Source organism: Ursus arctos, unplaced genomic scaffold, assembly GCF_023065955.2.
Source record: "Ursus arctos isolate Adak ecotype North America unplaced genomic scaffold, UrsArc2.0 scaffold_15, whole genome shotgun sequence".
NCBI lineage: Eukaryota > Metazoa > Chordata > Mammalia > Carnivora > Ursidae > Ursus > Ursus arctos.
This window is the reverse complement of record NW_026622819.1, coordinates 5070922-5142145: the sequence shown is the minus strand read 5'-3', so window position 1 is coordinate 5142145 and position 71224 is coordinate 5070922. Positions and strand designations below refer to the sequence as shown.

General features: G+C 52.4%; 1 protein-coding gene across 2 annotated transcripts; it reads right to left on the bottom strand.

Moving 5' to 3' along the window:
• Positions 1-24990: 24990 nt before the first annotated feature.
• Positions 24991-70680, bottom strand: TENT4A (terminal nucleotidyltransferase 4A). Of its 2 annotated transcripts, none has more exons than XM_048224361.2 (13): positions 69926-70680; positions 43687-43810; positions 42460-42506; positions 41199-41319; positions 38915-39022; positions 37651-37779; positions 35498-35711; positions 33396-33522; positions 32303-32403; positions 31511-31683; positions 30953-31111; positions 28699-28863; positions 24991-27280 (listed from the first exon to the last, which is right to left on the bottom strand). In XM_048224361.2, the coding sequence occupies exons 1-13, from the start codon at positions 70636-70638 to the stop codon at positions 27086-27088; spliced, it is 2376 nt and encodes a 791-aa protein (XP_048080318.1). In that variant the 5' UTR covers positions 70639-70680; the 3' UTR covers positions 24991-27085. The 2 variants fall into 2 exon arrangements, with proteins under 2 accessions (XP_048080318.1, XP_048080319.1); XM_048224362.2 differs by having other exon boundaries at positions 24991-27277.
• Positions 70681-71224: the final 544 nt, after the last annotated feature.

The following is a 71224-nucleotide window of genomic DNA, read 5'->3' as shown; positions in this document are numbered from 1 at the left end:
CATTTATAGGGCTCCATCCTTATAACCTAATCGCCTCCCAAAGGCCCCCTGATACCATCACATTGGGGATTTATGCTTAAACATATGAACTGGGATGGGGGGACACGTTCAGTCCACAGCACCCAGGAACGAACAAGAACTACTGAGCCACAACAGTGTGGCTGAGGTTCAAAGACACGATGAAATGAAAGATATCAAATAGAAAAGATACGGTGTGATGCCACCGATCCCAAGTCCAGGACCAGGCAAAGCCAGTCTGTGGTGATGGAGGTCAAGCTAGACATTCCTCCTGGGGGACAGAGGGTAGTGACTGAAGAGGAGTACGAGGAGGAATTCCAGGGGGCTGGCCAACTCCCTGACTTGTCCTGGCTGGTGCTTAGTTACGTGGATGCTCGGCATGTGAAAATTCATGGCTCTGCACACTCAGTGCCAGGGAAATAGACAAAGAATAAATGAGCTCACCAGGAATTTTGAAACTCCACACAGGCAACCCCCTGGATGCAGGTGTAATGCAGCCAAAATTACAATGCCATTTGGGGGAAGTTTTGTGGCCTCGAGCACCGTTAGGGATCCTGCAGGATCATAAAACACTGGGACCCGCAGATCTAAGAGATGATGAAGTCAAAGCCCTCCGTGTACGGCTTCGGAATCCAAGGCTCTGAAGCTTCCGTGAGTCGACACCTGTTTTCCGGGAAAGCGACACCTTCAGTCAGTGGAGCCCGACCCCAGCTACACACCAAGAATGCTGAGAACTTTAAACCGCGGAGATCCAGGTTCGACCCCCACCCAATTAAAGCCTGATCTCTGGGAACGAGGCCCCCGCCGTAATAGCTTTACAAGCTCCCAGGCGAGCGTGAGGAGCAGCGAGGGCTGGCGAAGGACCACGTCGCATTCTCACAGTGCCCGCACCTTCCGTTCATTTGGGGTCAATCCGCCAGCCCCCTTGCAGAGTCCAGAAGCAGCGAGTCCTGGGGACCGGTGAGTTCTGTTGGGCTTGCAGGAGATGAGGAAGAGGAGGAGCCCAATGTGTGGGGCCCGGCACAAAGAGAGGCTCCAGAGGGAAGGCACCCCCACGCCGCACCTGGCCTGCACCCCACCAGCACCAGCTGCCCGGGAGCAGGAGCAGCGCTCTTCCATGCTGGGTGTGAGCTTTCCCGTCACTTCCTTCCGACTCACATCAGTGTGGTGCCAGTTACATAACCCGAGGAGCTGCTTTCTTAAAGTTCAAAGTCTAAATGGATCTGGCACAGCAGGAAATTCAGTTTAAATATAGTGAAGATCTGCATCTCTCTCGGCAGAGGCACGGCTCCAACTCAGCTGTGCTCTGCAAATACACACACAACTCCCGAGCGGAGGTTCACACCCAAGTATACGACTTCAGCCCGACACAAGCGAGGCCCTGTCTGGGCCCTCCCCCCTCTCCCCAACCCCCCCCACACCCCCCCCCCCCCAAGGGAAGGGCTGGCGCTGTCCTCAGACACATCTCGAGCTTTCTCTACCTGTGAAGAGATGCCGCCAACAAATGCATTTGTGCTCTCATGGGGTGCGGTCCCCCCCCACCCCCACAAGCACGTTCTCAGGCACAATCAGGGAGACAGCTGTCAGGTTTGTAGCTGAGACTCTCGCAAGCCTTTTGCTAATACTTGACCAAAGTCTCGACCCCACTAAGAAATTACCCAGAGATTAGCGGCAGTGTCTGGGTTTGGATTCAGATCTTTTGGGTTACAGAGACTGTGTGTTTTCTTGAATGTTCCACTGCTTTCTGCATAGTCTTTCATTAGAACTTTAAGAGATATAAGAGTAATTAAATATTATTTTATTTAACCCCTTCCTTCCTTTCTTCCTTCTTCACCCGGCTTCCAATGAGCACCCGTCACGTATGAATACTAAGGTGTTGGGGTCATTGGACGTAATAACACCTGCTTTTACCCCCTCCGTTTGGAAAGAGACTGCTCTACTGGGAAAGAGGTCCAGGGGTCAGACTGATGACGACACAAACATGAACGACAGTGCTGGGAAAGCTGGAGGAAGCAGGTGTCTCAGGAGAGGACCCAAGGAGCTAGCTGAGCCTCTCCCAGAAGGAACTTGGCCCAGACTCCGCTAGCCTGCCCTGCCGAGATGCAGCCACCCTTACCCACTGAGGAGCGGAGAAGGAGCGAGGAGTGAGCGGGGAAGCGCACACCTTCTCTGCAGAATCCAAGGAGAGAGAAGCCAAGGCCGGAGAGGCGTGCATGCCCAGGGCCTGCCAAATCCCCCCTCTTCCCTGGGGAGCAGTCAGAGCAAGGATGGAGCAGAGACAGCAGGGGTGCTCGCTAATGGAACTTCCTCGGGAGAGACAGAAGGGGGACTGGGCACTCCCAGCAGGCACGGTATGGTCAGGGCCCAGGGGAGGAGGGGAGGCTTTGTCCCCAGCCCCACCACAGCCCCCCCCAGCCAGGGCCTTGCCTGAGAATGACCACATCCTCCTGGTCTCGTTTGCAGGCATCGGTCTCTCTGGGGGCCACCTCTTACGGTCAGCCCACTTCCCTATTTCTGTCTCCAGCGATGCTTCTACACTCCGACCCTCACACCTGGGTCCTCACTTCTTCCTTGTCCAGCGTCAACACCGGGGCCCAGTATTTCCACCCCACGGAGGCTTCCTTACCCTATCAAAGTCACAAAACCACAAGCAGGGTCCAATACGCCAGAGTGTGCTCCGTGCCTCCGTGCACAATGCTGAATGTGGCCCTGGGTCGGGCAGCCCTGCCATCCCGCCTGCCTCTCCAGCCTGCACCGCAGACGGGCAGCTCGCCCCCTGGCCGGCCCTCTGCTCCTGACACTTTATCCAAAGCTCTCCCTTGCTTGTGTATTCCGGTTGTTTGTTTCCCTCGCTAGAGGACTGGGGTCACTCCTTCCAAAGTGAGGTTTGAAGCGTGCCCTGAATGAGGACGACCCCTCAGGTCAGTTGTGTGATAAGGCGGGGAATCTGTTCCGTGGACACAGTTAGTGAAGACGAGGCCCATGCATCACACATGGGCCGGGGTTTCCTGTCTGAGCCACACACCGTTCCTCGCTGGCCCCAAACGATTCGTATCTCCCTCCTCAGCCACTGAGCCCTAGTTTGGTCTAGCTGTCAGGCAGAGTCCCCTTAATGGCAGAGAAGGTGGGATTGTCCCTGACAGGCTGGAAGCAGGTGACTAGAGCTGGCCAAGGAGATGCGAGAGATGTCTACTGGGGGAAAAGTCTCTGAAATATCTTTTCCTCCCCAATTAAAGAGCCTGCCCGGAGAAACCCTTCCCAGTCCAGCCGAGAGTCCTTGGCTCCTGTTTCTGTGGGCTGATTTCAGGGGGTCATGGACTGGACTGTCAGGTGGCCTTCAGGACGGCCATCACCCTGAAACCAAAGAGTATAAGAAGCCCAGTTTATCCACGAGCCAAGGACAGAAGAGAGACGGGGGGGGGGGGGGGGGGGGCGGGGCCGAACTCGACCACAGCAGGGAATCAGGAGGGGTGAGGTCGGGATTCTGGGCCATCTCAGACCCCCCAGCTTCTGCCTGCACCACCTCGTCCAAGTGCCTCACTCACCCATGCAGCCTGAGCTCACCATCCCGGGTCCCCACTCAGCCTCCTCCTTCCGTCACCGCCCCTCCCTCCGGGAACACGCCCGAAGATGCCCCTGACACTGGATGCCCATAGAACCAGCACAGCCCTCATCAGTGTCCCGGGTCTCTATCCCAGCCTCTGTCCTAAGGCTGCTGCCTCGTCCATGTTGGGCTCCTGGGATGACAATTGTCATGATACCACCTCGGTCCAGAGGATCAGAATCCGTTCACCCATCCACTCACCCTCTCCCCCCCCTCCCACCCCGTCCCCCACTCCTCCCTCTCCCATCCTCCGCCATTTCCCCACTCTCACCCCACCACTTCCCTCAACCCTCTCCAGTTAAAAACCACACAACTACCTGATTAAATGACCCTAAATTATAAGACAGTCAAAATATTGGCATTCAGTTCCGGCTTATTGAAAATGGAGGGTAATTTTTCATTAAATTTTAAACTATTTCCTAAGCATTCTTGAAAGTAAGCTTTTACTATCAAAACTTGAAGATGTTTAATATATCTTTAAGCCAAAGATGGAGATTCACATTCAAAGATGCAGATTCACCCAAAATTGGGTTGCAGTTACTGACTTCGTAAAATGATTCATACTATGATTTCTCTCCCTAGGGTTTGCGATTCCTTATGGCTATAAAGTATATAGATTAAATTTATATACACAGTGAGGCAGCATAAGCTATACATAAATTGATGAATAATGCCGTATTAAAGTTTCTTACATATATGAAGCAGCATCTTTATTCAAAAACATCTATAAATCACTGATAAGATTATTCTCCAATCTATATTAAAATAATGGAAAAAAAGAACTTTCCAGTAACTAGTGTCACCAACTCGGGGTCTTATAGAATTTTTAGCACCATGGAAGAAATCTTTTCAGGTGGATTGTTATATTTCTGTGCACAAAATTGTTAGGGCACATTTTTATTTCATGAAACACCTATCTGCCAGAACACTCGGCACCTCCCTCCCATTTCCCCATCCAGGCACCCCTCTCCCCCACCCGTTTCTGTGCAGCATGTGTGAGCACACGTCTCACTAACCACCTGCCCAGTTTCCAGTCTGATGGGTCCTGCACACTCAGCTTAGTCACCGTGTCGGTAGCAATTGTCCCTGCTGGGGACAGGGTCCTCCCCAGGCATCGGGCTCCTGTTTTCTTCCTTTCTAAGCCCCCCACCCCCACAAGGACTACTCACCACAGCATTCCCTCCTCCCTCCCCCGGCCCAGCCCATCACTGGTCATTCCCTTCACTCTGGACATTTGTCCTCATTTGTACCCATGGCACTCCCATCCCAGTCGACTCTCCTCACCTCCCCTGAGAACATTCCTCGGCCCTCCCTGCTGTCCACCTCACACTCAGCATGGCCAAACTAAGCTCATGATGTGCTCAGAAACCTGGAAACAAGTTCTTCTGAGACCCCCTCACTGAGACCCACCGAGCGTCCCTCTAACGGCTCTGTCACATGGGCACCCAACACGCAGGATAGAGACCTGCAAACTTTTTTCAATAAAGGGCCAGATAGAAAACATTGCAGGCTTTGCAGGCCACACAGTATCTGTCACAACTGCTGGACTCCACCATTGTGCGGTGCCAACAGCTCCAGACCCTGTGTCAACAATACGGCTGCATTCCAAGAAGACCGGATTATAAGAGCAGGCAGCCGCCTGGATGCAGCTGATGGGCCGTAGTTCCCTGAGCCGCGCCCACAAATGCACCAGTGGTTGGCGCGGTCTTCTACGGATGCTGGAATTCTAGATGGTTTTGACACTCTTTGCATTGTTCTGTATTTTTCAAGGATGTTATTATGAGCACGCACGGCATATTTATAATCAGAACAATGAAGTTACCGTCACGAATGGGTAGCTGACGCCTTGATCAGCTCTGTTGACGGAGCCTCACTCCCCGGTGCAGAGACCGTTTTTGTAGAAACCAAACACTGTTGACAAGCAGCCTGGAATTTATTGATTAATACTTGGCTCCTTTGATTCTTACTTATTTCACTTCTTGTCCTCAATCTGTGCAGGCATGTCTATGTGTGTGGGCACACACACACGCGTACACACACACACACACGCACACACACAAACACACAGTGATTTTCTCAGGGAAGTGGATGGAATTCTCTTTTTCAGTACATTTTCCTCAGATGACTTCCTTGTCTTATTGGCAGTGTAAGTAAAAAAAAAAAAAAACCCAACTATTTTTATTTCTTACACCACAAACTCAGGAACAGAAAAATGAGACAAACCGAAATGTTCTTCCTCCTTTCCACAGATACCCTGCCTCACACGGCCCTGAGGTGAGTCCCTCCGATGGGGCTCGGGGGTCACAACGCCCCCGATGACATACGAGGCTGGAGAGAATCCAATCCCGTCCTCCGATGTTCTGCGGACACATGGAAAACGCAATTTGTATTCATTTTATTGTTTGCTGCTTTTACTTTCAAACAACTGGATCCTGCAAGGTAATCGCTTTCACGTATAAAGTTTAAGCAAATCCTTTAAAATAATGGACTTTCTCTGCAGAGGAGTAAAATGCCAGTGTGGCTCAGAGGCCGGTTGGCCCAGGGCCATCATTTGGCGTCAGGAGCTGCCAGCTCCCCCAACCTTCCTGACGGGTGGACACTGTTCCTCGCAGGAGGTTACGAAGCCCTGAAACACGACCTAGAGCTCCCACCATGCTCAAACTCGTTGTGCTTTCCAAACTGAAAGCTAACGGCTGTGTCACTTTGGGCACTTGGCTGTGTACCGAGGGGGCGTCTAGGTCATTGCTCGGGTTCAGGGCTTCTCAAGCAGGGCACCGCAGGTGTTCTGGGGCCAGATCATTCTTTGGGGTGGAGGTCTGTCCCATGCCTTTTAGGCTCCACCCACGAGATGCCACTAGCAGCCCCCAGTTGTAATAATCAAAAGTATCTCCAGACATTGCAAATGTCCCCAGGGAGGGCATGGGAGGGGAGGGCATCCCATTGACAACGACTGATACGTGTTGCTCAAACCCACTCTGGAGGCATGAAGGCTCTTGTATTTGGTGAGGCCGTCTTGTATTCGAGCCATCACCTGTCTTCATAACGTGCCACTGAGCTGTGTGCACGGCTCCTCTGGAAGAGGCCAGGGCGTCTGACCTGGGAGAGGCCTGGGGAGATCTCCCAACGGGAAATGCCTGCGTGCCACATCGTGATGCTGGATAACCACCCACCTGTGGAGACGATGCCCAGACCCGCCATCGGTCCATCACAGACTGAACTCACTTTGCCGAGGGTGGGGATAGGTGGTCTTAACCATCCCATTCTCTTGCCCTCAACCGTTGGTCGAGTCTGATGCCTCAAATGGCTAAGATTTCTCATGACAGCCCAGAACAAACAACAGGAAATTATAAACCCAAGGCTGACTCTGGGCTGCTATTCTGTTTTGTTTGGCTTGACAAAGGTCTACAAGTTTTTAAATAAGTTGTTACCATGTAAAAATTAGGAAATGTCACAGCTTTCTTGCTATTCTTAAAAACTGGAAAGTCTGGTCACTCTTGCCTTGCATTCAATGGTGAAGTGGAGGTGATTGGTTGCTGCCCTTTGCCCTGAGCACGCTCTCTCCCTCCACTTTGCCGCAGTCCCCACTCTGCCCTGCAGTGGCCCCAGCAAGGCACCTGGCCTGCTTCACGTACTTATATCCAACAGCCTGAAGGCACTGAGCTTGCAGCTCAGGGGGATACGCTCACTGCATTGGTTTTTTTTGTTTTTGTTTTTGTTTTTTAGATTATTTATTTATTTATTTGACAGAGAGAGAGAGAGACAGCCAGTGAAAGGGGGAACACAAGCAGGGGGAGTGGGAGAGGAAGAAGCAGGCTCCCAGCAGAGCAGGGAACCTGATGCGGGGCTCGATCCCAGGACTGTGGGATCACGCCCTGAGCCAAAGGCAGACGCTTAATGACTGAGCCACCCAGGCGCCCCCAACGCATCGTTCTTAATGCTGCAACACATAGTTTCTTTTACTAAATAAGGAAGTAAGCAAACACGAATTATCCAATGCAGTCCAAGCAGCAGAAGAAATGTAGGAGAGGAACTTGGGCTAAGGGTATAAAACTACTCGCAAATGTGCTCAAAAAGTAAAATCCAGGGGCGCCTGGGTGGCACAGCGGTTAAGCGTCTGCCTTCGGCTCAGGGCGTGATCCCAGCGTTCTGGGATCGAGCCCCACATCAGGCTCCTCTGCTAGGAGGAGTAAAATCCAGGCCTCAGTCCGGGCCGGTTGAGTGGGCTGCTGAAGACAGGAAGGTAGGAAGGCCGGAGGTGAGCCTGGGTTTGGGTCTCACCCTCCGTTTCCTCCCTTACAAAAAGCAAGGGCTGCGCCAGAGGAGCTCCGAGTTTGTTTCCAGGTAAAAAAAAAAAAAAAAAAAAAAAAATCCAATGATTCTCTAAATCAGGATCAGCAAATCCTTCTACAGCAAATCTTCTCTACAAAGGGCCCGAGAATAAATATCAGAGGCTTTGCAAGCCGTACAGCCTCTGTCACAAGTACTCAATTCAGCCATCAGAGCAAGAAACAGCCGCGGACAATACGCCAGTGAGCGAGCCTGGCTGTGTTCAAGGAAGACTGTTTACAAAACCGGGAGACCATCTGGGTTTGGCCCTGGGCCATCCTTTGTGGAGCCCTGCTCTGAATTAAACTGTATGCAAACCTACATCTCACAGAGTAACACAAAGCTGTATACACACATCGTACCAATGTCAGTGTCCTGGGTTTGATACTGACTCTGGTTACGTAAAGTGTAACCGCGGGGAACTCTGAGTTTAAGGTACAGGGGGCTTTTCTGTATTATTGCTGCAAGTCGCCGTCAGTGTTTAATTATTTCAAAATTATGAGGTTTTTAAAAAGTGGACTAGACTGGGAAGCTCAGTTAACCATATTTTAAATTTTAGCTTTTGAGAACCTAGTTTAGCAGGACGCACTGTTCTATTCAGCCAACAGTAGTTACTTAGAATTACCTTATTCATACGGAGCCTAAGCCCAAAGCTCTGAGAAAATAGACTGTGAAGAATCACAGCAGAGGCCCTGGGTGGCTCGTTTGAAGTGTCAGAAGCGTCTGTCTTGGGCTCAGGTCATGATCTCGGGGTCCTGGAATCAAGCCCCACCTTGGGCTCCCTGCTAAGTGGGGAGTCTGCTTCTCCCTCTCCCTCTGCTCCTCCCCCCTGCGTGTGCTCTCTCTCTCTCTCAAATAAATAAAAAATAAATAAAATCTTTAAAAGAGTCACACAGGAGACCCCTCCTTCCCAAGACTTCCCTGAGTGGGTTCTCCTTCGTGATGATGCTCCAGGGACCTGGGGCTGGGGCTGGGGCTGGGGTGGGGGAGGTGGGGGCAGGGAGACCATGAAAGCAGGGGAGTGTGGCCTATGCCTCTGAGCAGATGTGTCCCCCTGTATCCAGGTGTTCTGCTTCCTGTCACCTCGAGGCCACCAACACACCCCCTCAACAGCAGGCTTTTTGAAAACTAAGCCCCGTGCTCTGGTTAAGTGAGTGCGGGCCTGCGGAAGGGCACTTGGTCAGAAGGAGGAGAGAGATTCAGGGCCCAAGCGGGCAGATGACCGCAGCCTGCAGGATGCAGGGGGAGGGAGCGGAGGGGGCAGAGCTAGGGCACCTGTAAGGGCAGGTTTGACCCTGCCTCTTCTTCATCTGGTGCCTACAGACCACATTACAACCAGCTCCTGCTTGTTTTCTGGATTGTTCGTCTCCCTAATCAACCTCTTCTTTGCAGTATTTTATCTGTGCTGCTTTCCATCCAGAAGCAGAAAGTTGAATAATCGTGCCTAATTTATGCTGCATGTGGATATGCCTTTTAACTCTCTTTGATTTTTCTAAGACCAGAAGCAACTGGCTTGTAGCCAAGGTGACAACAGCCACTGAGTGTCTCTAGACAGGACAGAGTGGCATTTGTTGGCACAATCTGCAGGCCGTTGTCTACCTTGGACACACACACACACACACACACACACACACACACACACACACACAGGTTTCTCAGCCAAGGCACCCCTGCCACTTGGGGCTGGAAGATTCTTCGTCGCGGGACTGCCCTGTGCATTGCAGGATGTTAGCTCTGTCCCTGGCCTCTGCCTTCCAGACCGCAGTACCAAACCCTCCCGTCCGTGACAACAGAATGTCTCCGGCCATCGCCAAATGGCCCCTGTGGGGGGAAATTGCCCGGACTGAGAGAGAGCCCTCGGTCTGGGGTGGCATCTGCTGCTCCGGAGCCCTTAGAATTCCCTTCGTCCCTTTTCGTAGCGGATCCCTCCCCGCTGGCCAGGGATTCTTCCTATTCGAGTGTCCCTGTTCCAGTAAGCACGGTGGGTCTTGGCTCCCGACGAGACCCCCACTGAGACTAACGTTTAGGCCAAGCCCTATCGCAGCTGGTTGTTGACCAACACAAATAAAATCTGTAACTAAATCTTTGAAGTTTGGCTATAAACCTGATGTGAAATTTCAGTAAGATCACTTCCGAGAGACACTTTTGAGTTGAAGGTTAAATGAAACTTTGTATTTTAAAAACGCCTTCCAAGAACATTGCACCAATCCACACCGTAACGGGTACGAGGCTTGCGGCTCCGTCTGGGGAAGCCTGTGTGGAAATCCTGGGCGTGACTTATCTTTGCCATATTGATGGTGAAAATGTGGTCTCAGGATAGGAGTAATTTTCATTGGCTTTCTAGAGGTTTTTCAAGTCTCATATGTTGACTGGCCTGTTACAAACCTGTTGTCGTTTCTTTGTCCTGTCGCCTTCCTGTTGTAGCTCTTTCTCTCCTACTTAAAGTGTTTCTCCTTGAATTCTTTGATCATTATGTTGCCACTTCCCTAGAAAATATTTAATATTAATCATTTTATTTAATATCTGTTTTTCATGAATAAAATAAAATTCTTTAATATCTCTTGTAAAACTCTATCCTAATCTTTCTTAACACGGAGAGCTCATTAATTCACATTTACTGTTACAACTGATGGTCTCCTATTTCCTTTTATGCTTTCTGGGATTGTCTCTGTGCTTTTATCTTTTTTTTTTTTTTGCTTTGCTAGTGTGGTGTAATATTTATCACAAGCTATCTGAAAGTATGTACATCTTACCTTTATTCTAAAAATAACTATCTTTACATTTTAAAAGGCAGATATTATCAGGTGGGTATTATGCTGCCAATATCACCAATGAAACTGTCCTGTGAGATGAGGAGTGGAGCTGCAGCACCCCCACCCCCGGCTTCCCATGATGCCTGCATATTGTCACCTGCTGGGCACATGGGTGATGCTCTGGTCCAGGCTGGCAACGAGGGATTTAGTTTAAGGCACTAGGTCACCTTCAGAATTCCCGGGAGGGCCAGAGAGCCCAGCTCGCATGTTACATTCCAAGAACAGAGAGTCAGGAGTAACACTCCGCCACGAGAAGGACTTCTGCAAGACAATCCCCAGCACCCATGAGGGGGGACTGGACTCTGGAATGTGCCCCACGCTGCCCACGGGAGCCAACATCACCGCCGCACACGCCCCAGGCAGCAGCCACCCTGCGTCCCTTCCTCCACCTCATCGCCTGGCAAGACCGAGGTCCCCAGCATCACGGAAACATGGAAGGGGTTGGCCATGGCACTTTGTCTGCAAGTGCAGTGACAGGGACATGTCACAGTCAACTCTTCCATCAGAGAAGAGAGAGATTCCGGGCTTGTCCCCCGCTCTCTCTCTGCTGTGTTCCTGGGCTCGTCCTGTGAGCCAGGAAGCATCTGAGAGCTTTGCACAGACGGACTCAAGCTCCTCACACAAATCCACAGAAGAAGTTGCTGCGCTCATCTTACTGACAAGGAGTGGACGTGCACAGAGTGGTTTAGTAACTTGGCTGACGTCACACAGGATACAAAGCAGGGCAGTGTCATCTGCGGCCTGTGTTCTTTTCCACTAGCATTCCCCAAATGTTATTGACAGTGACTTAACATTTGACAGGACTTTGGTTTTGCTCGGCCGTTAGGCACAATCACAAACATTTCATGCTGCATTGTTACATGCTCACCAAAGGCTCGAAAAGCCTCGTCAAGAGCACCTCGGTGTGCTCCCTCCCTATTACAGGATTGGGCTCCTGTTACAGGTGCGCGCCCCCACCCCACCTCACCCCAACCCTGCTTGGGTTTCCCCCCAGCCCACCCCCTTCCGGGCTCAGGTGCACAAGCAGGAAATGTGTTCACTCCCAGCTGTGGGGCCGCAGGTACCAGTCTGAGATGCGGTCCTAACTCACTGGAAACCGGGTCCCCAGGGCCCACCAGCTCATCGCCCCACCCGGGGCTGCTCCTGGCCCGCTGGACCTCGGCCGGGGGCACACACTGGACCCCCGTAAGTGAGAGCAGCATTGCTGGGGCTGCCACTCCATCCACCCTCGTGGTCTTCTCGTGCCTGGCCACCCCGCTCCTGCCCGGGGGCTGGCAGGGCTGGTGTGAAAACTCCCGAAGGGGCAGAGGGAGGGCACCCACCAGTCCAGCAGCGGGGGGCAGTTCTCCCATGCAGGAAGACTCCTGATGACAGTGTGGGGCTGCCTGCCCACCTAGGTCCCCTTCCTCCAGCCCTCTCCCTCCCCTGCTGTGTGTTCTGGGGGAAGGCAGAGACCTCTCTGGGCTGTCAACCCCACCCTGAGCTTAGGAATAGAAGGGAAGAAGGTGGCTCGGTGACTGTCTGTGAGGGGAAAGGAGGGTGGGGCTGCTCACTTTTCATACATAGACGTAAAGCTGGTAGCCAGATACAGTGAAACCTTTCTTGGGGGGAAAAAAAGCACCTAATCCATAGTTGTCCTTAACTCTAGTTTTACTACAGAAATAATACAAGAATATATTCACATTATTTAAAGAGTAAAGCATCGCCCATGCCCACTCCATGTTCCAATGGGTCGTTTTATGGTTTTTTTTGAACAATAAACAGGTCCTGGGTATTTTTCCTTGTCCCTAAGGGCCCCGAAGTATTCCCGGGGTTGGGGGTGCCTCAGCTTCTTTCACCACCACCCCCTGGAGGTGCCTCTAGGTTGTTCTCAAGGTTTTCCTATTTTAAACGCAGAAATATCTGGCCCTGGAATGCCCCGGCCACTGGGGGCGCCCTTTTTCCCATGCCTCAGGAGGGGCAAGTCCTCAGCCAGCCAGAGGGGCCTCTGTCCCCACCCTCCTTTCCAGGCCCCTCCAGGGCCTCCCGAGCACCGCCAGCCTGGTGGGAGCTCATGCAGAGAAAGACCTGCCATCTCCCCAAAGTCAGGCCAGTTCAACACTGCAGCCCAGCCCCCAGCCCCCATAGCTTCCCGCAGGCGTTCGCTCCAGCTTTCTCCTGGATCCCACTCCATCCAGTTGGTATTTCCTGTTCATACGCTCCACTCAACATTTGCCGACATGTTCGTTTGTGAGAAGATTTGCCTCTCAAGTGAATAAACAAAGGGGCGCTTCTGGAAGGGCTTGGCAAGTCATGCTGCATTTGCAGATGCTGTGCAGGGGACCCAAGCACCCCGAGATTGAAGCCGCTTGTCGATTTGACGTGTCAGCCTCATTTTTCCAGAAGTTCTCTTTTTGGGCCGACAACCATCGCCCTCTTATGTGGCATCCGACGTGGTCGCGAGTGGCTGGTTTCTGTCAGCAACTCTTTCTCACCAGAAACCCAACTGCCATTACTTCTAGGCGCTCGATCCCTCTGTGGGGGGTTGCGGCAAGGACGAGGACCCAAATCCGTGGGCACCCTGATCTTGGACTTCCAGAACTGTGAGAAATACGTGTCTGCCACGGAAGCCACCCAGCCCATGGCATCTGTTACAGGGGCCAAGCTGACTGGGACTGGGAAAGTGAGCAGGGGGTTGGGGTACAGGGTTGAACAGTGTCCTCCAAAAATTCATGTCCAGGAACCTCAGACTAGCTCAAGGATTGGAAACAGGGTCTTTGTAGATGTAATTAGGTAAATGAAAATGAGGTCCTACTGGGTTACGGTGGGCCCTAACCCAACACCGGTGTCCTGATGAAGGGAGGGAAACTGGGCCACAGACACAGAGGGAAGGCGGCCACAGGGAGATAAAGGTGGGGTTACAGGGAGGGGCCCACAGGGCAAGGACTGCCAGGGACCGCCGGGCCACCATGACGGCTGGAGAGACAAGGAAGGACACGCCCCAGAAAGAGCACAGCCTGGCCTTTGGATTTCTGGCCTCCAGAAGTGTGGGGGGAAAGGTGGTGTCGGCCCTCCCAGTCTGTGACGCTCTGTCGGGGAGCCTGAGGGTTAGCCTCCCGTGGGTGACTATGCAGGACAGCCGTACACGCCTGGCCCTCTCACTCCCTGGGTCCTCCGCGTGGATGGAGCACCCGCCCGGGCCCACAGCAGCCTCCCCCGCCCTGTCCCCCAGTCCCGTGCCTGTGCTGTGCTAAGGGAACAGAAAAGGCAAGCCACGAGGCCTCAGGGGCAGAGGCGGAACGCAGGCCTGGAGCCGCTGAGCTGGAACCCCCGCCCTGCTCCCTGCAGCTGGGGGTCTCAGGGACCAGGGGGGTCGTGCCCAGCTCCCACCTCCTCCCCCCGACAAACTGCTGGTCCGAGTGGTGCCTTCTCCTGGCATTGCGGTGGGCATTTATACACGTCAACAGGAGCCTGGCGCCCAGACGGCTGGGGTGCTCTCTGTGGGGCACGGGGCAGGGCTGTGCCTCTGGCCCAACAGCCTCTTCTCAGAGGCCTGAGACCCCACCTGTGGACCATCTGCTTTCAGCCGCCGAGGTGCACGTCCTTCCAAGCGGGGCCTGCGGGATCTCCTTCAATCGATACCGGTCAGGAGCCCTAATTTCTTCATTTATGTCAAGGAGGGAAAGGTTAAGTCAGGATGAAAAGGTTAAGCTGGAAAGATTAAAACCATTCCTGTCATTTTCTAGGTCAGATGGGTTCCACGCGGTCCCTTGTCAGAAATTAAACTGAAGTTGTTTCAGGGAGAAAATGTAATTATAAGAAGGTAGAATCACTAGGGCCCATCGCAAGCCACTGGGTGACTATTTGACAGGCTCCCCACGGAGTTTAACCGTGTATTTTCCTGCCACACACATGCACACCCGTATCGGTGTGCACACACACGCACGTGCACACCGCTGAGCAACGACGCCCATTCCATTCAATTCCATCATTCGAGCCCTTCCCAGACTCCGTCACTGCTGCAAGATGCTGTCCCAGGCAGGGGGGAACAAGCGTGTGTTTCTTTTAAGAGTCATCGATCCTGCCTTCGAGCGTGAGGCTGGGAGCAGGTGGGCTGCATGGAGAAGCCGGCATCCCGTGGGTCTTGGGTCTCAGTAGAGCTTGCAGATGGACAAGGAGAAGAGCTCCCTTCTGTCACAGAGAAAGACCCTGGAGCTCAGGGTGGAGCAGACAGGAGCTCTCCCTGCAGCCTCGCCCGGACCAGGCGCCTCACCCATTCTCTCGGCGACAGCAAACCGCCATGCTGGACCTTCTGTCCCTGGGGGTCCCTCCAGGCACCACCCCTGGCAAGAGCAGAGACCGCAGGCCTGCCTCCCCCGGGCTGGCATGTGCTGAGGAAAAGCTCTGAGCGCCCCAGCAGCTGCGAGGACCCCATCCTGTTCCTGGAGGCCTTCGCGCCATAGCCGCAGCAGGTGCGGACGAGAGCCGGGGGCAGGCCGGGCTCACCGCCAGTGCTGTAGGGGCCCTTGCTGCCCCAGCGGCCGTGCCCGGCTCCCGATGCTCCCACCCCGCTAGCCCTGCAGGGCCGTTGGGACGATTAGGAGGAGGTACTCCTTCCTCCGGGCAGGTCCAGCTCCGCCCAGGGGGCTCCTAAGCCAGGAACAACCCGCACAGCCCCAAGTGGCCCCGGGGGGCCCATAAACTCCCAGGTAGTTGAGGCTCTTGGGGCAGGCACATTGGAGCCCTGCCCCAGTGGGGGGTCAGTGTCACCTTAGCAGAACACGGCAGTCCCCCAAGGAGCCAGAGAAGCCTTCTGGGGCCAAAGTCCATCAAGTGGGGCCACAGAGAAGCAGAAAGGCAGATGGGGAGCCTGAGTCTGGCCCTGCCTTCGAGCTCACAGGACAGAGGCAGTGCCTGCTCGGCAGGGACGGACCCCAGCAGGCCAGGCATGGCTTTCGGCTAAGGAACAAGGAAGATGGGGCTTCGAATTCCCTGCTAGCAGAGGCGGTGCCGGCCCAGCCCTCCTGTTGATGCCAACCTCCTCCATCATTCCCTCATTGCTTGCTCCCAGGACCCCTGGCTCCCTCCTTCTGGGACAGAGATGAAGGGCCAGGGCAGGCATCAGCCCAGAGTGTGCTGCCCACAGTGGAAGTGCAGAGGGCTGCCTGCAGAGGGCAGATTTTGCCAGCGACAGCCCCCGGCCCTCTCCGCGGGAATCTCTGGTGCTCCAGGGTTCTCTCCCCGCTGCCCCAGCCTCCGGGGGTGGGGGGAGCTGGACCCATCCAACTGGGCCATACTCTCCCCTGACCTCAGAGCGTAGTTTAGGGGTTGAGCCTTCCTGACAAGCAGATACTTACCGAGTACACGTGCACCAGGCACCACTCAGGGCTCCGGGTAACACAGCCGTGGGAAAAGCAAAGTAACAGGATTTAAAAGTCCTGCCTCATGGCTCCTCTCTCAGGTCAATGGGGCCAGTGAGTCGAGTGTGGTCTGAGATTCCCCATCCAGCCGAGGCCAGGCCAGAGCTGGGCTTTGTGGGGCTGTGGGATTCCTGCCAAGCTGCTAGGGGTGGCGGAGCAGTCCCCAGGGAGTGTTCTGGAAGCCACACCATACATTCCTTCCCTCTCTCAACAAACGTCTGCTGAGCATTCGCCGTGTGCTGGGCTGAAGCCTAAAGTTCAGGTTCAACATTAAGTGCCACCTCGACACCTGGTGAAATCAGAAGGGCCTCCAAATGCTCCCCTCCCGCTCTGCTCCTGCAGATAAAGTGCCCTCCTTGTCAAGGGATGAGGCCCAGCGCCGGCGTCGTGGGCTACAGGGTCCCCCCCATTCCCTGACTGGTCAGAGGGACTTGTGCCCAGGCTAAATGAACTGCGTGCTTCATGCTGGCACCTTCTTCCTTCTGGGCCTCTGGAAGTTTGGCCCTGCTGGGCAGAAGGTGGCTATCTGGCCAGATCTCCGTGGAAACCCTGGGCACTGAAGCTCTAAAGACTTCCCTGGAGGACGGCATCTCACACGTGCTGCCTCAACTTCTCGCAGAAGGAATTAAGCCCACCCCGTGTGATTCCACCGTGTGACACGCTGCACCCCGTAGATCACTGCGATGGGACGGGCTTGCGAACCCCCGCCACAAAGCCCACCAAACCCCATGCGAACAGCAAGTGTTAGGGGCCCACGGCAGCAGAGCGGTCGGTTGCCAGCACGGATCTGTGGGCTTGCAGCCCCGCACAGCAGGTTGTGCTCAGGCGAGTGGGACGGGCTGAGTCCTCGCAGCCCAACCTCCCACAGCCCTCCCGAAGGCCGGCAGCCCTGCACCTGCCACGCCAGAGCCCCCTGCCCGAGCACATGCATATCAAGCAAGAGTAGCGGGAGGAAGGGCGAGGCTGTGTCTCCCCACCATGGAGGCGGAAGGCCTGGGAGGGAAACACGTGCTGAGGTCTGTTCCTTGGCGTGTGTGCACTGAGAAATGCCAGCATCACGAAGCCAGCAGCATGCTCACGGCCACCCACCTGAAAGCATTTCTAAGACCTTGGCTTGAAGAGCCATTCTAAACATGCAGGGGATTCCCGCGTTCTCTGTCGAGGCCCAGCTGGGTACCAGAACCCCCCCCCCCCCCCCCCCGCCCAGAGACATTCCAGAAGGCTCCAGAGGCACACTGCTTTCCCAGCACCTTTGGGATCAGCCCCCGCGCACGAGAGGTTGCACACACGTCACACGGTGACGTGAAACATCTAAGCATGTGAGCAGACCGCCGGAGGCCTGGAAGCGAGGCAGCAGCAGGCCGAGGATCCCTTCCGTGGGCTCAGAGCAGGGTGAGGCCTGGCCCTCCCGTCGGACGCACGCCAGCCTGGCCTCGTCGGCCTGCGGGCCGGCTAAACACTAGCTCGCCAGGGCTGGCAAGCTGGGATTTCGGTGAGGTAGAAGGAAAACCTCCCCCAGGGCTCTGGCCTCGTCGCCCTGCAGACGCGGAGCAACGTGCATCTGATGGGAGGAAGCTCACGGCAGCCCTTCCTCTCGCTGCCTCCGTGAGGCCCCTGCGTCGTCCTGTGAACCAAGCCCCTGAGAAACCCAGTCTCAGGCAGGAGTGAGCGGCTCTAAGCGCCTGCCTCAGGCCTCATATTTAGGGACTTGAACAGCAAGAGCATGAGGAATAAAGAGGAAATGTGCTCCATAAGTTTTATCATTTCTCTAGTTTTTATAACAAGTCAGTGGTATGTTTTTATGATAAGAGCAGAATAAACATAAGGGCAGCACAATGAGCCTGGGTGATGCTGTGGCCACAAAGCCCACCATCCCCTGGGGCTGAACTGCCAGTCTGCCTGACACAGTGGATTCTGAGTCCAGGGAAAATATTTTACTGCGTTTTTATAGTACAGTAGGGTAACCTGGACGGAATTTGGGGCATTGAAATGAAGCTTGGTTAGACATGGTTAAAGCTTGGTGAAAAATCCCATTTTGTATATTACAATTTGATAATGAAATACAACATACGGAGATGTCCCAAGTTGAATTTGTGTAAAATTCCCAAGTAAAATCTATGCCGTGTTTGTAATAAGTTTGAGCTGGGGCGCCCGGGTGGCTCAGTCAGTTGAGCATCTGACTCTTGGTTTCAGCTCAGGTCATGATCTCAGGGTCACGACTTCAGGGTCGTGAGATTGAACCCCATGTCCTGCCCTGCACTCAGTGTGGAGCCTGCTTGGTGTTCTCTCTCTGCCTCTCCCTCCCCGCCCCCCTCCCCCTCCCCCCTGCTCATGCACACTGTCTCTCTAAAATAAATAAAACTAAAAAAAAAAAGGAAGAAGTTTGAGCTAACTTCTGTGAACATCAATTTTTTATATGGGTGTGTGATCCCAGATCAAGATGTTTTGATGATGACGTCTTTAAATTCTCGTGCGCCCCTGTGAGCTGAACATCCGTGTCCCCAGCACCCTGGATCACTCAGGGAGGCACTTAAGCTACGGAGGGAAGCCTTCCTGGCTGAGGCAAGGGGTCAGGCCATGCTCATTCCCAGCAAACACTCTCCGGGTCCAAGGTCTTAGATCTTGGTGTCCCCTACTGAAATCTCATCATCTCTTCCCTAATTCTCAATATTCAGGAAAACCCAGTCTCCTATCCAAACAGAACTTCCTCATGCCTGCCCTCCTGGGTCACCCTCCCAGCTGTTATGCAGCCCGCTGCGGGTGGCGGTGGGGGAGTGGGATGGGGCTGTGCTGGGTGCTGCCTCCGCCTTTGTCCTGAAGTGGGGGAGGGGTGAACGAGGTCCGCAGGGGTGTGTGGGGGGGGACACCAGGAACCCTGTCTCATGTGTGACTTGGATTCTATCATCAGAAGCAAGGGAAAGCTGGAAATTCCTGAATTGAAATAGTTTTCAATTTGGTTCAAACTGTCAGATACACGAAAAACTGGATTTTGGGACTAAGCTGGGTTTCTGAGAAAAAGCAGGAATTTACAGGATCCCTGGGGGACTTCGGGTCATGTCCACCGGGGAAGGGAGGGAGCTGAGCTATTCGTGGCCTTCCAATCCCATGGAGTCTTGGCCTGTCATCTGCCGCCCGAGGGAGGGCAGGTAGGAAAGTCCAGGGAAGCCATGTGTGGGCCTGGCCTGTGGGCAGCTCGCACGCCCCTGTGGCAGGCACGCTTACCAGGACCTAGGAAGGCAGAGGGAGGTGGCTGGTACCTAAGGAAAAGCAAAGAGAGACTTTGAAGCAAGTTTTGGGTTTTTCCCCTGAGGAAAGAAGATCACCAGCATAGCTTCTCAGTGTCCATGTGCAGAATGTTCACCAAAATTGCTGTTCTCATAACGTGGCTGGAAACCTAACGATCGGATTACCGGCGCTCGGGATCCACGGCTGGCAGGTTGCTGCACACATGGGGGTGACAGCCTCAGAGGTGAGCGGCCCTTCCTGTCCCCAGGGTGCTGGCGGCAGCTCCACCCGCACTGCTCACCGACCCCCCCCAGATGCCCATCCCCCCTCCCCCCCAGGACTCAAGTGGCCTCCCCGTCCCTCCCTGCAGAAGTGTGCTCCCTCCGCTGCTCCTACAGAGCTGAGCGCTCTTGTCCCTGCCCACCCTTTCCCTGAGGCCCACGAGGTGCCCCGCTGCTCTTCTGCAGCTCCCAGAAGCCTCTGCCATGAGGCCTGCCCGGCGACTCGGTGCCAGGCAGCTGGACAGAGGGCCCGGGAGTGGGCGGAGGGGGGGGAGAGGACAGCTGGCGTTTTGCAAAGGGCTTTTGTGGAGAAAATCACCTGTGGGCTCCCTCCCCCATTCCAGGTGGGGGCTGCGGTCCGCAGGCAGAGGGGCTGAGACCGAGCATCACCCACGGGCCTTGTGGGGCTCACAGGGTTACTGAAGGAGGAGGGAGACACCACAGGGCCATCCTCAGCCCTGTAAACAGCTCCCACTCTGCTTCCCGTCCTCCAACACCCCAGAGTCCCCAGGAAAGCGGCAGCTGGGGGGTCAGGTGCTGCAGGCTCCCTGCCAACACACTGGGGACAAGGATGACAAGAGGGGCCACTAACCCCTTGCCCCGAGCTAGATTCTGCGCAGAGTGGGAGTCCGATTTCAACCCCTGGCAGGGGCCCCCCATCGGAAGGCACAGGTAGCCCCGAGGCAGCAAGCGCGGGCCCAGCCCCTCCCACATCCGAGGTCTCCAGCTTCCCCCAGGTTGCCGCTGTTCGGATGCTACAGATCTTTCCTTTTTGCAGGAGAAGGAAAAGTGGCCACCGTATTTCCTGGTCCTTCTTTTTAACTAGAGCGTGTGGTTTCCGTTCAAATATTAACTTAATTCACAGCCTGCCTGGGGGACAACCCACCCCACCCACCCACCCTCAGGGGACCCTCTCCAGCCCAGGGGCGACGTGCAGATGTGCGAGCTCTGTGGAGGGGGCGGTGGGGACGAGGGCCAGGCCAGGAGGTGCGCAGGCCTGAGGAAACCAGCTAGTGAGGCAGGAGCGCCCCCTCTCTTCCTGGCGGTGAGCTGCTCCCAGCAGCCGGAACTTCTGGAAGGACCCAGGGAGCCACGGGGAGGGAGACCTCCATAGGCCCCTGCTCGGAGGGGGGCAGGGGTGGGGTGGACCTCGATGCCCACCCACACCCCCTCGTTGAGCAGGCAGCAGCAAGAAGGGAGGTGGGAGACAGATTCATCAGTAGACACACCCCATCCAGGAGCTAAATAACAAAACAAAATGTGGACGAGGACCGGGCTTCCCTGCGGCTTCCTCCATCCGGTGCTGATAGTTCCCCTCTCCCGACTGCAGCGCCAAACCAAACCCTCTGGTCACAGCCCGCAAGGAGGACTTGACATTTAAGAAATTCTGGTACATATCTAGATTCCAGTTTTCCTACAGAAAAAAGAGACACCTTGACTCTCTTTTCATTCACTGAAGTTTTGCTGTTTATTTGTTCCAGACTTTCGTTGGCACGCAGTAACGGAAGCAAGGGAAGCAGGATCACGTACCCATACACGGGTGAGCGTGTCAGGCAAGTTCTGGGTGTCCAGCACGGCACTGACCCTGGAAGGACACGCTTGCACACGCGAGCACACACACCAGGAGGCTCACCATCGATGCAGTAAAGATGACAAGCTTACTTTCTGACCATGATACAGTGGATGTCAAAAAGAAGACATGAATAATTATTGACCAATGATGATTCCAGGACCCAACACTATAAGAGAGAAAAACAATCCTTTCTGGACTGTTCTGATGGAGAAGGGACCCACAGGACATGGACAAAGGGGCCAGTCCCCAAAAGGGAGGACAGAAATCAAGGATGATGGGGTTACCCCCAAGGATGGCCAGCATTCACTCTGTGCTCCAAGGGACATGGGACACACAGAGGTGGAGACCACACTCAGGCAGGACCCCCTTCCCTGCACCAGACCTATCCCTGGGGTCTTCAAAAACTTTGCAATGAGCTGAAAATTGAGGACATGAATTTTGTTCTCTTTGTTCTACAAATTCAAGACGGAATTCAGCACCGTTCATTATACCTTGACCACGTGAGATGCTTCTCAAAGGGCCAAGCACGGTGGACCCTGACCATCTGAGTTTCTTTCGAAGAGCAGCAGAGGATGCTTACCCTCTCTGTGCCTCAGTTTATTCCTCTGGAGCTGGGAAGGGTCCCTGTGTGCTGGTGGTGGTGCCAGTACACAGTGCTCATGGTCGGCTGGGTCCATGAGGTCATCAGATCACACCCCAGGCCCAGTGCTGCAGCTGGCCAGCCCCCTGAGCCGCATCTGGGCGCACCCCCGCCCGGCCCTGGCTGAAGGCCCCAGCACTCGTCACCCCGTGCACAGGACCGAGGGGCTGGCGGGCTGTGGATGCAGGGGTGCGGTCTTGCCAGGAGAACGCAACTGACGCAGCAGGCTGAGGGATCTGAGCGCCAGGACTCTTTCTTGCCCGAGAGAGGGGGCGGCACTAGGGGCAGAGGAAGACGGCCGAAGCCTGGTGGCGGAAGCGGGACAAGGCCAGAGGGAGCTAAACCAACGACAGCTGGGACTGGAGAGTGTGTTTGAGAGTCCCAGCGTGTGTTTCCAGAACCCGCCTGTCCAAGGAGCGGTATCGTAACCATGAACACTGAGCGTGAAAGCCACGGCCAGCAGCGCAGCTCCACAGTTCGTGAGCCATGAGGTTCTATCCTAAGCACTGAAACACACTGAGCCAGGCGGCTCTCGGGTCCCTGCGGGGGCCGCCGGAGTTGAATTTACGCGGTCCAGGGAGGCTCTGCCTACAGGGAGCCACAGACCAGGCCACAGTTGGGAAGCTCAAGGGACTCAATAATCATGTAAAGCCGAGGTTTTCTGCCCCAACTGAGCAGGGGCTCTCAGGCCACCGGAAGACCAGAGGGGGCCCCGGGGTCAGGACACACTATCACTCTGGTCCCAGCACGGGGCGCCAGGGTGCCGCACGCTCGGCCCTGAGACGCCGCTCCCGTCGCTGGGCTGGCGTGTCCTCACCCCAGGGCCCTGCCACCTTTACAATTCCCTCATGCTTCCATGTCCTTGGGGCTGAGAACACGCCTGCTGAGTGGGCTTGGCTTTGGCCACAGCTGTCCACGGCCATCACCATGGAGACACTCAGGACTTCAGGAGACACCGGCAAGGAAGGCCTCAAATCTGCCTCCAGTCACACTCTTGTTCCCAAACCCGTAAATGACCTACGAGAAAACCTCTGTATGACATTTAACGCTGTCCATGCTTTGACCGTTCAGGGTGAGAGGTTACGGACAAAGAGTGCAGCGTCTGGAAGAATCCAAGTCTGGTTTATTGATCTTGCCTGGAATTCACTCCATGGCCTTGAAGTCATGGGCCGGCCCTGCTCCAGGACCCAACTATGCTGGGAGACTACAGGGGAACAGCACCCCCAGCTCTGTGCAAGGGCCCTGTGACAGATCCCCTAGGACCCGCCCCACCCCCGGGGAGCCATGGAAACACCACAGCGAAACTTGTTTTCCAGCCACCATGGAAACACCACAGCGAAACTTGTTTTCCAGCCATTCTTACTCAGAATTAGCCCCACGTGGGGCATGTTGGGGCTGCTGTGTTTCTCCGTGGCCACTCCCCTTCCCAGATCAGCTTCCCCTGGTCATCTAAGTTCCCTAAGGACTGGCAGGGACTTCACAAGTTAGAAAAGCGGAGGACAAATTACACATTCTTGTCAAAATTTCAGTTAGATCACCACAGGGTGATGGAAACAAAGATGTGTGCACGTGAGCAGGTGTGTCTGCGCTGCGGATGGCACCGCCCCCGTGTGCACCTGGTGCTGGGAGCCCAGGCCACACACGCTGTGCTCAGGAACCGCAGGTGCCTCGCACAGGGACAGAGATGGGGCACGACCTGCAGCAACTCCAAGAGGAAGTCACGGAGACCCAGCCACAAGGGAGCGAATTCAGAACCCCAGGACTTCCTGTGGGTGGGGATCAGCGTGGTGACCTGCAGGTGATCAACCTGAAGCTGAGTAGCACCGTGTGAGCCGTGAGCGGCCGTGGGCACCTCCCCCTGCCCAGGGAGACCCCAGGGAACACAGCCTCCTCTGGCCTGCCCTGAGCCAGCGGTGGAGGAGGTCTCCCCCTCCCTGGGGCTCCCAGCTCACCTACTCAATGGCTCCTACTAGCGGCCTGGGGCCCCTGCAGGTGGTGCCCTTCAGAGCAGTGGGCAGCAACCCACAGGGAGGTCGGGGCCACTGCCCATCCCCCCTCCCCAGTCCATCAGTGTGGCCTTGCCAGCCCCATCCCACCTGCCCGGGGCCCTCCCGTGGCGGTCACTGCTCACCTGGACCACCTCAACACCTGCCTCCAGCCCGTTCTCCAATGAGTGGCACAGGGACGAAGAAACCCTCCGGCTTCCTGTTATGGCTCCCCTCCCTCTAGCCTCTGCACCTGCTCCTGGCCATCGGGCCTCCTTGCTGTGCCACCTGCCAGCTCCCTCGGGCCACTTGATCCCAGCTCAAGGCCTTTCCAGTGGTCCTATCCATAGACACACCCATCACTCTGCCTCCAGCCACTGTTCACAGCACTGACATCGGGCACATTAGTGGCTTCCTGGGGTCCTCTGCAGCCTTGTTGGAATGTAGGTGTTGTGTGCAGAGGGCCTTGTGTCCTTGGGACAGCATCTGCCTAGAGCACTCTGGAAACCCTTGTGGAATGAGCAGATGAATGAGGGTCGTCATTCTAAATGTGTTACATTTTAAGCTACATTTTGATTGTTTGGCTGTTTAAAATGTGTTATTTTTAGGGGCGCCTGGGTGGCTCAGTCAGTGAAGCATCTGCCTTTGGCTTGAGTCATGATCTCAGGGTCCAGGAATTGAGCCCCGTGTCAGGTTCCCTGCTCAGCTAGGAGTCTGCTTCTCCCTCTCCCTCTCCCTCTCCCCCTGCTTGCTCCCTGTCTCTCTGAAATTAAAAAAAAAAAAAAGTGTTATTTTTAAGTGATCGAATTTGACCTGAGAGAGATGTAGAAGAACGGTCTCCCCGGGCAGTCTCACTGGTGCCACAGTATCACACACCTGGCTTGTCAGAAGCGACACATGGGGAGTGTCATGTCAACGGTGTGCCTCCCTCCTGCCACAGAATGGGAGCAAACACCAGGCTTCAGCTGCCATTCTGCGCACAGCCCGGAACCACCACCAGATTCTGAATTTCCCAAACCAATGATAATGTAATTTTTCACTGCTCTATTTAGAAAGTTCAAGAATATGAAATGGTAGAAGCTGCCCTTCCTCTTGAAAGGAAAGCACACACTCCACAAACACAACCTGGTTTCCAAAGTTTATTAAAAATCAAAGAATAGAAAAACTTTACATAAAAATATGTCAATTTTAGCTTCTATCTTTATTGTCCACACACAAAAAAAATCGAAACATGATACCGTTTTGTTCTATCTGTAGGGCGTGACCACAGTGGTAGCCGGGCCAATTCATTCGGTTCACCATGACGGGGATGGAGCATGGCGCCTGTGTCTGTGAATCGAGCTTTAAAATGCACACCCCACGGGACCCGCGCCCCGCAGTGGTTCCTTAATGTAGGGTGACAGTCAGTATTGCTAATGTGTGGAGATTAGTACAGGCTTACGTATCAGTTTTTATAAATATTTCTTTATCAATAGATTCACAATTTAAATATCTTTAAATATTTCTGATAACTTTCGATCGTCAAGAACTGCAGACGACGTGTGCTACTCTCTTCTGGAAGGCCCCCTGGAGAAGCCGCTGCCGCAGCCGGCAGCCATCGGCAGCGCCGGGGCCGGTCCCGGGGCAGAGGCTGGCCGCCGACACTGGGGGGCCGTCCTGGCCGGGACCCCACCCCCAGGCCGCACTCCAGAGCTCCCCGCTCTGCACGTCCATCAGTGTCATGGTAGTTCAGTCTCTCGATGTGACATTCTCCACTAGTGGACATTAAAGACCAACCTACCTGTAGTGTTCGCAGGGCCAGAACCCCCATTTTAAAAACGGGAGGTCAGATGACCTAGGAGATCAACTAGCATCTGGGACAACCGTGGTGCTCTGAAAACTCAGGGTTAGGCCGGATGGATATATTCTTGTTCAAAACAACGTAACAAAGACAGTGGTTGTCATGGCAGACTACACTTGCATAGTACCCCTGTATGCTTCTCACGTCGGGTGCCGGCTGCTCCCGGCCCAGCCCCGGGCTGTGTTCTCCGCGGTGGTAAAAGTCCTCCCTACGGTGCACTGAGCAGCGGAAGTACTTCTCGTAGATTTGCTCTTAACAGAACGAATGCATACTGCTACAGATTCCTCAACGGAATCAACATAATTCCTTTCTCCACATTCCTAAAACTGGGTACCCTCGTCCGTACTGATATTCACCGGCCCCATCCTTACAGGCATGTGACTAAGCAGACCGAAGCGCTTCAAAGTTCACATTTTTTTTTTTTTTAAAGATTTGATAATGTGACAACCCTTTCTCCCCTTACAAAGTTATACTTCTGGCACTTTAAATGCTGGATTTGTTGTCTACTTTAAAAGAACCGAAAACCAAAACGTTAAAGCTCTGCGGTCAGAGCGAGACAACAGACAGGCCGGACGCAGGGCCGGCGGCAGCTGGTCAGAAGGCTCGGGGGCCGCGCCCCTGCAGGGAAGCACTGGGGCCGCTCGGCTCCCCCGCCACGAACGGAGAGGCCTCGTGTCTGACCAAAAGAAAAACACAAAAATAAACCCCGAGCCCCTCACTCACGGTGTTGGTAGCGGTGCTCCTCAGACAACCAGCCGACACGATGAACCCAACTTAGAAAATGTGACTCGGGAAAGGACCTAAGCTTGTTTAAAAAACCTCCTCCCTTAAATATAACTTATGTGAAAATATGAATTAAATAAAAATATCTGAGTTATTGCACAAATCATAAGTTTTCAATATTTACATAGAAAAACAGTTCTGAAATTTGAAACAAAACGTGAGGGCAGTGACACAATGGCGACCTCCCAACCCTACCCGCTGGGGAAGGAACGAGAACGGGGGCTGAGCTCTGCTGCTCTGGCGGACGTGCCATGAAAACACCCCAACCGCAAGGGACCCAGACTGGCTGCCGAGAAGCCCGCGGCCTGCGTCCTGTCCCTGCAGTTCCCGGTCCAGACCTGCTCCGGCACCGGAGAGAAGAATCCCGGGAAGGCAGACACAGCGTCCAGATAATAAGGCTTCACAGATGAGCACAAGGAGCTGTTCTTTAAGATGGACGTGACCACCACACAAGGAACATGCAGAGTGATCAGCGGCGGGCGGTCCGAGGGGCCCGGGCCGACGTGCTGGATGCTGGTCTCAGTTCCCGGCTGGGCGCCAAGGCCGCCTGGCACGAGTCTGTGGAAGAGCAGGGGGCCGGGATGCGCCATCGGGGCTATTATCTGCTCAGACTGACAGGCAGGCTGTCCCTCGTGTGTGTGTGTTTTTTCCTCCTCCAGCCGGTGCGGTTGTACTGGTGGTGTCCCCGGTTGCCCACGGGGGGCCGCACGCCTCCACTGCCCACAGAGCTGTACGTGCCACCCTGGCTGTGGTTGTGGGAGCCTTTCATGGACAGCTTCATGCCACTGTGCTGCTGGAGAGACAGAGAGGGACAGCAACGTGGGAGGCTGCCCTGGAGACCCCAGACACCACTGCCGTGGGGCCCGATCAGGGGCAGCGAGCCTCCGCGTCCCCGAGCTGCGTCCCCCCCCTTCTGCCCCGGAGACCAGGCCCGTGGGCAGTGAAGGGCACGCAAAGCACACAAAGGGTGCAGGTGACTGCCATTTGGTAGTCCTGTCCCCGCTCACGTGCAGTGTCCACGTGACAGGAAGTAGGAAGGAGCGGAGAGAGAGCCACGCTTACATGTCACAGTGACCACTACCTGGGAGACAGAAAGTACCGCGCCCACTCAATGATCCACCCGGATCAGAGCATACACACACATTCACATCCAAAGCCGTTAGCATCACACTTCTAACTGGTCCTGTTTGTCCACAGAACGAAGAGGAGCCCTCGTCTTCTTTCCCCCACTTCAGCTCTGACGTTCTGCAAACACACGCAGGCATTCCATGTCCAGCAGGCTGGTGCCCGAGCTCCCAGGGGTGGGACGCTGTATGCACCGGGGCAGCTCGGGCTGCTCCTCAGCCCACAGCCCCACGAGAAGCAGACCAGGAGAAAACACAGCCGCTTTCAGGAAGGGTGCACAGCAAAGGAGCAGCAGAGGGGGGTTGAGACGGAAAGCCAAAATGCAATTACCAAAGGCGCTTTGCTCTTGGGGAAGCCATCACGTCCCTGCCCCCACCCCCAAGTATTTCAAGCAGGCCGGTGTGAGACGCACAAAATATGATCAGATAAGCAACAGAGGAACTGACTGGAGTCATGGAGGCGAGTGTCCCCAATATCGTCAGAGCACGAGGGAAAACAGACACTGCACCTTGACTCCTACAGGGAGACGTCCCTTACAGCTCTCGGAAACATTCCGGCCCTTCAAGGGCACAGGAAATGAATAATGACCTGTTTTTCTACCACAGAACAATTTCTCATGTGCAGAAAATGGACGCAGAGAAGCCACAGGGGCACCGACAAACGCATTCACAGAGACCCCACTGGAACTGAGAGAGCAAACCCCATGCAGGCCCCCTCTGCCCTGGGGCACACCAGCATCTTTTCCTGATCGTATCACCTGCTTCTTAAAAACCAAAATATTTAGCATATAAATTAATCCAAAAGATAAATGGGAACACAAAGTACTCTTCCTTTGAACCTTATTTCCAACTTCAGTTTTATGCTAACAAGCTCAACGGAAGAATGAAGACAGATGCTTGAACTATACTATAGTTGAAAACAACACTTTTAAAGTTTTGTTCATCACAAAGAAAAGCAAACATGAAGTTGAATGATGAGAACACACATTCTGTTTTAAACGACATCTCTGTGGAACCCTGTCTCTGATGGAGCAAGCAGGAAGCCCTGGGCGGTGGGCCCCGGGCCTGGGCCAGCGGGGAGGCCTACCTTGTGATACAGGTGAGGGCTTGAGAGCGGGTTGGGAGATGCGGACGGGATGGCCGGGGAAGACATGTGATGAACAGCTTTCAACGCTGGAGTTCCTTCAACGCCAACTTGTCTGCAAGGGACGGGGGCCACCCCCAGGGTCGGTGGAGCTATCGTAAACCTGGTCTAGGAACAGAAGGACCAGAGACATCCATGAGGCACCAGGCCGACAGAGGTCACCGATTCTCGTGCTGAGCCGGAGAAGGGAGGACGCTGCTTTGGAACAGCATTTGCAAATAGGTTCACTCACGTAGTTTGTGTTTTACTGTAACCTAACAGGATTTGTTTTGCATCAGAAATAGTCTATATTCTGAAACAGCAGCTACAACAGAAAGTATGCCTCAGAACCCAAATCGTAAAGTCTCATTATTCACTGAAGACCTAGCAACAACTCAGTGAATCAGTCCTCAGAGTAACACCTGTCCCTCAATCTCTGGGAAGAGAGGAAGCATAGCCCTCCCCCAGCCCAGGATGGGAGGCCCGAGGCTGGTCAAGCGATGGCCTGTGGAGGGATGCCAGCCCACGGAGGGGTGCCGGGGAAGGCTGGCCCCTCCCTGTTCCCCCTGCCCTCTGGTCCCTGGACTACTTGTATTTGTGCATGACGGTGCCCACTAGCACAGGGATGCCAGCGCGATCGTCTCTCAGATCCCGAGAACTGCACTGCTCACATCTAGGAACCCTAATGCATCTGCCCCTCTGGAGACTAACCGCGGCCCCCGCCCCCGAGAGCAGTGGATGGAACAGGAGCTGGGGTCTCCCAGATGGTGCTCCAGGGGGGCTCAGAGCACACACAGTGAGCCTTCCTTATGCTTTACCAAAGGTCCGCACCGGGGGCTGGAGCGCACACAGGCCCTCGCCTCAGTAGTGGCTCCGCTCCTCCGGGAGCCCACGCCTGGGTCTGCCAGGCTCACATCCCGAGCTCTCAGGGCCCACTTCATCTCGAGCAGGGCTCTTCACAGTCCATGAGCTTCCCGGGAGGGAGCGCCCGTGACGTGTACAGCGGGGGCTTACTGAGTTGCTCGACTAGAAGTCCGGTTTGCAGTTTAGAAATAAATTGAGAAAGTGGGCCTTGAGCCTTGGCTTAAAATGTGAACGATCTTAGCTTTAGCCTCACCTGCTGTTAGCAAGTGACAAGTGAGACGAGGGCACCAGCAGTGGCCTGCGACCTGTCCCCGGAACTTTCCTGGACTTCCTGCCAGAACCACGCGCACAGCATCAGCTGGACCACTATGCGGCGGCCACACTGGCTCTCGGGGGACCTGAGCCCCCAAGTGAGGTTAGAACCCATGAATGATTTGGGGACACCATGGCCACAACGCCCGAAGGTTATCTGTGACAATTTATTTTCATAGCGCAGCCAAGTGCCTCAGCATTGCGCCCTCACGCAATTCCCACAAGTCTCTGGTGGGGCTGTTCTGCCTGCTGCTGCTGCCACCGCATGTCAGGGGCGTGCCCGGGGAGAATGCCCTCCCGAGGCAGACAGCCAGACCACAGACGCGTCCATGTGCCCACGTCTCTCTATGCTCAACTTACAATCGCACTGCAGACAGGACCTTCCTTTAAAGGCGAATTAATGCGACAGGTTTTTACACATATATGTTCAATTGTGTATAACTACGAAGTGGATACCAAATTTAATATTTTTGAAATTATCTTTCAGGCTTCTATCATCATCTAAACTAAAAAAAAAAAAAAGAGGACATATTCAAATAGAAAAAGCCCTACAAATACTGCCTAATGAATACTGTGAGAAAGTCAACACTGACACTAGAACTTCTCAAAAGTGTAAACGCAGAGAGTCTGAGAGGAAGCAGAGACGGCGGTCCTTTCCCACCAGGGGGTGGGGGGGTTGCATAAGAGTCCCACTGACACAGCCCCAGGACCACAGTCTCAGGCTGGGCGTCTGTCATTTTCAGAAAGATGCTCAACCCGGACCTTGTCTAGAGCCCCCTCAGTGCTCGAGAGCCAGGAGTCCTCTCGCTGCGAACACTGCACGGGGTGGGCCCCGAGGACACGGTCTTTTACAGAACGACAGGAGTTACGTTCTTTCCGTCCACAAAAGACAAGGATGTCCTACAAGATACAACGTACCTTCCAAAGGTACCAAAGACCTGTTTCTAATCCTAAAGTACCAGCCGCTCCCGGAGCGCCCGCACCAGCTCAGACGTGGCTCCCAGGGGCCGGTCTCCGGGAAGGGCGCCAGCCCGCCGCGTACCTGAGTGTTAGTTGTCATGACCAACGTTCTGGAAGTAGCGGACTGAGGTTTGCCGCTCGGCATGGGCAAGGCGGTGGGTAAGCTGGCCAGCAGGGGCGTCGGTGCTTGCAGACTGAACTGGTAAACGCTGGGCGTTGTGCAGGGCGGCGTGTCGGAATCCTTTGAGGAGAAGAAACCACAGGGACGGCTGAAGAGGCGGGCAGCGCTCGAGGGTGCCGAGAGCAGCCCCAGAAGGCCACGAGCGCATGGCCCATGTGCTGCTCCGCAACGGGCAGCCCGAGCCGCCCGCCTTCCCTTCAAGCCCTCTCGGAACTGAAGAATGTTCCGGTAACATGGGACAGACACCTCACTCAAACGTTTCACCCCACCCAAGTGTCTACAACGCTCTCCGAGGAAGTCCGCTACAGCTGTGCGGTGAGCGGCAGGACGGGGTCCCCGACGGCCGGGAGAGGCTCGCGGTCCTGGGGCAGCTGCAGACCCACACGGGAGGGAGAGAAGCCCCCGGGCTGCTGGAGGTTAAACCCCCCGCTGCCGACGTTCCCCCACAGGCACACTTACAATGTCACTCCCAGAAAGCGAAGACACGGAGGAGGCGGACGAGCCGGACGAGAGCAGCTGGGGGCTGGGCAGAGACAGGGTCAGGCGCTGGCTGTAGGGGGACTCCGGGTCTCGGCGCTGGGGCTGGTCCCCGTCGCACACACTTATTCGCTCTTTTATCTTACTTCTGTTGTCTGTGGGGGCAACACAGCCGGGCTGAGCCACTTCCTAAGAGGACAGACACGCACACCCCACCAGACAGCCTCCGGCCACAGATGCCACCGAGTCCTGACACGCTAACGGGAGTCACAAACTAATTTCTAATTTTACTTAATTTACTTAATTTTTAAAATTCTATTTGTTTTAGTTATATCTTCAAATGTGTCTAGAACGACTTGGATGTGTAAACAGTTGCAGAGCACGCGTTTCCGGGGGGGCTGGGGCGGGGTGCGCCGCGGGTGCACACCGGGTCCAAGGGCACGGTACCAGCACGGGGGTGGAAGCTCTCCACGACTCTTTATACCGATTCCATGATGAAATGTTCCTATTCTGAATACTACACTGAAGAAAATACATTATTAAAAGGAATTTCACCTTTTTCTTTTCAGATTTTTAATGCAATTACTAGAAGAAACTTTAAAGGTCCGTGGGTGGCATGCACTGTATTCCCGCTGGCCTAAGTCTCACAGCTGTAAACTCTTACAGAAAACCTGGCGTTTCCTTAGTGTAAACAATCAGCACTGAGGGACAAAGAGACACTCCTGCATCAAGGCAGCAGAAGTTCAAGGGTAACGTGACCGGACGAGCTCTCACCAAGTTCGGGCGCTGGGGGGGCCTTGCCGCCCCACTTCTCCTTGATCCACCTCCGGTAGTCGATCACTTCCTGAGTCACCTTGATGATTCTTCCCAGAGTACTGCGAAGGGACACCACGGGGAATCAACGTGCCGCAGCGCGACTACAGAGCCCACAAACCCTTCTGACCAGCTATTTTATATTTTTAACAACACATCACTTTGCCAAGTGATGACAGAGGAAGAAAACTAAAATAATTTTACTAAATGTGTTATGATTTCTGATGCCAGAGCCTGAATGTGCTCTGAGATCACAGTATAGAGAGAGTGGGTTCACTTGCATAGATGTCCTTGAACCCGCAGCTGGCTACTATAAAAGACCGTGTCAACCCAGTGCCCAAGCAAAGGAGCACCCCTGCCTCCGCCCAGCACTCACAAAGGTCTGGCACAGGCAGACAGTGCCAACATTCCAAGCACCCCACACGGGCGCAAAGCCCTGCCGGAAAGCACCGTGAGCGGGCAGAGGCACAGAACCCATAGAAAGCCGACTGGCACTGGAGCCAGCCCTCAGAATCCCTGCACTGCACTTTCTTCCTTTCCACTGCCCCCTCACTGCTTCCCTCTGCCCCCCAATCCCACTAACTACCTCCCAAGCACTCCGTAAGTAGTTTTCGCTACCGGTAAAAGTGCATACTGCACAAGTGTGCTGAAACGCAGAACGAGGGATGAGTTTGCAGAGGACAGGCAGGGTGGGGCCATGGACCCACACTCACCCCCCCTCAGAGCTCACCATGTGCATTTTGAGGACAGTCTGGAGAGAAAGCATTGGTTCCAAAGGGTGAAGAGGCCAGAAATCACTTCCCCAAAATAAAACACCCTGAAGAAATTCCCCAAATAAGAAATTTTCAGTGCTCAGCCATGGATGAACCAAATGTGGCCTTCCTCCCTCTTCAATAATTTCAAGTTCTACCAGAATGTGCCGGCATACCCATTAATAAACCTCACAGAAGCCAATGACAGAGGCCAGCGGTGCCCACCACACAGAGGCAGAGGCAAGCAGCTGCCAAGCCACTGGGGCTGTGAGCCCAGAATAGCGACGCGTGACTTGCGTTACCTTTCAGAGTCTCTGTTGGGATAGGACCTTGCGAGGGGTGACACAGCGTGACTGAGAACAATGTAAGCATAGTCAAACACCTGCTTCACCTGCATGGCCCCGTATGAACTCCGGCCAACATCGTTTCCTGAAACAGAAATGCAGCTATAAGACCCTGCAAACACGGGGCCCTTTATCCAGACGTGTGTTATCTTCTCACTTAAGTTCTTCTGCAGCGGGCCCTCATCACGGACACACTCCCAGACCACACCAGCAGAGCTGCAGCGGGCATCTGTGAACACACAACTTACCACCCGTGCCCATGGTCGCGACAGTCACGGGCAGAAGTGCCTGACCTGCGGCCTCAGATCCGGGTCCACCTCCATGAGATGTCATTCACAGAGACAGACTGATAATTCATGAAGAAGTCCAGTGACTCCCCAGGTGGCACCCACACCACAGAGCCGAGGCAGCGGCCTCAATCAGACCGCGGCCGTGCTGACCGAGAGCGTGCTGCTGCGGGAACCCAGCCCGGGCACGTCGAGTTCGGTCAGCACCCATGGGACCTGCGGGAAGCAAGTCCTTCAGGGTAGAACGTGCCAGGTCTCCCCTCTCCAGTTTTCAGGACCAGAAGGGTGGCAGATCAGATGAGGCCATCACTGAGGTCACCAAGTGAGCCCCAGTTAAGGAACTTTAGGAACAGCACAGTTTGGAATTTTAATTCACATGTAACTCACTCTTCACAATTCAAGTAAGCAGGATGTTTTAGGAACCATTCTAAGTATTGGAATTTTCTCTTTTCCAGATTTGATAATATAATCCAGTGATAACGTGGGCTTTGTTTTCAAGTACATTTAAAAAGACACTGAAGACATTGGAAATCCCTGCAATTTAACTGATCGAACACAGACAAACAGATGTGAAAACACGTTCCTCTGCTGCTGGGAAAAGCTGTACTGAAAAAGCATGGCATCAGTCCTGTCATTTGTAAACAACAGAACAGTCAGTAGGTTTCCTGTCTTTATTTTAAGAAGTGAATTTCACACTCCAGCAGCCATGAAACGAAACAAAGAAAAAAACAATCATTAAATTTGAGGACATTAAAAAATATATATAGGAATTGAATAACAAAAAACACCAAATACAGATGCAAGGGACAAACTGGGGAGAAAAAAAGTACAGCGTGACAATGAAGAAGAGGCAGGATCTCACGAAGTCACTAGGAACACAGCCCGGCGGACAGATGGACAAAGCACGTGAACGCGCCCAACAGGAAGAGGAGCAATGTACCTGGAGAGGACATTCTCCACCACCTTTTCTGTCACCTATCCGTCACTGACTTCATCACCACCAGTAACAACAGTGTCTCACCTAACAGATGCTCAATAAACCTTTGTGGAATCGATAAATAAAAATCTGCTTCACCTCACTCGCCATTAAAGAAACGCAAACTCGATGCACGCGTATGTCGCAGGTCCTATCAGATCGGCAAAGGTCAAAAAGACTGTCCCTAATGCAAGGGGAACGAGCACCCTTCACCACGCTCATGGAATAAAACTGGGGAAACCAGATGCCACCTCGGGATGGTCAATGCAGCAATCCTTACAATGGAACACACCTTACACATACAGGGAAGGGGTTTGCCATTAATTAAAAACACAAGTCGCAAAACTGTATTACATGATCCACTTAATAAGACTGCAATAAATATTAATAACCGTGTAGGAAAAAACATGGAAAAACACACACCAGAATGGAAGGCAACTGTGGCATACTTTGCTTTCTATGGGACATACTTCTTGGAAGTGAATGGTTTATGATGAATACGTACCAAATACTTTCCTAATCAGAAAAAAAATTTTTTCCCTTAATTTTCACTTTCTGCATTTTTCTGGTTAATTACAGAATGTAAACACATTCCAACTTTATACGAAGTGAATTAGAAGGCATTAAAGACAGACTTCTGAAGGTGTCCCCATTAACTGTCTGCACAGTGGGAACCCGCATCGAGGCAGAGGAGTCACCCTTGGCTGCAGGGGCGCAGACACCCACCTCCCTTCCCTGATGCTGTGCACCATCCACATCCCCAGGCTTGGGGCCAGGGAGGAGCAAGGCACCCTTACCAGGCAGCAGAGGGTCCTCAATGCACAGCATCGATGGTCTATACCCACTGGTCATGGCTTTCATGATCTCTTCTTTGGCGATATAGGCACCTCCTTCTTTTATTCTAATACCAGTCTTCAAGTAATTAAAATTTCTTCCGTAGAGTTCAAAAAATTCTACAAGAAGCATTCCAAGGTTTTCATCGGCTCTCCGGGCATCAATTCTCGGATGCAACTGTAAAAGCAATAGATCCACCATTTGGATTCAAGTCATTTTCTAAAGAAGACCACACACCAAAGCCCGCTACCTTGTGGTGTCTCCAAGGACAGCGATCAGTGGTACCAACTCTGTGAGGACGCTCCGGGCGTCAGGGGCAGGCACCAACAGAGCCCTTGTCAATACAGTGGTCAAAAGAAATAAAACCTTCTAATCTGAGTTTTTTATTATACTTTATAATTTTCTGAAATTCATAAACCACAGAGGGTCTTCCTACTAACACAGACATCTGAGTAATCACAAGGTACCAAAAACTGATCAACAAGGAGACCATATTCTGCACAATTTGGAGTCATCTATATGGTGAATGTCATGTTACAGATTCTAACCTTAATCCCATTATTCCAAAAGACAACCCATAGAGGGCAGTAACGGACTGAACAGTGTCGATGCGACAGAACACCAGAATGTGGAAAGACCGATTTTACTGTGCAGGTTCATTAGTACTGTGTCATAATATTTACACCACATTTACATCCCTGCTTGTCACACAGATTAGTGCCAGCGCAAGGGCAGCGTTCTCATTTCCGCCTTACCTTATTCCCTTCCTTCCTGCTTGCCTTCTAGTCAAAGTCAAACACCTGAGAGCTGGCCGGTGCAAGGCTGGGCCCTCCTACCTCAGTCAAGAAAGGCACTCAGAGGCCACGACAGGCACAGTTTTGAGGCAGGATGGGCAAGGCGCCAAGGGGCGTGGCCAGCCATCCACTCTACCTATGACCTTCTGTGGGGTCACGGGACCCCACCGGGAAAGGGGACAGGAGGCGCTGAGCCCAGTGCCCGGCACCATAAAAACAAATTGCAGGCATGATAATAAGGCTACTGAAATAGTTCAAATCAGGAAAAACGTGAGGAAATAAGTCAAGAGCAGCAGGCTGTATTTAGTTCAAAATAATGTCCAAGAGCTAGGGAAGGATGGCTCCAAGGGTAGCATCACAGAGGAAAATGTGGAAGGCAAAGCAATATGATTAAACTGTAAAAAAAAGAGGTGTGGGACTCCGTTTTCACTATTCTTCAAGTATCTGTGGCAAAAGATGTGCCATGGAAGTCAAAATAATGAAAGGTGATATAACCACTACTTCCATCAGCTGTAATAATGAGAAAAATGGCCAAATTTTGGATATAAAACCTTAAGAACAATCACAAATACCAAATTAATGATAAACATGGAGAACAGCTAGAATATACAGGAAAGATTCTGTGAAGAACAGAATATCCTTCATTCAAGAAAACATTAATGGGGTAGTTAATATTTCCATTAACTCAGAAACTATTTTATGTGTTAAATAAGTATCATACAAATAAGTTTATATGTTAAATAAAACTATTTTATATGTTAAATAAGTATCAACATCACAGCATTTAACACGTATAGGTAGGTTTTCTATTGACTGTTCCATTTTACTCACCAAAATAAGGGCAACATAAAACTTAAGACGAAATATTTATGTCTTGCCAATCTGAGAAGAAAGGCTCTCTCCTCAGCAATTTTTTTCTTTTTTTTACCATATACAGTTCCTAATTTTTTTTCTGAGACAAATTTTTCATAAATTACAACAGTAACCAAGAAAACCAGCTTTTTATTGTCCATCAAGGCATGAAAGTCTCTACATGGACAGGGTCCTCAAGTTCAGAGTGGCATACACCTGATGAATAGGACCAGGATAGCCTGCCCTCCCTCAAACCGTTCAGTCAACTACAAAATAAGCTATAAAGGAGAAAAAGGAAAGAAATACTGATCAAAATAGTTTTACTGTGACAATCAGAAGTCAATTTCTACTAAGCCAAAGCAGAAGAGCGGAAGGAGAACAAGGGCAGCTGGAATCCACAAAGCAATGGCTTCACAACATCGGCGGAGAACGTACTCCTACATAAGTCTCTAGAGAGAACGCACACTCACCTGTAGAAAGCTAATGGCCATTAAAATTAGGCTGTATGAGCTTATTCCACCTGTAAAAACTTCATTCAGGTCCCTCTGCAGGAGGAACTGTTTCAATACTAAAATCAAGTAAGGCAGCAATGAATATTTCTGTAAATTCAAAAAAATATATATATAATATTAGTTAATATACCTTTAAAGATTTGTCCCATAACAAATTTCACATAATAGAAAGAAAAGCTTACTCAATCCTCTCGCCACTTGGAAGGCTCTAGGCCAATCATCCTCCATTTTTAGGGGCCTGAGAATTATGTGAGGGGCTTGCTAAGACCCCCACTGGGAACCATATCCTAGGTCATGGTTCAGCAGGAATGAGGTTGGAGGAGCTCCTCCAACAAAGAAGAGCTCAGGGACAATGAATGAGTGTATTCCTTCAAATTATTTCCCATGGCCTAGCTTGTTCCATGACAGGTGCAGGCTGGGGCAGGAAGGAGAGGAGGGGATGAGGCTGTGAGCCAGGAAGGCAAAACTCCTATGCCCAGAGGCCCCCACAAGAGGAGGAGTCGGGGGGCGGGGGGCAGCTCATCAGGCAGGAAGACAAGAGCAGAACATGGAGAGCAGGGTGACGGTAACAAGGAAATGGAGAGAGGCTGGAGAAGGGGAGGGGGACAGTGAAGCTTCTGCTGTTTTCATGTTCCGCTGGGCATAGAAGTTAAGGGGAACAGTTACGGCAGACAAGCCTGCTGCAGAGTTAATGGAAAAACTGAAGGAACGAGGTCCTTGAATCTGTGGGAAGAGGCAGTATCCAGATTACACTGCTGGGGTTGCCTCTGTAAAGGATTTCACCCCTTTTCCCTAAAATAGGAGGGAAAGACCATCTGTTTAACTACACCACACACCTGGTCAGCTCAATGAACAAGTCTGCTATCCCATCGTTAGGCACTGAGACGATCCAAAGTAAGCAAACTATATCATGATGTACTCCACTTCCAATAAACTAGACTCCCAAATCAGGCACTGAGCTCTAGGGACAGTCATTTTGTAAGCATGAGAAATAACATTTTCACAAAGCTCTAAAGTAACACTCAACTTTATGGTTAGCCAGGAAAGTAAATCTACAAAACAGCCAAATCGTTTCAAAGTATCTCTAGAAATAATATTGTAGAATAAATAATCCAACTGTACAGTCTTTATCATTGAAAACTATCACTCGGTTTAAAGCTCCATAGACGCCCAACGAAACAGGTCCCCCATTCTGACAGCGCTAACTGGCTGGTGGCAGCACCTTCATGTAATTCTTGATGAGCTCGGCTGCCCGGACCCCAGTCTCCATGTTAAAGCTGATGTCGACTTTCACTTCCGTCTCCTGGTCTGTGAGTTTTATTATCGGTACCTGCAAAGATTTAATTGAAAAAACTATGTCTTAAAGGCCAACATTCACTGCAGTCTGGCATCAAGATGTTTACTATGTTGTACAAGAGGTTTTTTCCCTAACCCACAAAAGGGCTGAGAGATATGAACCCACACTTTAAAAAATGAGGAAAAAAAGGGATTTTTGCCAGTTGTCAACACCCTTGTCCCTGGAACCGAGACCCCCCTGCCCCTCACCCCCGAAAACAGCTAGTGCTCACCTCCGCCCGGCCCGACTCAGCGTCAACCACTAGCTGCGGGAAGGCCCCGGCTCCAGGAGGAGGAGTTGGCTAAGTCCCTGTCCCCCAGGGGCGCCTGATGATGGAGAGGGGCTGCAGGTCCCCAAATTATATTTTTAAGAATTTCTGAAAACACTCAGAGTAACTTCAAAGCCAGTTTTTCAATTCTGTTTCGTGCTGATGATGTTTCTCCAAACAATTCTGCTTGGGGTTCTCACGAAGACATTTTAACCTAAGAAGCCAAACCAAACCAGAAAACCGCTTCCCTGTAAAGCCAGAGAAGCAGCAGCTACTTTGGAAACACTCTCACCAAAAAGACCACCACAGGTGCTCAAAACCGGCCTCATCGAAGCTGACCCGGCAGCCACACAAACCACGCTCCTCCCTACCCCCCCCCCCCCAAAACTGCGTTCTTCCAGGAACAAAAGGCAAGACTTTGTTTCCTTCAGCCTCTAAGAATGGCAACGGCTGTCCCCTAACACAGGAGAGGTCTAATTAAAGGGTTAGGACACCTCACAGAACCCAGTGAGCACACCTGATCTGGAGGCAAACTGCCAAGGACATACCCGTGACAGGGATGGGCAGCAGGGGGTGACGGCGACTCCTGGAGATCACCAAGATGGCCAGGACCACCAGGCACAGTGAGCCACAGCCAGTGTGGTCCACGAAGGTAGAAAAAGAAAAGGCTTTCCCAAAGAATTCACCACAAACTGTTTCAGAAGGAGCCCCTGCCTCCACCACACACCGCCTCCCTCGTGAAGCCCCCCGGCTCCCATCGCCGCTGGGCACGGCTACGGAGCACCTTTGTCTCGCACTCACGGATGCTCTCCCGAAACCAGTCCTGGCGCTCGCCTGCCACACACACACACACACACACACACACACACACACACTCCTATACACTCACAGGTTGAACCCGAGATCCTAACGATGAGTAACACCACCACAACACTTACTTTTCGAGAGCTGTTCAATACACACAAGCTTTCCTCTTAAACCCAGCCCCCACGCTGGGCTCCGGAGCCCCAGATGAGAGGACGGTGAGGCCGGCACATGAGGCTGCCTGACAAGAGCGCGTGATGAGAGAAAGGAACAGCCGGGACCAGTGCGGCTCAGGTCCCCTTAAGTCTACGCTGGCCCCTAGCAGCAGAGGAGACGGTGTGCAACAGCAATTACGCAACACCTGCTTGACACTATCTGTCCTCCAGAATGCTCTGGAGCCCAGACAACCAGGCCGGGCCTCTTCAGCTCCTCTCTACATCTAATCCAGGATACCTGGTCAGAGACCGCCACCGTCTCGTTCTCATCGAGGAGCCAGCACTGCGGGACAAATGGCAGAGTCCCAAGAGCACAGGGCTCGGGGGCTCTAATCGTTACCACACACCGGGCAAGTGACTTCAGTTCTCCCGTCTCTAATCTTGGCCTCAGGTAAACCTTGAGAAGCGCACATCAAAGCTCCCTCATCTTCCAACATCTGCCCAAGATCAAAGGTTTTGATATGGATACAATTTTGAATAATGAAAGAAACAGGCAAGTTTTGTTTCTTAACTATAACTTGCTAAACAGTAATCACTTCCTGTGCAGATGGCATGCTTTCATCATCCAACTGCGCGTGCGCCAACAGGCAGCACCTGCGCGTCCTTCTCTTACACGTCCTAACGAAAGTTAACCGACCGGGTATTTTAGTGCCAAGGGCAGCGCGATGCTCTCACAACCTGCAGTAGTTCGGATCGTCCTGCAATATGTTCTCGGCTGGTAACCCTAATACTCTAAATAAACACAAGCACGTTCCTACCAGGAAAGGAAGTCTCCAAAATGGAAGCCGTGACTGCTGTCAAGATAAGCTAAAGACACAGGTGAATCGCGACGGCCGGCAGGTGTGTGAAAGCCTCTGGGCTGCAGGCCGGGCCCCACACTTACTGTCGCTTTGTCAAGGACTTTGATGGAGCACGGCTCGGCCACGTTGTGCTTCCGCAGAGCTTGCTCCAACAGCTGCAGAGGAGGGCGCTCCCACTTTCCGAAGACCACCAAGTCGATGTCACTGGACAGAAGAGTAGGTGAGTGTGAAGCCCTGGCTCACATCACTCTCCAGGAACACACGCATCTGGGGTGGACCGGTACCACAGCGTGCACACGCCCACCTCCTTCCAGCCCGCCCCGTCCCCCAGGAAGCCCATCCCTCTGACGCTCTTTGTGAACTGCTCTAACACAAGGATGGAGCGCCAAGGGGCCGAGTTTCCCAGCATCCCCAGGGAATCGAGGAGGTGGGAATGAGAACGCCTGCCCCTCTGAGGCTTCCCAGCTCTTCCTCCTGCGCCGTTGACACTGCATCGCTCTTGCTGACCTGGGCTTCCTGGGCACCTGGAATCTGGTCAGTTCCCTACTGGCCCTCCCAAAGCCAACCCCAAATCCTGAGATGACAGCCTCTTCAGTGTCTAAATGTTAACAGTGGGTTAGGAGAGAGTAAGCTCTTCTTTTTTAAAAGATTTTATTTATTTTTTATTTATTTGAGAGAGAGAAATGGCAAGAGAGAGAGCATGAACAGGGGGCACAGGGAGAAGCAGGCTCCCTGCTCAGCAAGAAGCCTTACGTGGGGCTCAATCCCAGGATTTGGGGATCATGACCTGAGCCAAAGGCAGACACTTAACCGCCTGAGCCACCCAAGCGCATGGAGAGAGTAAGTTAAGGAAGTGATGCACATAAAACTAATTTGGGTATCGAGATAGTTCTTGATGAGGAAACACTGAAGAACAATTTTAGGATATAAACTGGTTGGATGTTTTTCAATTAAGAAGTACAAAATACTTACAAAATACCGTTTAAATAGAATTTTGCTTGAATCTTCATTAAAACAGAAGATCAATTTTCAAAAAAAAACCAAAACTTTCAGAATATTTTCCACATTTTCTTCCCATGACCCTCCCACCGGTCTTTACACTTCCGGTGTCCAGCGTTTTTGTGACACACCAAATGAAGTGCGAGAAGAAAAACACAACCAATTATCGTAACACTAAATTAAATTTTGTTTCCTGCCATCTTTCCTCTGTACTCCACAGTCTTTTCCTTTAGCTTACATTTCTAGCCTGAGAAACCTACTTAGGGCCCTTAACAGGCATGCAGACCCGCCCACCCCGAGTAAACAGGCGTCGGCACTAACCGAGCGTGCGGATCTGGTACTCACCTGGTTGGGAGATAGAGGCCTGTACTAAAGCTGCCAAATATCTGTACCTGAAAGAGAAGAGCGGCACTCTCGCAACACGGGACAGTATAGCAGTCCGCCTTCCCCCGCTGCTCACTGCAAGGCTGCACTCCTACTCTGGGCAAACAGACCTGCCCTGCGAGCTGGGGCACGGAGCGGGGGCCGGGGGTGCAGCAAAGCACCATCAAACAAGATCCTCTTAACCTTTACGTTAAACACCTACCCCAAAAAGGAATGTTTAAAAACTTGAATTAAGAGATGAAACAATTATTGGCCTTTCCCACAACTGCTCAAAGCTGACAAATTTTCAAACCTGTAGCTAAGACTCAGAGGTGGGGCTTTGCCCCAGGGCACTCAAGTTTAAAAACAAAAATGTGGAATGTTTGGGGGGGGGCACTGGGATAGCCGGTGAAGGGTATTAAGGAGGGCACATATTGCATGGAGCACTGGGTGTTACATGCAAACAATGAATCATGGAACATTACATCAAAAACTAAGGATGTACTGTATGGTGACTAACATCACAAAAAATTAAAAAAAAAATGTGGAATGTCATCACAGAATAGGAAGGGAATTGAGGGGCGGCCCCTGGCCTCTGCGAGCACGCGTGCCCTCACCAGCCCAGCTCATCCATCCATCACTGGGCGGTCTCCAGTCACCATCGCCGGTAGGGGAAGGTTGACTGATTATGACAGGCGCCCTGGGCCATCATCAACTTGGTCACAGGACATATGTCACTGCCTGTGCCAAGCACCCCAAAGGACCACGGCCCCCATCTCAAGGAACACACACCCGCGCAAGGTAAAAGTGCTAAGTGACAAAGTTCTTTCCGGGTCTACAAAAAGGAACATATGCTATGCACTGTGCAGCAAGGGCAAGGGGTAGAATCCCTAACCTCAAGGCCAGTTTCAAAGAAGAACAATAATCACAGTACTCCAGAAACAAATTTCCTTTGTCCCATGGTCCCCACGCTCACCCGGACGGCGTGTGAAGCAGGGGTCACAGGCCCCACCCCAGGGGCTGATCGGGAAAGTTCGGGGCAGGGCCTGGGAATGGGCAGGTCTCACAAACTCCCAGGTGCCGCCCCACCGCCGTCCCGGGGCCCGCCTGAGGAAGCCCTGCCTCAGGCCCACGAGGGCCAGGGACACCCTAGAACCCCGGCGCTCACTGTCCCTGGTGTGACACAAGTACAGTAAAGAGTGAACCCACGTCAGCCGCTGGCCAAAGGTCTTTAACCACGGTTTCGATCCGCTTCACCACCTCCCGTCTCATGGCTGCTTCTTCAGGACAAGGGGACATGAAGTTATAAAAGTCAATGATTTCCTCATGAAGTCTGGCGGACAAAAGAGAAAACACAGTCGAGTTACTGCTACAGCCGAGCACACGCACTGCGGGGCGCGAACAGCGCGAACACCGCGACGGCTCTCCCGTCCTCCGCGAGCGGCGAGCGCGGGGTAAGAGGGAAGCCCCGCGGCAGATGACATCGCCAGCCCATCGTGCCGGCGGGGATGGACACTTCGGGCGCTGAGAGCCACGTGCAGGACAGTCCCTGCGGGGCCTGCGCCAGGAAGCCACGGGCAGCCCCTCCCTGGAGGCCAGAGTGGGCCGCACGCAGGGCCTCCCAGTCCCCTGCGCGGCCCCCAAGACGGGAAGGCCCTGCAGGCCGCCGATACCCGCCGAGGCCCCCCCACCCCCCGTGCCACCACTCAGCTGTCCTCTCCTGAAGGCCCCAGCCACCCAGGAGGGCCCCAGGCCAATGCGGGTGCAGCGCAAGTGTGTCCGGCCCTCTCTCTTCCTAACAGAGATCCAACTGTAGCATTTCCTGCAGAAGATGGAGCTCCGAGAGCCACCTCGCTCCTCTGCCTCAGGGGCTCCATCTCGCACTGTCCGCCGGCCCTAGGCGAAAAAGCCCGTCCTGCCGCAGGCCAGGGCTTGTGGAGCTCACATTCAGGGCCAAGGATCTCCCCTGAAGACTCCTTTTGTGGGAAGGAAAGACTGTCATCCTCAGTCTGAAGGATGAATTCTAGGGGGGCAAGTAATCTAATCCTGGTAATTAAAAGAAATCAAATTCACCTGCTTCCACTCTAAGTTTGATTAATAAAACAAAGAGAAGACAAAATAAAATTTGCTCAATAATAATAATGTTGGCTCAATAGCTAGCAAAATAGTCCACATACCAGAAGAGAATACTTCTCAACAGGACCGACTAGCTTCCGGTGACAAAGGCAAGGGGCATCCATCCTACCACCTCACGTATTCTAAGCCCTTCTCTAAAGGCTGCCTTCCATGGTCTCGCCTGAAGTGCTGCCTCACACCCCCAAATCCGCCAGCAGCAACCATTCCGAACACTCCACAGCGGGTCTGAAGGCACCTGGAGGCTATTCCAAGCACGCACGGGACTCGAGGAGGACATCAGTCCTCAACACCCTTGTTCTCGGTACATTTGCAATAGCAATGAGGCTATCACTGGAACTTAAAGTTTATTGTGTTTAATTTTTTAGAAAATCCAGAAAAGACAATCTCATGATGGTGACTGAGCCAGCCACGAGATCAGTTTTTAATATATAAGTAATACAACATTAAAATCCAGCAATTTTTCCAAAATATCTACCGAACTCCAAGGTTTGGGGAGTAAGCGTTCTATCACTTCAACAGTTACTAAGCACCAACGGCACCGTAAGGCATCAAACCATGGCCCTGCCAGCAGCTCAGCAGGCCTGTTTAAGTTTGAGAGGTTACCTAAAATTTGCCATCGACTGGCCACATTGTTAACAGGACTCAATACATCAGGTTAGCAGGTTAGTGCCCACACCAGGGAAGAGCCACAGACGACCCTCCCTGTAGGCAAGAACGTCTTGGGGGGTCTCCTGTGTCAGTCACTGCCACGGTGGAGAACTGTCTGGAAGGCAGCACGGAGCTCTTCCGGAGAAGAGGCTGTGGTGCTGAACATAGGTGAGAAATAGGTCCACGGGAAGCACAAGGAGCGCATGCTCTCCTACAACTCTTAGTACTGTTCTGATAACAGAAGTATAAAATTTAGAGGCAGAATAACAAAGATATAGGCCTAGTTAATTAAACAATATAGGCCCAAAGTCATCGAAGAATACCAAAGCTAGCGTGCTAAAATTTTATCCGTACCCCACAAATTTAATACATTAAAGCATCTTGTAAACAGGGCATATCGATTTGCCCAACTGTCACCTGCAGAGCAGAATGTACCATCAACTCTCTTTTAAGCTGCATGCATCTGAAGTAACAACATAAAACTGCCTCCGCCCCAGCTTCCCAGGACTCCTGCCCTCAGTGACCCTCAATGCACCAGGGAAGGAAGGAGCATAAAGGGAACCCTTGCTGCCAGTCTACACAGACACAATCCGATCAGCGTGACACAGTGTCAGTTTTATCTGATGTCTGTTGACCTGCTTGTGACATAAGAAGGGGCTGCCGAGCATTTCTCCCCCACCCATATTTCAGGAGAGATGAACAATGAGGTCAAGGTGTGCCCATGCTCCCCGAGCAGGAAGTAATACCAAGCGCAACATACAAGCCTCCTGATTTCAAGTGTCCCATTGCACCAGTAAGATACACTAACAACACACCTATCTGAAATGCGTATTCAACCAGGCCTAAAAGTGACCTGCTGTAACAAATATTAGACAGGAAGAGTATTTTTGCTTTGCCTTCTGGGACTAGAAGGGGTACTTCCGGCCAACTGCTGGACGAGAAGCCCCCGCTAGCCCTTCCTCAAGGCTAGCATGGTTCGGCGAGGCACCGGGTGACTCCTGGAGCTGCCCCAAGGCCACGGCGCTCTGGAGTGTGAGGGCACCATTGGCCCAGAAAGACACAGGAAGGTCTAACCATCATGACATCTGGGCAACCTCCAGGAGTCCCTTCGGCTGCCTGCCCCTACTTAGTGGGCTCCTCACAGAACCCTCCAACAAGTGAGGAAGCACCAAGGACTAGTGAGGGGCGGGGGACTCGAGCAGGGAGGAGACAGCTGACCACCCCGGGAAGAACCCACACCGGACAGGGAAGGCAGCACCCCTGCCCCTCCCTCACTCTTCCCTGAGCCCTTCCCAAGCCTGGTGTGGGGCTCACGGCTCACTGCCTGATCCCAGCACCAGAGCAGTGCTTGCTCATGGCCAGCATTTGGCCAAAGTGAATGCATGAATACGTTCTGGTTAAATATTTCACTTATGAGCCTGTCATTTAAGATCTACATTCCCGTAAAATACATCCCAACTTCACATCCCAAACAGAGCTAAACAGTTTGCATTACTTTACTCAATACTAATGTTACATGTAGTTCTCATCATTTGAGGAAGGTACACTTTATGTTTCTGACAACATACTTTCATAATTAAGTGCTATCAACCACATGCCCAACTGCAGGCATCAGCTACAACCTAGGTCATTTTATGAGTCTACGACTTCCAATCCCGAATACACCCATGTGTTCAATTCCCCAAAGACGTTCACAGTTATGTCCATAATCACTTACGTCCACACGATCATTACTGCTCAGAAACACACACGAGGACGCTCACTCTTCTCACATATCAAAACCTCAAAGGCATTTCACAGCGGACAAGAGATCTACATAAAACCACACGGAAGTCTCCTTCTCCACAGTTAGTTGCTGCCTCATAGATCTCAATGTCAGCCCACCAGCAGTTGGTTTCCGAATCTACCATGAAATTTCCTATGTTGTGACCATCATAGAAAAATCTCCTCTACAATACAGATCACAGAGGTGGCATCTCAAAACCAGCAGAAAACTGTGATTATTTAACGGGAGGCCCTGGGACACGGCCTCATGTGGCAGAAGCCGGCTGTCCACCAGGATGCTGATGGGCCCCTCCCACAGCCTCAGGTGGCCAGGGAGCCCTGATGGGAGCTGGCAACACACTTCCTCAGAAGGTTTCTTAAGGGAAGAAAGGCCCACACGACCCCGAGAAGGGCCCCCAGTGTGGAGCAAGGAAGGCAGGCAACAGAGAGGAATAAAAGCCCGTGATTTAGACTGGACCACCAACATTCCATTACTTCTGTTTTCTGTAGCCAAACCAAATCCTGACACAGGAAACTAAAGACAATGGTGTTAAGACTCCTACCTTGTTCTGCACTTGAAAACATAATACAGGTGCAGAGTTGAATTTTTCAGGTTAAAAAAAAAAAAATCAAAGAAGAAAAAACCCACAGGGAACCATCCACTATTTTGGACTTGGAGGAGGCTTTTCCAGACTCCAAACTAAAATGACAATCACAACACAAAGACTGAAGAACTTTATCCAAAAACATGCTGAGTGTAAACAAATTAAAAAGCACATGACAAGTGCACATGGCAAAAATATGACAAATTAAGACTCTCACAAAGACCAAGCCCTGGCCTACTCTGGGGTAAGCTGACAATTTATCAATTCCAGGAACCTGTGATAGGAGACCGTGAAACACACACAGGAATCCGCAGCGCGTGCTCACTGCAGGACCTCTGGCCATAAGACATGGTCCCACGCAAGACATTGTCCACTCATTAAAAACAAGGAGGATGTGTATGCACTGATAAGGAAAGATCCCTACGACAGCCAGCAGGTGCAGAGACAAAGACATGGCCCCACTTCCATATGATTGTCTGGCGCATATATTCACCAAATACATGGAAAGGTCTAAAAGGCCACATGCCAACACCCACAGTGTTTCCCACCCAGGAGGGCAGGATGGGCTGGCATGAGAACACTCCACTTTCTACTCCAGTTACTTCCATACTGCTTGAGGGTTTTTTTGGGTTTTTTTACAAGAATGTGCTCATCATATAAATTTTAAAAATTACCAGGAAAAAAATCAACTTCATTTTAGAAGACAAGACTGTGATTTTTATATTGTTTTTGCTGGTTGCATTTTCTAATTTTAATGACGAATATAGATTCTTTAAAAAAAAAAAAACGAAGAAGAGGGAGGAAGAGGGAGGGAGGGAGCGAGGGAGGAGGAGGAGGAGGAGGAGAAGGAGAAGGAGAAGAAGAAGAAAAGAAGAAGAAGAAAAAGAAGAAAAAGAAAAAGAAGATCGAGTTAGTCAGGCTTCCAAACCCCTGACGCCTCGGCCCATCCGCCTCACCCAAGGCGGTGCACTCTCAGAGCAAAGCTGGCTTGCGCAGGTCCGGGTTCACGGAACAGGCCCTGGGCACAGACAGCTGCAGGGCACACAGGTAGCCAGTCAGCCACAGGGAGGGGACAGGAGCGCCATGTGCTCTCCAGCAGGGTGCAGCCGACACAGTTTGCCGTGGGGATGGACGTGTGCTCCGCATAGGGCTGCTGAGCACCTGAGACAGGCTATTGCGACTGAGGATGTGGATTTTTAATCTGACTTAATTTAAACCTAAATAGCCCTATGTGACTTAGTGGCCCATCTTAGGCAGCTCTGGCTGCTTCTCCCTCAACTTCACCTGAGACAGGCAAAACCTAACGGAAAGCAGACAGGGGCAGCCCCACGAGAGCACACTTCTTGAGCTTCTCCAAAACTGGACGCATGGGCTCCGTCTTCTCCCCCAGGTCCTCCCTTGTCTCATCCTGGCAGGCCTGGCAGCCCACAGTAACAGAAGCGGCTCCCCTGCAGATAGGCTCACCTGCGGGGCTCCACCACCTGCACACCCTCCCAACAGGAGGCCAAGTGGATTAAAAACACACTATTGCAAACAATGCTGCAATAAACATAGGGGTGCACCTATCTTTTCAAAGTACTGTTTTCATTTGCTTTGGGTAAATACCCAGTAAAATTACTGGATGATATCGTAGTTCTGTATTTAATTTTCTGAGGAACCTCCATACTGTATTTCAGTGGCTGCACCAATTCACATTCCCACCAAAAGTGCACAAGGGTTTTTTCTGCACATCCTCGCCAACACCTGTTAATCTTGTCTTTTTGATACTAGCCATTCTGACAGGCATGAGGTCCTAGCTCATCGTGGTTTTGATTTGCTTTTCCCTGACGATGAGTGATGCTGGGCATCCTTTCATGTGTCTGATGGCCATCTGTACAGACAGTATATGGAAGCAACCCAAGTGTCCACTGATGGACGAATGGATAAGGATGTGGCAAACTTACACAATGGAATCTTACTCAACCACAGAAAAGAATGAAATCTTGCCATCTGTAACCACATGGTTGGCCCTAAAGGGTATTGTGTAAAGTGAAGTCAGACAAAGACAAATAGAATACAATTTCACTTACATGTGGAATCTACAGAACAAGCAAACAAAGCCCAGAACCGGACTCATAAACACGGGGAAGACACACGGCTGCCAAAGGGGCAGGGGGTAGGGGGCTGAGCAAATAAGCGAAGGGCATTAAAAGATACCAACTTCCAATTATAAAATAAGTCAGAGGAGAGGACAAGTACAATATGGAATGCGGTCCATGTGCAGGAAAAGGTGGTGCCACACTCATCTGTGGGGAGCGCTGCGTGACGAACAGAACTGCTCCATCCGTGTCCCACGCCTGGAAGCAAGGTACAGGGTATGACAACTACACCTCAAAAACAAACAAAACACCTTCCAATAGGTCTTGGAACTCTTTCCCAAACTTCCTCTAAAATACTGGGGCTAAATGCGGACAAAAAAGAGCCACGTCTGTCAAAGCTAAACATTGTAATTCTTGATGTAATTTAAACACATACTTACTGCTACATTTACAAATCTACGCTTTAATGGCTTAACAAGAGGTTGGTAACAATGGTGCCTGATTGGGGCGTTTTCCAAAGAAACTGATGTAATTATGGAATTGAGCAAAGACTATTCTTCCATCTTCACTAGAAGGCACTAACGTGTCTGAAACTGGGATGCAATTTTCAATCAATGGCTGGGCATCAGATCAGTTCAAAATTAAACGTTTTTCTTCCTTCATGGTACATTTCACAATCGTGCATCTTTTTAGGTCAGTTGAGCTCTACAGGAAGTTGTCTACACAAAGTTTTTACTTCTGACCCACAAAAACGACAATTTCAAATGGTTCAACTTTCTGCACGTGATGCCACCTCAGATTCAACAAAATACAGGATTAGAAGTTGACCGCACGGCATCTTGGGGAGGCAACAAGAGTACAGAGCCAGGACCCAGGCAAATGTGAGGCCCACTCTGCCGCTCTCCAGCCGCAGAGCCGTGAATAAAGTGAGGAACCTCTGCATGGTGCAACCCTCCTACTAAAGCAAGAAGCCAAGCGTGCACACCGCCTGGGGCCGGGAGACAGAAGGCATTCTGCTGCTTTGTGGGGACGCTTCAGCCTCTCCGTAAGTAGGTCATCAACTTGGGCACGCGCGATGGGAAAGGAGGTCTGCTGCCCTGTGTGCGAGAGGAGCGCTGAGAGCCGTGGGGGAGCAGACCCGGCCCAACTCCGACGGCCTGTCTCTGAGAAGCGGAATGCGGGCGCTCCAGCAAGGCGACGGCCGGTACAGTTCAGGTGCACCTCTGAGATTCCATCTGGAGGAATCTCACACTGACACATCACAGCAGGGCGAGCCCTGAATGATTCATTTTCTGGGTATTCTGAGATGGAAATGGTGAGGCCAGTTTGCCATAAATTTCAGTTTTAATCATGAAAGTACTGGACTTCTGAAGCGTTATTTTCCAGTATACTTTTACACTAAATACTAGAATATTAGAAAATAAAGTTCTGTGATAAATGAGAAAGACGTTTCTCATCTACAACTGCTCTCTTACGAGAGTCCAACCCCATTCAAAAAGTAATGACTGCTCAATTTTTAGTACATTTCCCAAATTAATTTCTGCTTTTAGTACCAAATGATGACGGTCAGCAACATTTTGGTGTCTATCTTATGAGCACCTGGTAGACGGTTGCTGTAAGTATTTATGAAACCCAACTCCATGGACTATTTTAGAAGGTGACAGATGTGTTCTTCAGTCAGCAAACCAAACTACCTGATTTCACAGCTAACAGAGCTACTGATGAACACAGATGAGCCACTGCAGGAGCATTTCCGGTTTTAGAGCCTGAGCTGGTGGGGTTCCACGGTTCTCAACTTTGTCTAACTCTGAATCAGAGCCAGGGAAGGGGGGCTGGTTCTGCAGGCGCCACAGGTGAGCACCTCCCTCACTGGGGAGATCTGGGTGCCCAGCCCCAGGCAGAGCCAGCCCCCTACCCCTATCTCAGCCCCAGCACCATCTGCAAGTGGCCCAAAGGCGACATCTCTGTACCCACCGAGGACAGGTGGACACGCTGCAGCAGGTAAAGGACACAAAGAAACAGGCCCAAAGTGAAGACAATGAAGTGTATTTTAAATAAAACAGCGTGGGAAGAAAGGGGGCAAAGGAAACACGCCTGACAGTGAAGGATGCTGGCCTGTGAGGAGAGAAGCACAGGTGAGTTTACTTCCCTAAATTTTAAACCCCATTGTTTCTTCTAAGGAAAGCGATGGTCAGGGCAGATTTTATGCATCATTTTCTTAGGGAAACAGGGAAGGCAGATGACCACGTGCTCGGCCTCCAACACGGCCTCCAGCTTTTAGCACCTGAACCTCTAAATACGACCTGTGCTCTAAGGGGTCACCCACCACGTTGAACTTTCTCAGCTCCCTGAGATCTTAAACCCTAACCACTGGTTCCCAGGGCTCCTGTCCCCACGGTCCCCGTCTGTACTGTTAGCCAAGGTCCCAGCTGACCCATAACATTCCCCCACAAACCTGGTCAACTCCAAATGCTAGGGGAAAATCAAGCTTTCCATTACAATGGAAAACGCAATAGAAAATACTAAAAACTATCTTCCACTGTTAATTTATTCCATCTCCCCTCCCTACCAACTCTTCTTAAAACCTTTCAAAAGCCTTAAAAAGCCAGTGGTTTCTCAGAAATTGAAGCTCCTTCCCCTTGGCTCCACAGTGGTCACGGTCCAAATTTTTGCCCAAAACAATGCCTTAGTAAAACCATTTGCAGTTAACCACTGGAGTGGCATGGACTTTAAAGCTAGCGCTAATGGACGCACAGTGGGACAAAGGACTCAGGCCCCACCCTGCGGCACAGACTGTGAAGAGGCAGGTGCAGACTCAGACCCTAACTAGAAAGAACGGGCTGCTGAGCCCATGGCAAGTGCAGATATCCATGCAGGAATGGCTGAATATTTTATTTTCAGGCATGAACGAGCCTCTTCAAATTACCCATGTATTGATACAGTTAATGAACTCATTACAAATCATTTGTATTTATTTTTAATTATGTTACAAGGAAATTAATACCTGCACCAATTGCTTAGAAAACCTTGAGGAAGACCTTCAAAGGTCTTTAAAATAAAAGCTCAAAAATGGAAGGAAAACAACTGAAACTACAAATTAGAACCCAGTGTGTTTCCAGAATGTTCCCTTATTTACGTTGTTAAAGTGGCAGCTGCCCCGCCAGGCTTTGAAGGCTTTGAACAAAGCTACCCTAGCAAGTGCTTTTAACATGTTAATGGGAAGAGTGAGGCCCTTGGGAGAAGGGGCTACAAGGGGAGGAGGCTGAGAGCAACAGATAGGAAGAGGAGGATACCTCCTTGGGGGAGGATTAGGCAGAGTGGGCTGGGAGGGCAGTTGCTGTGCAGCAGGCCAAGGCCAACCTGGACTTTAGAGGCTAAAATCATCTAAGCGTTCACAAGACAGCCAGGTCAGAAGGGCTCTACAGTTTGGAATCATCAATGCTACTGTAACTCTGGTCTATGCACATTCAGCTCCCAGTCAAAGTGAGCTCTCCATTCCCTTCCCTCCCAGACCCCTCCTGGGATCGGTCACTTTGACCCCTGGTACAGGCAGATGTTCCAGGGAGTTTCAGAACCTAAACTGAAGGCCAACAAAGGAAATGACACTCTTTTGCCTTAGCGAAGCGAACCCAAGCATGCTGCAAGTGCAAGAAAAGGCACTGGGGCCACTCAGAAGCCAGAGAACCACAGCAGTCTTCTCTTCTCAGAACAGAAAGCAAGAACTCAGATACCAGAAGCTTATAATTAACCTATGAGAAACGTTCTTAATTTAAGGCACTTCTTCTGAATCTACTGCTAGAAAAGAAAGGACATTCAGACATGGCTTCTAGAGAAACTCTAGTGAAACACCTGGGAGCTTCCTACAGACCAGAATGAAGCTGACCCAGCATTTCACACCCTGAGTCAATAGTCCAGTGATGGGGTTAGTACTACCCAGAAACACTTTGCATTATAACCCCCAAAATCACCCCATGCTGCAGGGACCAGCTGGAGAAAAACCGCTTGCTTAGCACAACCCATCATGGGGCAGAAATGACCAAAGGACTCAGTCTCCTGACACTGGTGTCCTAGAGAGCCTACAACGCAGTCCAGGACCTTCAAGCCTATGGATGAGCTCACAGCCAGGAGAGCTGCTTGGGGCCAAGGAGGAGCCAAGAAGGCACCTCACTGTGCTGGCTTTCTCCTGCGCTGGCTCAGGCCACCTGCCACCAAGCCATGCATGGCAGCCACAGCACAATTACCAACCACTGCAGCCACCTGTAGGGTGCTCAGAGGGAACCACATGGCTACGTCGAAAAGCCAGGGTCCAGAACATTGTTTGCTAGCTCAAGTAGCTGCATCATTTTTGAAATGAAAACAGCTGTAAGTCCTGTCATCTTTCCAGAGATCCCTACGCTCGATGGGAAGGTGAGCTGGGATAATCTTGTGAGAAAGATTAGTAAGATCTGAAAACATTAATGTTCTGGAATGCCACACAGTACCACCCACATTACCAGCATTTTCATTAGAGCAGTCTTCAAAGCAAATACTACTGTCTCCATTTCACAGATGAGAAAACTAAGTACTCATTAGGCAGACGGTAACCACCAGAAACACACAGCCAAGACTCAGAGCCGTCGTAGCTCTGGAACTTGGGTGTTTAGCCACAAAGCTGGGAAGCCACACTCAGGTGACCCGACTTACAGAAACATGTGCAGAAACTCACTGTGGGTCCCTTTATAAAGAATGGGAAGTTGTAAATAGAACTCTATTTAGAGAATCATGTACATCCATATATTTTTAAATTGTTTAAAAGAGCTTTTCAATGACCGAAGGAACCACTTATCTTGAATTAGACTTAAATACGAGACGACACCTGTGCTATATAGTTAGGGTAGCATTAAAACCACAGAAAGAAATACACTCAAATGTCAGCAGGACAATTATGGGTAATTTCTCCTCTGTATTTTCCAAATCTCTTCAATAAGTACACTACTGCTTTTATAATCATAACCCGACCCCCCCCCCCCAAAAAGCATCCCTTCAGCTTCGTTAATTGACACTAACTTCACCTCCAAAGGTCACGGGGCAGACCGCTCTGTGCTCGTGTGCAGTCTCTGCTCTCCTGCCTCTACGCTAGGGGCACAGCAGCAGGGGCGTTTTCTTCTGGCTTCACCCCAGCCCACGAGTGAGCCAGCCGGCACCGTGGAGGCCCGGGGGGGGCCCAATGGCGGCTCAGCACCGAGGTCCAGCTGGCTACAGGCCCCTTCAGCCCTGAAGTTCTGGCTCTAGTGCCACCCGCGCCACTGGTTCAGGAAGTGACCCGGCCTACGGCATATGCTCCCCCCACCAGACAGGTTCCTAGAAACACTACCCCACAATCCCAGAAAATCCTCTGCAGATGTGGAAGAACGAGCCCAGAGGAGACTTGTCTGAGGAAGGGGGTGTTCTCTCAAGTACTCCCACTCTCTCTGGCCACACCACACCCGGTACGCGAACAGGCCTTCTCCACGGTGCCCGCTCTCATCACAGGCACTGCTGCCGAAGGGCTGTGCTGAGTAAAACCCTGAGGCTACATTTAGCCTCAACAGAAAAAAAGCCCACAATTCATTGGTGAGTGTATCATATCAATATTCTTCTTCTTAGCTGACATTAACCACCCGCTGGCTCTGTCCAGCCACTGCACGACGCACGTCACTCAGCAAGATCCTGGTAAGCACCATCATCACCCTTCTTACAGAAGGCTGGGCAGCTGGACCACCTGCCAGAGGTGCGTGTCTCGCATGAAGAGCTCAGGCAGGGCAGCACCTCTACTGTCTGCTCACACTGCTCAAAGCACTCCCTGGAGCCTCCCCCTTCCCACCAACCCCCCCCCCCCCCGCCGTCTGCTTCCTGCAGACCTCTAGAACTTCCACACTCCACCGCCACCTCCTTCAGCTGCTCTGTTCCCACCGGCTGCCCGCCTAGCCTTGACCACTCAGTAGGTATCAGATGCCAGACACGGAGAATCTTACTACCGGTGCTGTTGTTCCAATGGGACAGGTCGTCCAGTGCCCCTGACAGAGGATACGATGATCACTGAGACTGGAAAAGCAAGCACCTGGGAGAGCCTGTGTCCAGTTCTGTGTGGCCCGCAGACACGCACACAGTGTGGGCACTCATCACCTGCCCAAAGCCAGCGCCTCCCAAGAGCCAGGGCCATCCCACACACCAGTGTATTAACAGATCTGGGAAGTCTACTGTAACGAAGCTATCTCACTTTGCCGTATCCAGTATGTGTATACGTAAAGTTCAATTTACACCGTCGGAAGAGTAAAAACTAATACAGCTTTTAACTATCACGCATTTACTTTTCATTCAATCGGCCAGGATTGTTTCCATCTAGTTTAAAGGAGGAAATAAGTCATTTGCACCGATTCTCCTGGGCACAAACTAGACACGGCAACCTCCGGAAGTCTCAGGACAGGGGTTCAGCACTCATCGACCTCCCAAGGCCCCACCAAGATGAGCAGAAAAAATTTTAAGAAAAAGGATAACAGTATTGGAACACTGCCAACAATTGAAAGCACAGGAAAGGGCAGGAAAGGACTTAACAGAGTCAAAGGGTTAAGTCAATACGGAAGTGCGGAAAGCAGACCCAACTCCTCTTCCTACAGTTACTTCCTGCAGCCCTACTATGTAGCCGGCCCTATTCTGATACTGGCTATGGAGCAGTAAGTACGACCAAGTAAGTAAGGCCCTTGCTCTGAGTCTGGGAGCAGGGCGAGGGCCGCATGGAGAGGGGAGACGATAACCAAATAAACCAGAAAAAGTAGAGTGCACTCTGCAACTTCCAAATGGTGGTCCACAGCTATCCCCACGGCTACTTCAGGCTGGGTGGTGAGGAGCCAGTACTGGACAGACAGAAGAGTAAGCAGCAGCCAGACACGTACACGTCAGGAGACAGCAGCCTAGGAAAAGAAAGAGCAGGCCAAGGCCCCCACAGCAAGGATGAGCTTGGGAGGCCTCGGGAATCAGGAGGAAGCCCGCATAGCCTAGAGAAGAAGGGCACCCTGAGTCTGGAGCACAGCAACCCTGGACCAACTTTGGGGCAAACAAGACTGCCAAGCTTCCCGAAGAAACCCAGTGGCCAGAAAGAAGAGGACCCAAGAGGCCTGAGAAAGCCAGAGTCCTTCAGGAAGACTTAAGCCCCGACAAAGGTGCCCACCGACTGCCCCAAGCCTGTCCCCTCTCCCCACGGGGCTGCTGGGTCCCAGAAAGGCCAGCCCAGAACACGGCCAGCCTTTCAAGCCTGCAGACTGGGCTGAAATTTCTCAGTGAGGTGGAAAGGGCACACCAGGAACACACGCATGCCACATCAGCAGAAAGGCAGCCTGTGCGGTCTGCCCTGGCAGCAACCCCATGAACAGGCCACAGCAAACAAAAAGGAACAGAAGAGAAACGGACCCAGTACCCAATTGAAACAATAACCCCAGCACCAAAGAACACACAAGCTGAGATCGGGAAAAACCTGATCTGGGGCCTTGTTCTACGTTCTTGGTAAGCACGTGTCAATAACATTGGGGTTCAGAACGAGGGCACAGGGGGCTGCTGTGTAAGGACACACTCCGAGCCGGAGCAACAAGAACCTAGTTCAACAAGATAAACACAGAGGAAAAAGAAAACAATTCAAGTCATCCAAGGGGAAAAGGTCTTCCTGGAGGGACGGAGACGCTGCCAGCCACCGGAAGAGGAACCCAGCAGGCCTGGCAGCGTCGCGTGGAAGAGACGGTCTCCCTAAAGAAAGGCAGAGCCCACTCTGTGGGTGGAAGAGCAGCTGTGCTCCAGGCAGGACGGACGCTGGGGGCCCACGCTGAGCCAGCTGCTGCACCAAGGGCCAAGCATGGACGAGAAGGCGGCTTCAGAAAGGCGACTCTTGCCCGAGATTTCTGACAACATTCACGGACAGAGACATGGAGCAGCTATGAGGCCGCGAGACGGGTGTTCAGGCACACAGCAGGCCTCAGGGAACGTGGCACCAATTAGCTCTCTTTAAAAACCTGACTGAACACACACAACAAAAAGATACTGACACAGGCTTCCATGTGCAGAGCTGGTGAATAAGCACAGGGGTGGGAGCCCAAGGGCTGCCGCGGCCCCAGGCGCTCTGCCGAGCTCAGGGCCAGGACCACAGGGAGCAAGGCCAAGGTCTCGGCCAGAGGAGCACGGTCTGCTCTGCAAAGCTCATTCCAGCACGCACAGCCCAGGAAGACGCCCCGCTCATGTGAGCTCTGCCAGCAAGGATGCACCTTCCACAAAGCCCACCAGACATAGGGGCCAAGTTAAGAACTCAGGAAGAAGTCCTGGGAAGAGTGCTGGTGGGGACGTCTACATAAATACAAAACCAAGACTCATCCACTGCAAACCATGGTCTCCTGGGTCCAGGCAGAACTGCAGCATCACCAGGAACCCAGACTTGCCTGGGGTCAGAGGCCCTGCTACTTTCCAGCGACCAGACCTTGCAGGATGCGAACGGTGCCCCCACATGGCACTATCAGGATTTAATGTATCCACACAAGGTAATTAGAATAGGACCTGGCACTCGGTTATAGCCTCAATAAGTGGCAGCGATTATAATTACAGAACAAAATACAAACGCTTAACTCATGGTGACAACTAAAGTAATGCAAATCAGGAGGTAAAGAAATATAAAAGGGCTATTTTAGTCCGCTCAGGCCGCTGTAACAGGACACCACAGGCTGGGCAATTTAAACAACAGACATTTATTTCTCACAGTTCTGGAGGCTTCAAGTCTAAGATCAGGGCCCTGGCGCGGTCAGGTTCTGGTGAGAGCCCTCTTCCTGGCTCGCAGACGGCTGCCTTCTCACTGTGTCCACAACACGGCCAAGAGCCAGTGAGCAATCTTGCCTCCTTATTAAGACACTAATCCCAGGACGAGACCCTGCCCTCATGACCTCATATAACCCTAATCACCTCCCAAGGGCCCCTTCCCCAAGTATCATCACGCTGGCGTCTGGGACTTCAACAAATGAATCGGGGGAGGACACAATTCATTCCGCGGCAAGGACTAACATCTCTACCCTACCTAGCAGTAAACAAACAGATATGATTTCATTAAAACTTTTACTTTTTTTTTTTTTTTTTTTTTTTTTTTTTTTGCACTCAGCCACTTAACGTTCTCATCATTTTTGAAGGGACAGTGGCAGAGGGAGAGAATCTCAAGCAGACTCCACGCCCAGAGCCGAGCCGACGCGGGGCTCAATCTCACGATCCTCAGATCATGCATGACCTGAGCTGAAACCAAGAGTCAGACACTTACCCAAATGAGCCACCCAGGCACCCCTCATCATTTTTTTATGTTCTTGGTCTCAGCAATACCTCCTAAAAACTAGTATTTCCATCTGAGAGGTTCCCCGTTACTTTCACTTTCAAGCAAAATTAAAAATTTAGTGAACAGTATTTAAAGAGAACGTGAATTGTAATGGAGTATTCCCATTGATCAATCCATGTGTCCATCCTCCACGGGCTTAACGAGAGAGGTCTACAGTGGCAGGTCACCTAACTGCACTTTGGTTATTTCCGGGTGGTGGACTCATGATTTTTAAGCTTTCTTTTTTTAAACACACACACACACACACACACACATAAATCCACTTAATAAAACTAAGTATTTCAAGGTCAGCAGAAAGCACTCTTGGACACTAACTCTAACTAAAGTGCTCAGCACACAGAACTGTAAGAGGATCGGCATCACAACACGGCGGTGGGGTCACCGACCACTTAAAGAAGTCACTCTTGCAATGTAGGGTGACGGCCCAGGCCTCACGCCTGCTTTGTAAAATACTTCCGACTCCTTTTCGGGAGATCAAGACAAAGATGCCCATTTCGGGGTACCTGCACCGTTCAGAGCCTGGGCAGTGTTTCATGATGCTCTCTGCAACCTGAGAGGTCATGTCTACCTAGAGACTGGAATTCAGTTAATTCTTTTCTTCCTGTTATCATACCTCTTTGAACAATCCCCTCTTTGCTCTGCATGTCTAGTGGTTAAAAAGATGTGCTGTGGAATCAGACTGTCTGGGACCCAAAGCCGGCGCTGCACCTACCAGGTGTGTGAGCCAGCGGGCTGCTATGCTCTGAGCCACCCCCCTCCTGTCCTGGGAGGGCCGCCAGAAACACTGCATGAAGGGGTGAGGGCTCGACAGGGCCACTGATGATTATTACAGTGACAAGTGCTGAAGACCACTAACTTGATGGGAGCAAAGGAAGAGCTGAAGCACCCACCTGCAAAGGAAGGTCCCGAGAATAACGGGCATCTTCCCCAACCTCAAGCTTCTCACTTCCAATGGTCTTACCCCAAAGGCACACCTAAAAGGCCATTTTTACTCTTAACAATTTTTCGACCTTCAGTTTATTCCAAACCTTAACCTGTGACAGTTCTCACGGGTTCCCATTCTTTGGAATTTGGTCTCCGTCCTACGTTCTTGTTTACATCATGCTTGCACGTAGAACTGTACATCAGTCTCTTGTGAGTCAGTCTTTGATGGAGACACAAAGTCCCTAAACTGATTCATCATCAGCTTCCTTCCAAGAGACAACTTATCACAATATTTCAGGATCTCTGCATTTCACAGGCCATGGAAGGTATCCTCTTTTATACGTCGGCCATCACTTCAGAGTTGTCCCTCAATTTTTAAAAATCTGTTTGCTTAAATTTAGAGAAGATGTCTATAACCAAAATACTCTCCTGCATTGCACTATGGCTCCCATCTCTGCCAGCTCACCACGTTCCTGCTTCTTGCTCCCGATTCGAGCACATCTGTTCCCCTCCTGGGGAGGCAGGGGTGAAGTGCACGGGCTTTCCAGTCCAGCACGCCCACTGGGAGGCTGCAGCTCTCCTATTTTCTGGTTGCAACATGGGAAAGATGCTTCATCTACTAAAACTTACTCTCTCTTTACAACGAATTATCGACAAGAAGAAATGGGAGGAGGCGGTCAACAAACGCTCACTGGTCCTGCTTTTGGCTTTCAGCAGTCCTCAGTTAAAACAGCAACTCATCAAATGCTCCGTTTTTCCTAGACAGCAATTTGCAAGAAAAATCCAGATGGGAGGAGCCCTGCTCCCTCCAGGCCAGTCCTGGAATGTCTGCAAAAGCAGGAACTTCAGCATACTACAGCAGCAGGACTGGCTTCTGGTCCCCAAACCCTCCCCAACAAAGCTCACCCAAGCCCACCTCCGGCACCTTCGTCATCTGACCTCGTCATTTGACTGTCCAAGTCCTTACAGGAGGACCCTGGTTCTCCCTCTCCCTCCATCTGCTCTCTCTCTTCAGAAACACAAAAAAGGAAATGGCCCTCTGCCGACGCAATGAAGCCGGGTTCGCAGGGTGAGTCGCTAAAGCCCCTCCCGCACATCCTGAAGAGGTCTCTTTCACCGAACACCATCTGGGGCTCCCTGACATCAGTGCTGGAATGATGTCAGCCTGGCTAGGCTTCAGTTTTCTGTCTGCTGAAGAGGAATGGTGTCATCCATTCCTGCTCCGAGACCCACAAAACTCACGGAAATTCATGCACAGAGCCGAGCCCCCCACCGCGAGCCACAGCGGCCGCTGCGTGCCTGAGAAGACTGGTTGGCCGGCAAGAGACCGTCCAGATTCTGTCACCAACCCAGAAGGCAGAAGCGCCAGACCACCACCTCCAGGCTGGACTAGAAGCTTGGAGCTGCACCGAGCTGTTCCGTGTTGCACTCTGCCGTGAACCGAGACCACGCTTCGTGTGCTATTGAAACAGCAGCCCTTTGAAAAGGATATCCGCCAGAAACTCAGAAACACCATTTCTAGAGCTTTTTTCCAGTGGTGGCCTGCTGAGCACCACAGCTTTTGCTGTTGCTCCAGTTTGGATTTATTTAGGCAGCAGTTACTGAATCAAACACTGTGTTTCGAATAAAAAGTCTAAAGTTACTCCAGGTTGGTGCATCCAAACATAAGACTATTTAAGTTTTCCTTAAAATTAAATGCAATTAAAATCCAGTACCACAGTTGTATCCATGACATGGCAAGCGCTCCATGGCCACAAGGGGCCAGCGGCCACTGCGCTGGGCCACACAAAACCAGAGTCTTCCCATCTTCACAGCGTGTGCCATGGGACAGTCGCTCCAGTGCCACACTGCCCCGTCCCTCGCTTTTGCTTTCCTCACGGTTCACAGAACGGAAGTAAGAAGCTGCCAAGAGCTCGGAGAAAGGACATCCACTCCTACTATGTGCACAGAACCAAAAATCCTAAACAACTTTCCACAAGTCGCATGTGGCGACACAGCTGATACAAAAGAACAGAGTGGCCCGTGAAGCTCTGGAAAGATGCTTAATTTAAAACCCACAGAACACGTTACTTAGGCACTGTAAATTTTTAAAATCTGAAAAGAATGCCTTGACTTAAAGGAAAAGTGTCTCCACAACATCGCATGGTTCCCTGAAGACTTCGAACTTCAGGCTTTAGCACTTTCTCAGAGAAATGCTCTGGCCTGAGAGGGGAACTTGTATTTTCAAACCCGGAGCAAAAGGCTTTTTCTGTCCAGTTGGCAACGAGCCCCGCCTAATTTTTGGTTTCAATTTCCTCAGAGAAGAGAGGAGAAAAGGGAAGGAAAGGAGTGGCCTTCTCAAGCCTCCACGTCACAGTTCATACGCCCTTCCAAGTCTCCTTTACTTGGAACGTCCTGCCAGGGGATGTCGTAGACCTAGCTCCACGGGTGGGGAAACTGAGGCTGAGAAGTCAGAACCCACCAGGAAACCAGTCAAAACCAGGCCTGCGAATGAAGCTGCAGGGGTGTAGGATGCAGGCGAACCGAGTGAGCTCCAGGCCACAGGCTTGCCTCCCAATGGTGGAGGAAGATTCCAGCCAAACGGTTCCAAGCAAAATGAACGGATTTGATCTTTCATTTCCCTTCCACTCCTGCATCCTGGCCATTGCTTCCGATCTACAGGATTCCAGAAACATCTGAAATCTCTCTCAAATATGGAAAGACAGAAACCACCTCCATCCCCATGTTATCACTCAGGAAATTAACGCCAGTCTTAAACCGCAGGAGGCCTAAATGGTTCCACAGCGCGGCTGACCTGGGAATTAAAGCGAGCACAAACCCACAATAAAAAGGCATGTTGCTGACAATGAAAGACATTCCCTGCCAATGGGAGCCTCAGACGCACTCCCATCGAGTCGGCCCGTCAGTGCGGTGATGGACAAACTGCGCTGAGACCCTGTGCGCTGGGACAGAGAGCGGCGCCTCCTCCCGCCACTGGCACGGGAGCACCCGCCCCGGAGCTCAGGACAGCCCCACGTGATCACAGGACACTGACCAGGTGGCAGAGGGACAGGCAATGTATCTTCATACTTTCCTCAGTTTTCTAACTTTGCCATGGTGAGGTATTAATTTTATAATAACACAGAAAAACCGGCTACATCTAAATGGTCACGCATTTCAAATACAGAATTTTCTGAAAGCTGTCTGCTTCTGAGTTCTACACTGCAAGCTATAAACCTGGTCTAACCACACTCTTTGGGAAGATAAGCAGATAAACTACAATCAACTTTACTTTAATATTCTGCATTTAAATAACTTCAGAGTTGGCAATCAAATCTTCAAAAATTCTAAGACAACAAAAGTTATCTTTAGCACCTGATTTAAACGTTCTAACCAGCCGCCCCTCATTAGTTCATCTAAGGGGTCAGCCCCGTTCACTCCCTCATTCACCCACTCCTCAGACACTTATTCGGAGGTGGCTAGTAGCACCCACGTGGCCCTGCGAAGACACAGCCCCTCCTCCCCAAGGGGACGCGGGAGACCAGTGGTCAGTGGTCAGCTGTGTCAGAGCAGCAGTCACTCCACAGGAAGGGGCCAGGAAAGGACTGCGTGGGAGTGAGCTTGCTCTGAAGCGAGGCCCCCACTCCTATGAACTTGGGCTGCCGCACAAGCGGTGCGGGGTCTTGTGCAAAGCAAAGATGGACTGCTATGAACTGAGACCTAAATTCCAGGGGCAACTTGAGTGAATCACCAGGCATCCCTGCCTATCCCCGCCCCAGGAATGACAGCTTTCCGAAGCTGGCCAATGCAGGGGGCCTCATGAACAGGGCTTTTCAATTGCCGTGGTTCTCATGTATTCATTCAGATGGCTTTCATGTACACTTCTCTTAGATGACATGAGAGGCACAGAGAGGCACTGAGATAGAGTCACTCTGGTTGCCTGAGTTCAGTCATGATGACCAAGCCAGAGGACAGGACCAGCAATCTACTGGAGTCATCACAATGGGCCGGAGTCCAGTCAAGGGAGAGAAGTGCTGGAAAAGAAAACCACATCCTGCTCATTACCTAAGGTGGTTAGGTCTAGGAGCATGCCTCCAGGCACGGCAGGAAGCCTCCAGAAGATTCCACGCCCTGATCCTCAGAACCTGTGGCTAAGACGAAATCATCACCACTCCTGTGATCGTGCTGTATTATCACATGCCCTTAAGAGAGACAATTACCTGGGTGGGCCTCACCCAGTGACCCGAGGCCTTAAAGCAGAGGGCTTCCTCTAGCTGGCAGAGACACGGTCAGACAGATCCAAACAAAGCTCTGCTGCCAGTGCGAAGATGGAGGGACCACAAGTCAAGGAAGGCAGAGATGGCTTCATGGAGCTGAGAAAGGCCCCCGGCTGGCAGCTAGCAAGGAACTGGGGACCTAAGTCCTGCAACAGCAAGGAAGTGAATTCTGCCAATAGGAATAAGTTCGCAAGAGGAGCCGGAGCTCCAACCACGAATGCAGCAGCCAACACCTTGCCTACAGCCTGGTGAAAGCCTGAGAAGGAAGCCAACCCAGCCATCCCAACCTCTGACACGCAGAGTCTGTAACACAGTAAATGAGTACTGGGTTAAGCCGCTAAGTTTGTGCTCATTTGTCCCACAGCAACAAAGAACAATTGCAGCATGGAAATCTTCGAGTAAGACATTTAAATTGCAGTGCAAATCCCACACTGTGGGAAGAGGCACCCTGACCACCCTAGCTGGGACGCACACTGGCATGGGGGACGGGTGTCTTGGGCAACTGTCTCAATCACCAAGCTCATCTATCTGCCTTCAGTCCAGTGCCACACTCACTCAGCAGCCTTGGGAGAAGACCAGAGCGTCCCGAGGGGCCTCTCCAGGGCATCAGCCAGCAGCAAGCTCCTCCGGATCCCGTTTGCATGACACAGTGACCCCTCACCTGTCAGCCTGCGCTCCGTGCAGCAGCAACACCGCGTTTCCCAACTTCAACATCGCAGGCGGCTATTTGTTTTGTCTAGTTTTTTAACAGCCCTCTTTCATTCCGTGACTAAAAACCAACAAACAAAAAAACCCAACAGATCCTAAAAAATACAGACCTAACATACAAAAAGTCCTCATTTCCCAGAATAACCATGACACCTCCTCCCATCGGACGTCCACGACTCCATTTACAATAGGGACCAAAATTTCTTATTAATTAGTGACCCAAAGGAGGTCTGAGGCTTTACCTTGAAAAACCCTAAAGTTAGGAAAAATTGATACTTTAAAACATTCACTTAAAAATTAGTTTCCAAGGCACTCGATCACAACCGTGTTATTTCTAAGAAACAAATGGCATTGCTGGGGTACTGCTTTTCCCTCACAAGCTCCCAGCAGCAAGATGGGGTCCACTCCACCCCTTCTGCAGCCTGAGCATTTTCTGCAAAAAACATCTGAGGTCTCCATCTTCCCCAAGGACTCCTCCTGTTTCATCTTCAGCCTGTTTCATCTTCCAATCCTTTTCCAGGGCGTCTGTCCTGCCCTCCTCCACGGCAACCCCTTCTCCAAGTGTCGGCAGTCCTGTGTCCGTCTTCACTTATCAGTGACTGGGTGAAACTTTCCCCAACTTCATCACGGCCTGCATCTCGCACTGGATTTTTCGATCTCACTTTGCAGTGACAAGCGTACCGGGCAGGAACAAATGATGCTGTTACTAAGGCGGGAGGAACCTTTGAGGAGGAGCTGATTCATATGGTCAGGACAGGGGCACATGTGTGCACAGCTTCCATCCACAACCTTATACCTGGGGGGTTACAGATGACAAACACGGAGAAAACAAGGCCTGTGCGGGCCACTAGCACCTTGCGACACAGGTCTCGTACTAACCTCTCCCACATGTCCTGTGGTGCATAAAGGCGGGGACAGGACTGAGAGCGAGGCAACAGGAGTGACCATGCTGGACTCTGCCATGCGCCCTGCTGGGCCTTCACGGGCACCCTCCCACTGGGTCCCCACAGGGACGCGCTGGCGGAGGGGATCACATGCGTGCAACTTCAGGTACTGCCAAGTCAGCTGGACACACAGAGGGAGAGGAGGGGTCCCAGATACTCCTCCGGGCTCTGACTCTCAGAACAGAGCGAAGACAACACATGGAGTCCTGCGGCGTGTGGCTAGCCACCCTATGAACGACACGGGTCCGTGTCTTACCAACTTCAGATGAAGAGCTGAATATTCTTTGAGTGAACAGAAAATGTCAAAAATTTAAACACTGTTGAAGGCCCTGCAGAAAGGATGCTGCATGATGGTTACACGCTGCAGGCAGGCCAGAGAGGACAACCTACAGAAGGCCAAAGCCCACACAGAAGCCTGGTCAGGGCCCGGCCTGCAGGAGCCTGCCGAGGCTGGGGGTCTTCCCTCATTCCATTACGCTCTTCCCGGGGCTCTACAGGGCACCAGTGAGGGTGCGGCAATGCACCTGGGGTCCAAGCTCCCACCCTTCCTCAGCTGGGACTTTTTTTTTGCCTTTCAGCTGATGAGGTTTCTGAAGCTGTCAGGACCGACCAGGGCAAAGTATCAACACGTCGCTGGGCCACGGGGGGTGGAGGTGAGGGCCCGTGAAGGTGACGGGGCCAGAGGCTGGGAAGCGCAGGGCCTGGGAGCCCGTCCACACCTGCCCGTGTCTCTAAGTCAGAAGCCCAGATAGCACATTTAACACCATTGCCAAAACAGAGGTTTGAGAGTTAACGGGAATACGGAGCAAGAACTAGAGCAGCCCCACGAGCAGCACCTGCCCTGCACGGCTTTGAGGGTCCCAGCTCTGATCCCCGTCCTCCTCGTTAGCTGCTTCTTCACCTCACTCAAGGCTGAAAGCAGACTGGCAAGCTCATGAGGCCAGGCACCAGCACGGTTTCTAGAACAAACAGCACGGGCTGCTCCAGCGGCTACCACACAAATGCCCGACCGGCTCTGGCTGGTGCTACGCAACCTCCTACAGCAACAGGCAACTGCTTATCCTTTCTTGAGGACTACAGACGTGGTCCTTCCGGAAATGCCTGTCCTGGGACTACACAGTAAGTCTGAGCTGCTGCCCACCAGCAAGGCTCCTTTCTACTAACCAGGCCGACGGCGCTCTCATCACAGTTCTTTCCCTTTCTGAGCTATAGATGAAACACATGGTGGTGGCCTTCCGCATCGCTCTGAGTAAGCCGGTGGCCAGCGGCAAATTCTAGAAAGACTTCTGGATACCAAAAAGTGAGCTGCCACCAGCCCAGCAGACCTCCGCGGAAATGGTCATCAGGAACGCCAACGTCCTCTGACCACAGGCACAGCCCCACAGTTCAAGTGCTACTCTGGCTTCCTACTCCTCTGCTCTGTCCCTCCTAAAACACCGGCCTGCTAGAAGCATTCAGAGTAGCAAACCAAGAGGGGGCACCCCACCCTTCTAGGCACAGGGCAGGCAATCCTAGCAGGCTCCTCCTCTAGGCAGAGATGGCCACAAGTGGACAGACCCCGAGTGGTACACATCACCCACAGAGGCAGGCAAGGAAGGGTCGGCAGCCAAGGAGAGAAAAAGGAGCATTACCAAGAGCACGACTGCACTGGCTCCTGTTCAGGTAAGTGAAACTGTGGAACTCTTGGCTACTTCAGAACCTACTCTTCAACCCCACACGAGGCCTCTGAGCAGAAATCTCACACGCCAGCAGGGGGTGGCAGGGCAGGACCCTCAGCAGGTCCCCCGGCAGCGCCCAGGACAGTAGCGCCCTGGAGGTATGCTGAGAGGCTCAGGCTTTGTAGTCTTTAACCTAGGAGGACCCCAGAGATGCCATCACAGGGTTCTAAAGGGGTCAGACCTAACCAAACCTGCTGACGGAGGAGATGATCCCACTGGCAGTTCTGGGAGAGGCCCAGAGGCTGGCAACTGTGTGTTAAGAGGACTACCTCGGGCCACTGGACCAATCTCCACTAAAGGTGACAAATCAGCACAAGGGTAAAGAGAAGGTGCAGAAGATCTGATAAAAGACTAGACTGGGGAGATGGACAAGGAGGAGAGAAGATCTGCACAGCTGGACAGGACAGACTGTGCTAGTGTGTGCTGGGCAGGGGAACTTATGGAGCGCCAGGGCTGAGAGTCAAGATCAAGAGACGGGTGTCTTCCAGGCCAACCGCTGCCTCAGATCCTAGCAAAGAACCTGGTACTTAGTGGGCTCATTTATTAAGAAAAGCAGCAGCAAGGGCACCTGGGTGGCTCAGTCAGTTAAGCGTCTGCCTTCAGCTCTGGGTCAAGATCCCAGAATCCCAGGATCCAGATCAAGCTCCAGTCTTGGCTCCCTGCTCAGTGGGGAGCCTGCTTCTCCCTCTCCCTCTCCTCCTCCTCCCCACCCCAGGCTCCTGCTCTTGCTCTCTCTCAAATAAATAAAACCTTAAAATCTTAAAAAAAAAAAAAAAAAAAAAAGGCAACAGCAACGTACATACTGAAGCTTACCAAAAACCTAGGGATAAGAAAACAGCTTCCAGGGCCTGCGTAATTTGCAGAAGGGCATGATGCTGCCACTGCCAGCAGATCAGGGAAGAAGCGAGACTTGGGACTGTCCGGACCCCAAAATGCTCTACAAGTGAAGACCACCTGTCTTCCTATTTTCCTAGCGCTAAGACAGAGTCAGTTCCAGGATGGAAAACTGTAGCCCCCCACCCCCCACCCCGCGCCCCAACAGAGGAACTCATGTATGATGTTACACATCAAGAAATTGCTCCCCACCACCTCTTCTTGGACAGTTTGATAAGTAACGACAGGAGGAAGAAAAGCCAAAGAAGAATGGCTCCTACTTGGGACTGAAATGCACACTGGGACTTCAGGAAATTTAAGAAAGTAACACTTCTAACCCAAATCAGGTGAAACAAATTGCAGGACATGAAGCTCTTAGACTGTCTCATCTGCTTTAAAGTAGTATCAACTTACGTATTTGCAAACTTGAATAAACATACTTACAAAAAAATAGTTACGTTAAGAAGTAATCTCAATATCTACCAATTACTACGTTTGTAGAACTCTAGTATTTGTAGAAAACACTAATACCTTGCAAAATCCTTAGGCAGCTTTTTAACCAGCATGCAACTTGCAAAGAAAGTCTTTGATTTAAGTCTTGAAATACTGACATAAAATCTATGTGCAAATGCTTTGTTTCTAGGTGCTCAAAAAAGCACAGGAAGGCAAAAGGGCTGGGTAGGTACCATTCCCCCCTGAGCAGCCTCACCTGGGACTGCTTCAACCCACACTTCCACCCGCATCCCCCACGTTTTGTTTTTTTAACCAGTCCCTGTCATTTGTAACTGCGCTAAGCTTAAACAGAACTTCTAATTCCCTCTTGGCCAACGTGGAAAAATTTTAAATAAAAATGTCATCTTCCAAAGGATCCGTGCTACAAACGTTTTTGTCTTCTTTGAAGGCTATCAACTACTTTTTAAAAACGACAAAAGATGCTTTTATGTTAATTTCTGCATAAAATTAAATAATACACAACCCCTCATCCAAAAAATTTACTTGTAAATTCACTGTTGGTTAAATTGTATCACTACCAAAACAAAACAAAACCCAAAAAGAATCCTCTTCCGAAAGGATTTTCTCAAAAAGAAAAAAAGTTATTATTTAACCAATATTTGCCTTCAACTTGATTCAAGTTCCCAGCAATACTAAAACCATCTGCAGCTGACATAAAGCTCCACACGCATCTGCACCCTACTTTGACAAAGGGTCCCTAACATGTCTTGGGGAGAGAAAAAAAAGTGAAGTATCCGACACCCCCTTCCAGCGGCACAGGTCGGGTTCAGCGGCCCCTTTTCCTGCGCTGTCACTTTTGGGTTCCGAGCAGCAGATGGCCCGTTTACAAGAGAAATTTAATTTTTAATGAAACGGGAAGCCTTCCGGCACAGAGTCGGGCCCGGCCTCTCCCGCGCGCGCCCCGCACTCACCCCTGGATGCCGGGGCTGTACGCGCGGCTCTTCCACGGCGTGCCGGGCCGAGGCGCCTGGGGCCCGGGGCCGCCCCCTCCACTCAACGCGGCCGCGCGGCTGCCCGACAGCAGGTAGTTGAGGCCGTAGGTGCTGGCCTTGTTCTCGCGTTTCCGGCGGCCCGGGTGGAACTGGTGCTGCGGCGGGGAGCCGGCGGGCGCAGGGCCTCGCGGCCCGGGGTGCCCGTTGGCCGCGCCGGGGGCGCTCGGCGGGCCGTCGGCAAAGTGGAAGAAGGCGCCGCCGCGGCCGCCGCCCGCCCGGCCGAGCGAGGCGCTGCTTGAGGACGACGACGAGCAGCCCGGGCTCTCGGTGCCCGACTCGGCGTTGGACGACGACGACGACGACGACGACAGCGACGGCGACTTGTGCAGGCGCCGGGCGCCCTCGGCCGCGGGCCCGAGCGCCGTCAGCAGCGCGGGGGGCAGCGCGGCGGGGCCGGGCGCGGGTGGCGGGGGCGACGCGGCCGGCAGCGCTGGCCCCGCCAGGCCGCCGCCGCCCATCCCCGCCGCCCCCGCCGCGACCGCCGTGTCCAGCGCAGGCGAGTTGAGGCAGAAGTAGGACGCGAAGCCCGAACCGCCGCGGCCCACGCCCTGCGAGGTCTCCCAGATCTGCATCCACAGGGCATTGGCCGGCCCCTTCTGCTCGGGCTGGATCCAGGCCACGCGCGGATCCATCCACGCGCCGCCCCGCGGGCCCGCGCGCCCGCCCGCCCCGCCGCGGCCCCGCCCCCGCCGCGCCCCGAGCCCCGGCCGCGCCGCGCACGGACGGACGGACGGGCCGCGGGCGGACGGGCAGACGGGCGCGCGGGCCTGCGCCCGCGGCTCCGGCCGGCTCGCGTTGGCGGCTCCCGTCGGGGTCCCGGCGCGGCGCGGGGCGGGCCCGGGGCAGGCCGCGGCGGGCGGCTCAGGCCTGTCGGGCTCCCTTCACGCGGCGCGGGGCGGGCGCGGGGGCCGCGGCGGCGGCGGCGTTCCACACGGGCCGGGGGGAGAGGCCATCGGAGAGGGGCGGGCGGCCGAGCCGAGGGGGCGGGCCCAGGCGCCGCGCGGCCCGGGACCCGCGGGAGGGCCGCCGCCGTGCGCCGGGCCCTCGGTCACGCTCGCACCGCTCGCTCCGTGCTCCTGCAGCGGTGGCGGCGGCGGCGAAAAGACACTCTCGGCGGCGACAGGGCGCGGGGGAAGGAGGGGGCGCCGCCGCCTCCGCTCCAATGAGGGGCGGGGAGGGAGCGGGGCGGGGAGGAAGCGCGGCCTCCCTCGCCGGGGC

Coding starts and splice junctions, on each gene's coding strand:
- TENT4A (XM_048224361.2), bottom strand. CDS start 70,638: ATGGATCCGCGCGTGGCCTGGATCCAGCCCGAGCAGAAGGGGCCGGCC. Junction 42,507..43,686: donor ACCTTTGGCCAGCGGCTGAC/GTGGGTTCACTC, acceptor CTTCTCTTTCAG/GTACAGATATTTGGCAGCTT. Junction 37,780..38,914: donor TCATCAAGAATTACATGAAG/GTGCTGCCACCA, acceptor TTGAATTTACAG/AAATATTCATTGCTGCCTTA.